We start from the raw sequence: 63,802 nt of genomic DNA on the forward strand, positions 1-63,802 counted from the left end.
ACATAGTATAGCCGTGCGGCTGTACTGTTTTTCTTTTTGAAAAACAGTCCAGCCGGCAGGCTATACCCTCTGGGATTTTGAAAAAATAGTACAGCCGCACGGCTGTACTGTTTTGGGACACGTGGCGCCTAGTCACTGGAGGCTCTTTTTTTTTAAACAAAAAAAAGTACAGCCGCACGGCTATACTCTGTGTTTTTTAAAAAAAATGTGGACACGTGGCCCTAATCGTTGGGGGTCCTCCTTTTTATATTAAAAATAGTATAGCCGCACGGCTATACCCAGTTTTTTATTTTTTTATTTCAAAAGTAGACACGTGGCGCCTAAAAGTTGGGGGTCCTCCTTTTTATATTAAAAATAGTATAGCCGCACGGCTATACTCAGTTTTTAATTTTTTTTTTAATTTTTTTAATTTTTTTTTTAATTTAAATTTTTTTGAAAAGTTTGGCTACACCCTTTAAGTAGCATAGTATGTATTTCACTTTTTTAATTACTTTGATTAGTAATTAACTTAGTGAATATTAAAGGAGAAAAAGAAAAAAAGAAATTGAATTACTATTCATTAAGTAATATAATTCATGAAGTTAATTAAATATTTAATCATAATCAGTCATTACATAAATAATAATTAAAATATAATTGCTAATTCAACTAATTAAATCTCCAAATATATTATGTAGTTAATAAAAATAAAAGTTTAAAAAATTAATTAACCTAAACATCCTAAGTTTATATTTATTAATCCGGCAAATTTTGTGTTAGCCACAATTAGCAAGCCATAGCAAGCCATCATAGTGCTTTGTTTATAAACACTTTTATAGGAGTGTAGATTTTCAATGTGGGATTTTCACAAAGAGCACCTTAAAAGATAGGCCTATTCTTGCATCTATCGACTCTGATACTATTTGGCTTCTCATAGCTGATGTTTACTATTCTCTAATGAAAAAAGACATGCCCTCACCCCCAACATCAGACATACCTGAAATCTTACAAATTCCGCCCCATCCTCATCTCCGAAAGAGTACCTTTATGTGCAGTATGGAGGGCAGAGTTATGGTTTTGAGGTTGACTTCCATTCTTTGTAAATATTGGAACCAAATGAAAAAGATACCGCACAAATTTTGCCTTGCCTTGATAATGACCAGATGAGCTGGAAGGTTTACACCCCATGCCAATGGGCTGGTACAAACCAATACCTATAATTTTCCATGACGGGCTCTTGATGGTTGCTGCTTCCTTGATCTTCACTTTGTTTCCTGTCTTGGCACGTTTTGAGCAGTGCTTTCATGCTCCTTTCCCTTTTCATAGGAAACAGCAACCTCTGTACATTCGGCTATGGTACAGAGTTTGAACTCTGCCCCACTTCCATTTGTCTTCTAGCTATACCATACTGCCTCTTTCTTGATTCTTCTAACCTGTTACCTGATAGGATAGCCTTCTCCAATGAAACTTAAATATGGTATTTTGTTATTCAAAACTGGCATTTGCACCATTAGATGGTTTGAATAAAGTATTTGTCATGTCCTTATTGCCTTTGTTGATTTTCGGATCCTTCCTGTTTTGATGTTCGTTTCTTTTTGGATGGATTTGACCTGATGCCGAGACTCATATATAAAAACCTCATACACAAGATGGTATACATGACAAGGGCCAAGGGTCAGAAGGAGCCAACCTGTGCTTTTGTATGATAACGTTAGTCAGTTCCCCTTCCTGTTGGCTTCCCACAGAGTGAGTCTGAAATCACATGTTCTGCAGAGTTAGCCTGGAATGACGTCGAAATTCATGGCCGCCCTTATGTCTCCACCGAAAGAGAAGATAAAGCCAAATCATACATCAATTGAATTTGTACTTGCTTCCCATGACAACATCTCCCAATCTGTATGTATGTAAAACAAACACAGAAGATTTGAATGATGGTAACAATATAGTACAGAGAGATACAGATAGGGTGATATATATTCTGTATGTGGAGAGAGAGAGAGAGAGAGAGACTATATGTGTATTGTGGTTTTCACAGGTTTCTTGGCCTGCAAAAGCAAAATCCATTTGTAACCATGTGAACTCTGAAGGGAGAAACGAAGTATACAAGAAGGAAAAGGGTAGGGGGGTTAAGACCTAATTAACACTTACCATTTCTGAGATGGGAGCGAAGAAGAAAAAGAAGAAGAAATAAATGTGGTTTGATGGCTGGCTGCCCATATGATTGGGTGGCCTAACTTAGCTTACCCTGGTCTTAGTCTAGTACGTCAGTGAGGCAAGCCTTACAAGCAAACAACGTGATCCTAATAGGCAGTCCATTTGAGTGTGATTGTGTATCTCACGTCATTTTTTAATTTTTGAGTTTGAAAACTGCTTGTGAGCTGTGACTCTGAGTGAGTTCTGGTGCTCGTCATTCTCCTGTATCCAAAACTGGATTGACTTAAAACATAACAGAATAAAAATTTGGCTCAAATGACAACGAAGCCTAGCCCAGTGAAAAAGGACATGACTTACAGATCAATGGTTTCAAATTCGATGTGTGTGTGAGAACCCCCCCTCCCCGTGTAGCCACTGCCACTGAATTCGGCTTGCAAATATCCATTCAAGTAGGATGCAGAATAACAAAATTAGAAAAGAAAATTCTAAGCATTTCCATTATAAAATTAGAGTTACAGCCTTCAAAATAACAAAGCAATATTGTATCAAACTACTTGTCTTCTTGTAGTTGGATCTCCGAGTATCATTACGAAGGGACACGAGTCTCCACAATAGTACAGAACCCTAGTGAGCAGGTAAACTCTTCCTCATTACTTGGGAGCCTCAATTGCTATGTTCACCCACAATTTGAAATTCCTCAAGCATAAATGGTCTTCAAGTCCTGCTTCCAGGATAGAAATATTCGACACTGTTTTCCCTTACTTTGAATTGGAAATTAGACAGCTTGTTTCTTGATCTCTCCTTCCCACTGTTCAGGACTGTCAACTGCAACCAACAAGAACAATGAGGATCACAACTTTCGTAATCTCGTTCAACTGTATGGATATCAAACCATTAAGATGAGACTTTTGGGAAGTAATACTAGACAGGAAAAGTACACTTGCTACAAGCGTAATTGGCAGGTCACCAGCAGCAAGCCAGCAAGCAATACTAATGGAAATAGTTCAATTGCTAACACAGGATTGTGATCTAGTGGACTCGGCGGAGAAGATACGATGGGTAAAAGAGAAGAGAACAAGAAAATTCAGTAAAAGGACCATGACACAAAGCAACTATCATATGTATGAGCATAACACTTAAAAAAACAAAACTAAATATCAACCAGAGGATCAGCAGAGCATTTGCATATGTTAAAAGTTTTAAGTAGCAGATTATTCATTTCCATAACAACCAAGACTCAAAAAGTAAGTAACCACAAATGACGAGAGGGGACCATACATGAATGATTTGACAGACATACTTTCTAGTTTCTAGCAATCTATCTTGGTGAAGAGATGCATCAAATGAAAAAAACATGGGTGAAAACCAGTGAACTCACTATAGGGACTGTTCAAATGAAAGGAAATAGACTCTTGCTTTTTCCATATTAGAGAAGCTATTTACAGAAAATTCAATCTGGTGAAGTGACAAAATGTGTTCCAGCAAATACCTGCCCATGCACATCTGATGCCAAACCAGTGGCTAGTGGTTCTGCTCGTATCAGAATGTCTGCTAGATACTCCATCTGTAAAATAAGGGAGGGCCTCACCGTGTCTGAATATATATCGTCATGATTGAGCATGACTAAGGAACAACCCTGCAATAAGAAAAGGTACACGAGATGAATAACTGAAGAAAAAGGAGTGTGGTATGAAAACCGGAGAAAATGACTGACAGTTGCCACTGATGTCTTACAAATTCTGATACTAAAGTGTGGCAGTAATGAAGAAAGTCTAAAACAAGATTTGTAGATCCCTTAGCAGCCACCTCCATCAGAGAGATATCATCAATCATAACAGTGACACAGTGCTTGTTCTCTTGAGGTAAGGCACTTATAGTCTTTTGGATTTTCCCATACAAAGCAACAAGTCCACCATCACTGTTTTTTCCTTCTTCACCATCTGAAGATGAAAAAACGGAGGATTTCTTGTAAGAAACTAAATTACAAAACCAGCAAAACTAACAATTCTTACATTTTTCTTTGAAAAGAAAAAAAAATGATTTAACGAACTGGAACTACGGTTTATAACTTAATATCAATCCTGCACTGATTCCTACATTGTTACAAATTCAATTGCATACTGAGCAAGTATCTAGCTTTTCTACTTTGATAGCCAATACTAGCAAGTCTTATACCTGATTTTCTCACCTGGGCAATCCACAAGCATGTCAAATAAAAAGAATCTGTTATTGTCCCTTTGCACAACTAAGTTGCAACCCTGTTTCAAAAACACATCCAAATATCAGATATTTTCATTTATGCTTATCTGAACATTTCATCTGGTAAACATGAAACCACGAGAACTAATAATAATTCATAACAAAAATGAAATGTAAATTAACACGGATATTAGCAGCTACAGCAAAAATTATGGAAATCACTTAAAAAAGACTAATTCTTTGTGAAGAGAGAGGCAGTACCAGTCTTCGAAGGATCCGATCGTAGTGAGAGAAGGGGTGAGCGAAGGCAACAAAAACGACGACGTTGGAGGAGTGAGGAGGCTGAGAAAGAGAGCGCTTGAGAATGTGGTGCAGGACGAAAGCGGCACTGGTCTCGACGCAGTCTTCGAGGAGAACAACGCGACCACTGAGATGGAGAGACCCAAGAGCTTCGTCCAATAAGGTTCCTTGCTCCATTTTCCTCTTCTTCTTCTTCTTTCAAGCTAAAATACACTGAGCTTTAGGGTTTAGGGTTTGTGAATTTGTGATTTCAACGGTTTCTTTAATTTGATTTAAACGGTTTTTGGCTTCTCAAACAGCGACGTTATTTCACCCGCGTCTATACATAAATAAATAATGCGGTTGGGCCGACCGAGTAAAATCTCTATTTTGCTGAGGTGGCAATTTTTGACTGTTCGACCCACTATACAGTCCTCCCTAAACGCTTTCTAGGAGATAATTTATGGAGCATTATCGTGAAAGCAAACCAAAGGCAAGTTAATCAAATAAACTTGGAGAGTTTTTTTAATTCAATCTTGACATGAGATAAAATAACTAAGATGAATCAATTCAGAAACAGCATACCACAAATAAATGTTTGTGGGAAAATGGACAGGATACCGCAATACTCTCATATCAAATCTGCATATAAATCAATAGTGGAGTCCGATTGGTTTCCTCTAATTTTTCTTTAATACTTTTTAAGGGTTTTTATCACAAATGGTTCATGAGGTTTGCTAAATTATCATATTTGGTCCTTTATATATATTTTTATCCTTTATATTACACCTCACACATCAAATTAATATCACACTGTAAAATTCTATTAAATTTTCTGTTAAATTGATGACATATAGTGTCCACATATCCAATGATTTTATTTTTATTTTTAAGGAGTAGGAGGGGTTTGTTACGAGCTGTGAGGAGAGTAGGTTCGCATAGAGACTTTAATTTTTTTTTTCTTCTTCAATTTCTATTTAATTTGAATTTTAAAGTTTATTATAGCTAAATTACTAAATGCCCATGTTACGTCAGCACATTTAACAGTTTTATGGACGAAAATGAACCAAAGTGCTAAAGTGAGAAACCATCCGTCCAGGGGTAAAACAGTAATTAAGCCTCTTTTTTTGTTTTGTTTTGTTTTTAAATAATTCCAGTCGCTTCTCCTACTTCTTCTTCTTCTTATCTCTCTCCTTTTCCCGACTGCCTTCTTCTCCTCTATCTTCTTATTTTCCTCTCTGCATCTCATTCTCTGTCTCAGATCTGGAATATCTCGACGCCTCGCCGCCGCACCTCGCCGCCTCATCTTCTTCTCCTCTCTGTCAGTGTCTCGCCGAACACCGAACCAAACCACACTGAGAAATCGGCGCCCCGACCACATCGGTTTCAAGAGCTTCGGTCCGGCGTGAGGTCCCAGAAATTGACAAACCGTGGCCTTGGGTTCGACGCTTGGTGGAGGCTCAACACCGAACCAAACCAGAGCGAGCCCAGGCCTAGTTCAAATGGCAGGTCCTTACTGGGTTTCAAAACACTTTGTCACTAATTTATTGTAATAAATCTCTCTGTGTGACTGAGATTGCACTAGACACATTAATTTTAGTACTTTTTGGTAATTAATTGCATGCAGATGCAGTCTTCAAATTCCAGGAGAGATTTGGATGCTAGGGTTTAGGGCGTGACTCGAGAGAGTTTACCTGATGACGTCATCTGAAATAAAATCTGGGGCATTGGTTTCATTGCAAGACCTACATCCATCTTCCTCTTATTTCAAGCAAGGGGCTTCGTTGAGAGTAACTGGAAAGTAAGATTTGTGCCCTTTCAATGCTTTAGTGGTTTCATTCAATTGCATTATATAAAATATCCAGTGTTTCTTCTTCTACTTACTTTTCAGTTACGAATATCCTCCCTGAATCAATTCTTACATTTTCATAGTTTTTAACTTGGAAGGTTCTCTTAACTATATTTGTAGATTGGCTGAGTAGGGTACAAGTAGTTTATAGTTTAGGCTGGCTTTGTTGGTCTTGGTGACAGTGTTGGTATCATAAACTGATGGAGTTGAGTTGTATAAAGAAAGATGAACTAGAGGTGGAATTGCTGATACAGACATTGGATATGTGATAATTTCAGCATTTCGTTTCGGGTTCTGTCACAGTATTTCTTGAAACGATTCTAGTCTAGTTTTGGTTCGTTGAGAATATCATGATCATGGTATAATAGTGTCGGAGTGGATGCAGAACTGGCCAAAAAGATCTTCTGGAGGCAAATGTGGCATCTCCAGTTGGTAGCATTGAGGCACATTGGTAGCATGATGTGGATGGAGTGAGTGTAATGCTTGGAAAATAATTGGGAATAGGTCAAGTGATTCAAATAATTGTGGATTGTCTTACACAAGAGGGCTGGATGATTGCTTCGCTTCATTGAATTTAATTGCATTTCTCATATTTATTCCCCAATATCATTAAGAAGCTTAGTCATTAGTATCTCTTGTTTTTTTTTTTTTTTTTCTTCAGGTTACAAGAGTATTCTGTAGAGACAGCCATTGCCACAATTATTGATGGAAGTGACAGCTTAAAAATCAACACCCAACACCTCAGGGAGCTTAGCTTTCGAGTCGGATCTATCTACCAGTTCATCGGCGAGCTGCTTATTCAACCTGATAATGAGGTAAGTGAGTGGCAAATTACATCCACCTGATGATTTTCAGTGCTGGGCTTCATCCCAACACATGAATGTTATGTTAATTATGTTAGAGCAATAAGCTCAATTGTTCTTGCTTTTTTTTTTTCAGGCAGTCTTGCAGGCACGTGTGGGTAGGAATGTTGATGGCATTGATCTCAATCTCTATTATCAGTCTCTCCAATTGTTGAGGCAATTTCAGGCTCATCATTTGAAGAACCCAGTAACTTAAAATATTGTAACTTTAGAGTCAATTTAAAGACCAAATTACCCTCAGCAGCCAACCCATCAAACAGTGCAAATTGAAATCGTAATGGCAAAAAGGTCAAAGCAAATGGCCCAATGATCACTTCATAATTGAACCCAAACGAATATATTTAGTCGGGCCCTCAGATTTTTCATGGATTTGACCTTCCGACGAAAAGCTTATGAGATTTTTTTAAATATTCTTTTATTTGATAATTGTCATTTACGAATTTGTGATCTCTATTTTGTTAAGAGGAAATCAAATATCTAATCGTTGGCTAAAAAGTCCAAAATCGGAATTTGTAAGGGTTTATGGTTCAAATAATTATGAATAATTACTCTTATATTAGACGAATTTAATTCTTCCTCTCTCAATATCGTTTGTAAATGTAACAACAAAAGTGATGATGAAAAAAGTAGGTAATACTTGGGCTCACCGCCGACCTAAATAGTCACACTGTCATATTGGTCCAACCAATTCCAACGGACACGTAGCCCAAGATTCTATCATTTTATTCATAGCCCAATATTCGAATAATAAGACAACGATAATTTTACCCTCTTTTTTTTGGGGGTGGGGGGGTGTTTAGTCAAACTTCAAATTACGATTTATTTGAATTTAAAACTTGGAAAAACGCGGTTAGACAAAACTTGCTCTTACTAAGCACTCATATCATGGACCGCTAAAGTCATGCCGAAAAGGATGTTTCTGAAATTGACAATTAATCTAATTCCCATTGCATCCTTACAATTTAATTTATAAATCAACATGAATTTTGATATAAATATAATATAATTGGTTTGATGTACCAAAATCCTAATTAAAAAAATATGCTTACCATCCGTAATTAGCTGTCATTAGTTTTTCTAGCTAATTTTATTTATTTATTTGGCCAGCACTATTTCTAGCTTATTAGACGTGATTACCATCCATATAATTCATTAGTGATAATTCAAAAATAAAATAATTATTTCTAGTTGTGTTTGCCTTCTTTTTTTCTTTAAATAATTTTCCTAGTTGGAATCAACTTTGGAGTTAAGTGACTGGAGTCAAAGTGAAAAAATGGAAAACTTTTTAGACTCTGTCGGAAGACATGCAATTTTCCAAAGACAAAAGGGTACCTTTGCAAAAAGGGTTCATGAAAAGTTATATAGTGGAATGAATAGCGTCTCTGTGAAATTTTAACCAACTCTGCCTCTCAAGTAATATTTGAGGTAAAGAGATAGAAGAACAAGCCATGAGTTGGTTCCTGTGTTCTGGCAAATCAAGCAAAAATGCAAAGAAGAAGAAGCAGAAGAATAAGCCAGAAGATCAGATCCCATCAATTTCAGGTATCTCCATGAACATTTGCCGGACATATTTTGGAACACTTCCAAACTCTCAATCTAGAGTTTTTATCATTGACACGTTTAAAGAGTTAACCTTTATGAGTCAATTGAATGCATTGTTTACCACATCGATTTACTTTAGATGAATGCAGGAATGCCGTCTTTATAATAGCTTGAATCTTAAATATGTGCGATCCTTTTTTATTGTCATTTTTTGGATGCGGTTGTTATCACCCTTATTGGGTATATGCATTTGTTGGTATAAGCTAATGTGGGTTTGTTGTCAATTGGTTTTTGGAATTTTAAGTTTGATTTGCTTTGGTTGTGGTTTCTCCCCGTTTGAATAGAGCCCTGTGCCATAGTACTTGGGTAATGAATTATTTTCACTGTCAAGTTCTGTTCTTTACTGCACAGGCGCTCTACTGCTAGGGACCCTTTCGTTTAATAAAATGAATTTAATAAAGAGTGTGTGTGTTTGAGAGAGAGAGAGAGAGAGAGAGAGAGAGAGAGAGAGAGAGAGAGAGATTATGATAAATTATTGCTTTAGTTGCTCTTAGTTTCATTTCCTTGAAACCCACTTATTTGGATTATGGAAAATTTAATTTTACACTGGTTATGAGTTCCAATCTACTCTACTTCTTCATGAGTTTTGATTGATAGGCATGCATTGCTTTAGAACAAGTTTCTGTGGTTGTTTGCTATTTTGAGTTGAATGCTGTTGATGGAAGTACGTGGATAATGTTTATGATGATGAATTGCCCGTTTTGTATCATTGGAAATATCTAAGCTTAAATTCTTGCTGCTACATGTTTTGTCTTTTGTGAATCTCGTTCTCTTTCAAAACTCTCAATGATGTTCGTATGACTTTTTTGGATTATAATGTAATCCCTGTTTCTTTTGGATTTTATTGCACAGTATACTGTTTTTGTATTGTCTTATTTACTTTTTCCTTTTGTTCTTTCACGTAGAACAACTGAAGGCAAATTCAGCACTGTCTGTAAAGGACTCTAAGGATGGAGGGTCTGATCACATTGCAGCACATACATTTACATTTCGTGAATTGGCAGCTGCAACAAAGAATTTTAGAGCAGATTGTATTTTGGGAGAAGGAGGTTTCGGTCAAGTATATAAAGGGCGCTTGGAGAGTACTAATAAGGTTCTTTACAAGCTTTGACCATCAACTGTATGAAAAGTTATAGTACCTTTTTTTCCTTTTAAAAACTTTTTTATGCCTCTCATTTCCCATGTCCAATTGGTGGTTTAACAATCTCACCTGAATTTTAAGATTTCTCGCTGGCATTGTAAATTTTTGTTTTAAAATTAAAATGAATTACATTTTTGGGGTTCAGTATATATCTGTATTTAGATCCTTTTCTAAAATATCTATTCAATATATATGCTGTATCTTCCATATTAAGTTTGTTGCGTGCTTTGAGTAAGTAGAATGTGGCAAAAGATAACTGAATTTAAAGTCATATTTTTTTGGTAAAAAACTATGGTCTTATGTAAAACTGAAAAGGTTAAGTGTTTGTGGCAAGCCTAAATCTGGACGTTCTCCAATTTAAGAGGCTCCAGTTCGCTTTCAGTCAGTGCAGATAACATGGATATACACATTAATAATCTTTGTTTAGTTAGTGCAATATGTTGGTGGGTTGGTTTTGTTTGCTGTGGGATTCTATCTACTTTCATTGAGATTTTTACCGTGAGTCTTAAAAGTCCTTTTGTTGTTGTTTCTTTGTGTTATGATATCTTTTTCTTTATATGCTAAGCTTTTGGTAAGAGCTGAACCTTGTTCCCTTTTGTGTAGGTAGTGGCCATAAAGCAACTTGATTCCAATGGGCTTCAAGGGAACAGGGAATTCCTTGTTGAAGTATTAATGTTAAGCCTACTTCACCATCCCAATCTTGTTAACTTAATAGGCTATTGTGCTGATGGTGATCAAAGGCTTTTGGTATACGAGTACATGCCATTGGGATCTTTGGAAGATCATCTACATGGTATATACAGCAGTAACAGCACTAGATTCAATTATTTCTTTGCCCAAAGTTCATTATTTTTGTCTTGAGGTCTCTCTCTTTGTACTTGGTGATAAATTGATGTACACATACAATAATTGGGTCTTGCAATAGTAAAGATTCAAAGCTATAGAAATCAGTAGGATTTGACAATTATAGAACTATTTAAATTAACTGTATGAAAAATAGGAAAAAAAAAATTACTGTATAAGATAATTCTGGAAATGATCCAAAGTCATTTAATCATGCTCTTCTTAAGGTATAGAAATCTTGCAAGCTAACCAGCTAGCCATGTTGTGGAATATTAAATGTGTCAGCGGACTCAGAGTATGGGGCTTGAGCACCATTTTTATTTGTCTTCTATTTGGTATCAGTAATGTTGTTAATCACCTTCTTGATCTCACATGCTGATATATGCCAGATCTACCACCAGACAGAAAACAACTTGACTGGAATACAAGAATGAAAATAGCTGCTGGTGCTGCAAAGGGCTTGGAGTATTTGCACGACAAAGCTAACCCCCCTGTTATTTATCGTGATCTTAAATGCTCAAACATTTTACTTGGTGAAGGCTACCATCCTAAGCTATCTGATTTTGGCTTGGCAAAGTTAGGTCCTGTAGGAGACAACACTCATGTTTCCACTAGGGTGATGGGAACCTATGGATATTGTGCGCCTGAATATGCAATGACTGGTCAGCTCACATTGAAATCAGATGTATACAGCTTTGGGGTTGTTCTTTTGGAAATCATTACCGGAAGAAAGGCAATTGACAATTCGAGGGCTGCTGGGGAACACAATTTGGTTGCATGGGTAAGAGAGTTATGCCTTCTGCTCCGCTTTAATATTTTTGTTTCTAAAATCATTTTCAGGAGTAAAGTTTTGTTTCTTCTTTATATATGCTTTCAATGTATTCTGTCAGTATTCTGTCACCTTCTTAGATTATCAGTATTCTGTCATGTTCTTATATTGGAGACCCTGCTAATTATATACCTACTTTCTGTTTTGGTAACAGGTTGAGTTTCGAATGTTATGCAACTGTGCTATGAGTTTTGATTTTCTCTATTTGAAATATGGTATATGCAATATTGACCTACTAGACGGTGTGTACTAAAACTAATCTATTGGCAACACTCAAACGAATTTCCTTATGAGTTTCCCTAACAAGTAACAGCTGTACTATTTTACGGGTGAAAGCAACAATGGGAAGAACAAGCTCTTTCTTGCTAAATGGCAGTCTTGCGAATTTCTGCTCATTCACTCTTTGTTGCAGGCCCGCCCCTTGTTTAAGGATCGGAGGAAATTTTGGCAGATTGCTGATCCACTGCTCCAAGGTCAGTATCCGGTGAGGGGAATGTATCAAGCTCTTGCCGTTGCTGCAATGTGTGTCCAGGAGCAGCCTAATATGCGACCTCTCATAGCTGATGTTGTCACAGCCCTTACTTACCTTGCTTCCCAAAAATATGATCCTGAAACGCGGTCAGTACAGAGCTCTCGCACAAGCTCATCCACTCCTAGACCTAGAAGGGAACTGTGAAGTTCATAAGGGAAGACTTATTTGATACAGTTCCGAGATAGGAAGGTTGTGATGAGAACCTAGCTGTGGCCCTGCTTGAGGCTTTTTTATTTACTTCCAAATTGGGGTTTTATTTGTGATTCAGAAGTCAATTGGTTGGAGCTTAGTGGTATGCTTTGTTGGCTGTACATGAAATGGTGCCTGCTTATCGAATTTTGCTCACTCCGGTAGCAGGTGCTGTGGTGGCGCCCCCTTCCTGTTTTTCTTTCCTCCACCCTTTTCCTTCTGTCACCTTATACAAGATTCTTTTTATGTACAATTGAGCAATGGGGTTTTGTATCTATATAGAAACTGGTATCCCATAGTCAGAGAAATTTATCCAAATTATTTTATAGGAATTTTACTGATTTGGTGAATGAATCGCCTCGTCCTTTAGGCTCACAAATCACCCATCTTAGAGCTTTTTTTTGGTCATAACATTCATCTTAAAGCTTGAGTTGCAAAGTCTTTAGAAAATTGTGTGGTATGTGCCTAACTGCTCACTGTACCATTGTTTTATGCCAATTTTACCCCTGCTCAAAATTAGTGAAAAGGGCATTATTCGAAAAACATTAAAATTGCTTTAGAACTTATTTAGATGGAAAAATATAGACTTGCAGACTAGTGGTTTTTTGTACTTAAAAAAAAGGGAAAATTAGTAAAAAAAGGGAAAATTAGTTTTCTCGAACAGATAAATTGAACAAAATTTGTTCACTGCACCAACTTTTTATGAGTTTTATCCCGGCTCAAAAAATGTAAGGAAATTTTGAAGAGATATATTGAACTGTTTTTTCAATGATGTTATAATTTCGGTAAAAAATATGAGATTCAATAGGCTCATTTGAGCTTGATTATTATTTTATTTTATCATTCTTTTTGTTCAGAGAGAGGGAGAGCAACATAACCGCCATTATTAGAAAAACCCTCGTATTAAAAGGCGAATACTAAGGACTGTACGTTTATCTGATTAAAACAAAAAGATACTGTACGCTTAGAAAAGTGTCATACAAATACATTTGACGAAGATTATACACCTAGTAAACCATATCATCAATATTTTCTACATTTTTTTTCCTCCCCCACTACATGATTATTACCATTACTTAATCAACAATCAAACAATGAATGGATAAAATTGGTTTCTCTATCGAAAACTTACAGACGATGAAAGAAAACAAAACTATAGCTCCCTGGACTCACATGCACAGAAAGCATACTATCAAGCTTTGCACATGAGAGTATTACTATCGGGGCAGCAAACATCTATAGGGATATATCAATACAGCCTCTGCTTTGATCTGCTCTACTCTTTATCTTCCACTTGAAGGCCATTCGTCTCTTTTACCTCTGCGGTGGGACTCTGTCCCTCACTGATAGACTTGCCGTCATTTGGCTCCTCATTGTTAGCAGGTTTTCCCTGTTGCATTCAACAGGTGATGAAATTAGTCAAACAGCTCTATCAATCGTATTCTCCTATTGTTGCTTTCACATAATAGTTAAGAGTTCCAGAGTGTAACCTTGTTGCGATCACGCCAGCCAAGGCCAAATGGTCGAGATAGCAAACTGATCTTTCTTGCAGGGAACTCTTGTGTCTGGTCTTGATTGGTTTGTACAGGTAAAGATAGAGATCTGCCAGACAACCACTTCTTTTTCAACTAAACATACCAATTTCAACTACTGAGGAACAAAGCCACGCAAATCTGATTTTATTTTAATTTGTGTTACCATATGATTGTTGATTGTATAACTGTGTATCCTTTTTAAATGAGCACCATTTCATATATATCTAGGTGTTTTAACCTATGTTGAACAGGGAAAAAGTGTTGAAAAGTAATTTTCGATTTTTAAGAGGAATATCATTTCAAATAAAATGAATATTTGAAATATCAATAGAGAGATTAATAATGAAAAAAATATCAAAAATCACATTATCTCAATCACAATTAAGGCAAGGACTAAATTAAGGTAGACATGGAAGAAAACCAAGGGTAATGAAAGGTAACAGATTAACTTTCGGAAATGAATAAAATAAGAATGCACACAAGGTTACCGTGGAGAAGGTTGTGTTTTCTGTTGACCGGATTGGTATTGCAAAGTAGCCTCCAACATTGATTCTGCCATAACAACTCTCTTTTCCATTTCAGCAAGTGCAGCTGTGGCCTCTTCATACTTCTCCTGCAAGAATTAATATATAAAATTAAAGACATAATCTTGACCTGAAAATCGTGCACTCTGCAGTCACAGAATAGTTTGATTGAATTACATGCGCTAAATATCAATTTCATGCAGATAACGTACAAGATAAGGTAAAGCGTTAATTTGAAAGAAATGAATTGGCTACAAGGTGCATCAAATAGGGGAAAGGGAAATGGTGAGCATCCCACATTTCTCATGTTCCATGCACCCCTAAATAAACATAAATCCAAAGGCTTAAATATAACAATAACAATTGCCGTACAATATCTGCAATTTAGACCTTATCACACGTACATTCTAAGCAGAAAAATTCAACTTTTGGAAAATTCAGGTGGGTTCCAGGTGGTATTTTATGTAATTCCAATGCTATTCACACAGAGATGAAAACTTTAAAAGGAGAATAAATGACAGGCATACTATTTAGTTGACAAAAAGGTGAAGCTCTCAGGAAAAGGGCGCCAGCAGAAGTTTGACCCTAAGCTGGGATTAAGGTTTAGGGCTTGTTTCCTACATGACCTAAGCTCCCTTTCCACACTCTATTTCCAGATTTCGCTTCAGACAGCTAAAAAATTAATTCAGTTTTGAGCAATAAAGAGTGCAACTGAAGTAAGCAGCAAAGTAAACAATTATAAAACAGAAAGCATTCAAAAATTAAATATATATTTGGTGCCAATACCATATATGGCAATTCACGACAAACCCCCATGGAAAAGAATGTTATGGAAAGGGACAAGAGAAAGTCAACTTGAGGAGTAAGAAACAATTTTATGCAAGCAATTTAGTAAGCTAATCTTATAAGGGTGGTTCTAACATAATGATTTCTTATCATTACATAACCAGAACATGCGTTCAGATATATGGTTATCTATGAAACCTGAAGCACTTGAGCAGCATATCTCTGTGCTGCTGCATCTTGCTCAGAAAATCTCCGAGCATCTTCTGTTAGTCTCTGCTCTTGCTCTACTCGCATTAGGACCTGTAAATATAGTAAGTGATGCAATTACCATAACAAGCCCAAAACCAGTATGAAAAGAACAGAAATCCCAAGTATAAAAGAACAGGAAACAATACCTGGAGCATGACACTCTCCTGTTCCTGCTTATCAGAAAGGGCTCGGCGAAGCTCAGCAACCTCTTGCTCTAATTGCTCAACCTGACACAATAAGAGATCAGAATGAAGTATCTTTACAAGTATTTTTTTTTTGGTCAAGTGAGGTATCTTTACAAGTATAAGGAAAAATAAACACAATAAAAAAAGTGAAGAAGATTATACTTTATTAACAATCCCAGAGTAACAAAATGAAACACTAAATAGTAAAATTCCACTTTCAAGACATGAAGGTCCACAGTAAAAGGGGCAGACTCGCAAGCAAGATAACCATATCTCTCACTTAGAAAGCTGCAATATATAAAAGTTTTCTGGATATACCCTGGCACTCAATTGCCGACGATTATCTTGCTTGACCATCTCCATCAATGCTGTCTCCAGCTCCTCGGCTCTGAAAAAAGTGAAAAAAGGACCCATGATATCAACGCCACATTAGAATAAATAATAACTGGCTCAAGAATATTTCGTGGTTGGACGTGAAGGCTGTAATATTTGGTTGTTATAGTGTTTTAAGACACCCCCAAATCCTGGTTGGCCTTGAAGGGTAAAGATCAATACCTTTTCATCCCAAACTACCAAAATGAGCTATTTTAATTGTACTTAATCAAGTCAACAAATGCCATACATAGTATAAATTATATACCCAACATATTGAGGACACTAAGAGTTACACAGGCATCCAATATATCCAAAGAATAGATCTTTGTTGAATGAATATTTATTGAATAACCAACACAAAAAACACCTAACACCAGAGAGAATATAAGAACCTGAGTTCAGCAGATCTTTTCTCCTCCAGCAGCTTGCATAATTCAACCTTCAACCATACCACCTGCACGTAGAACTAATTTAAATATCAAAGTTGATTGTGAGGAAAATGCTTTAATAACGAGCCCCAGCAACTGCATATAACCCCGAACAAAATACAAATGTAACACAAAGGTTGTGCATGAATGTGTTTCTTTTTATTTATTTATTAAATGCAGATTAGGTGACAACCCATAGACAGGCTTATTATATGATCGAAAGAAGAAAAAATATATATACACAAAGGTCTAATCAATGGGCTGATAAAATGGTAGAATCAATATGCAAATTCCACTATGCTAAACAAAGAAGACTATAATGAGGGTGTGGAGGGTTCAATAAGCAACCTGTTCTTGAAGATCTGGTACAGACTCTACCTCCCCATCCCCATTCAGGCTAATAAGAACTTCATCTGCATTATTGGACCCAGACTCTGAACGTGATAAATCACCATTTGTCTGTGCATCGACTAGTCGTTCTCCTTTCTTCGTCTCAATTATCATTGATTTAGGATCTTGCTTGAAATTAAACAGCTTAGATGCTAGACCTTGAGAATCCTTCCACGCCCGAAGTCCCTTCGATCTTTCCTCGATAGCAACAAGTACAGCTGGCCGATGTTTATTTCTCAACTCTTGTAATCTAGTTTCATTTACATTTTGGTAACCCATGCAAGCTGTCAATACCAGTTGACTGCTATCAAATGTAGAGCCAGCCAGTGATTGCAGCAGAGTAACTGCATCTCCAGCATCCTTGGTAGTAACCAGTGCAGGGCCTACAAGTAACTGAGCCAAATTAAGTTTCATAAACCAGAGAACATACAGGCCACTTGGTACTATATCATGTTAAAGTAACCAAGTTATAAGCCTTTTTTTCTTTAGAAAATGAAAAAAATACTATTTTTATACCCAGTACCATATAACTCCATCAAAGCAAGTGCTGTTCTAAATAGCATAACGCGGTTTCCTTCAAAAAGAAGCACATCCCAGACTCGAAGAACTGAAGTCAATAAATCAAAATATAGGTAAGCTTCAACAAAGTACCTATAAAAGAACAGTTAGTTTATTATCGAAAGAAACATATAAAACCTGACCACTTTCCCATGGAAGCATGTTCATGAAGATGGTAAGGAACCATGGTCCACTAACCCATGCCACCTGCACTCCCAGGTAATCTAGATGATTGACTGCAACATGATTAAAGGTGGCATTAAGTGATTGCTCAACAAATATATCAAACAAAAAGAAGTGTATACTGTATAATAATAATATGCAAACCCAATCTAGGAAATCTCTCATGCACCAACTCTTCAAAAACAAGTTGATCCACCTGATAAAATACAACTCATCAGAATATTTTGAAATGCCAACATCTGCAATTATACATTTATAGCATGATTTCCTCAATTTTGTTAATGTATCTCACTTGAGGAGAAAGAGCATAGATACACAAAATGAAAAATGCATGAAAACTAAAGTACAGAAAATATTACCTGAGATTCTATCATTTCCTCAGAGTAATAGCCATCAAAATAATCATCTATAATCCCCATCAAAGCCCTGAAAGGTTTAGCGATTTTGTAATTACACAAAGCCAAACATGTGCAATCACTTTAAATGTAATTATATGCAAACACAAACTTCTATATTTCCAGGAATTTTTTTGTTCCTTTAAAAACAAACTGCTCTTTGGTTTCTTCACACTAAACCTCCAAACAAAAGAAAAGGCAACAATATCTGGGAATTATCCTTTCCTGGAAGTTAATAAACAGTCAATTGAGTTTAGATCTTACCAGAAGGCATTTTCTTCGGGCATGAGAAGCAGTAATAAGCCAGCAAAGAAATTCATGGCCTGCGTGTAGATTAAACCCAACAAGCATTAAAGTCGGGAAAAGTGAAACAAAGATAGTAATTGATATCATTGATCAAATTTCAAAAATCAAATAAACCTAAAATTAGAAATAGTTTATTGAGAAGCGTCACAAGAAGCTAACTTGACACATTGCAATCTCTCAAAAGTCATCCAAACGGAGCTCATCTCAGTTTTATCCAATCATCCTCTGTAAGATGTACACTTACTGTGGCTAATTATCTCAACATTTAGAAGTCAATTTTGGCTAAAATTCTCTGTGGATCACAAGCTATCCTATAGCCTTTCAGGCCTACATTGCCAGATCATGCATTAATCAAAACTACTTGGTTCACATAAAGACCAAAGAACACTTTATGCTTTCATGCATTGGTCTGAACTAATTTGTAAGATGTTCTTCACAATATACAACTCTATAAAAATAAATAAAATAAAATAATTCAAAATATCACACATAAGCAGTGACAAACACAGGGGATTTCCCAGATGTTATTCACAGATACATTCATCAACATCATAAATAAATCTAACTCATGAGCACTACAGTCTCAGTATTATTGTATTAACAGTCACAAAAAGGTAAAGTGTCATGTCTATGAAAATAATTACTATATTGATGAATAAATCTCACAGCCACTTACAGTAATGGCAACTCTAAAAAGTTGCAGTTACCTGAGCACATAACATGTTCCAGAACCAATTACCTGACAGTACCCAACAGAGGGATTATGCCGCGCATATGCGGTAAGCAAACGCCTCAAAGCATTTCTACCATCTTCATCTAGAGCAGGGTGACCTGGAAATGTTCTAGGTAGATCCTGCAGTACAGATCATTGCCAATAAGTTAAGAAGTTGGATTGTTAATATTTTCAAATAAAGGAGCAGCCAGACTGAAAACATAATTTTTTATTATAAATAAAGTGGGAACAACCTTCTCAATCTGCCCTTTCCATTTTTCAGGTGCACATACAGAATCTGTTGCTGACAACTTGCTATTTCTGTCTGAGTCCAAGCTATTTAGTTCCACATTATTACCAGCATTAGTTTCAGAAGCTAGCAGATCCCTGTAATAGTTATCCACACGCCGTGCCTTCACACCAACAAAAGCTTGCCAGAGCTGAAAGTTGGAAGTAAAGCAATTATAAAGTTTACTCATAACAAAGATATTCATGAATTCAAAAAACAAAAAAAAACAAAAAACAAAAAAACAAGAGGTAACTTGAGAACATAATATGCACCTCTCCCCTGAGAGCCATTGGTACTCCCCCACGAACAAGAACCTCCAACTCTTCTTTCCAAGGAAATAAAGATTCTGAAGGGACAGTGTCAGAAGCAGCACCTGTTGCAGATGCACTCACACTGTCACTTGAAGGGACATCCTGGTCTGACCTCTCCACATCATAGAACTCATCCTCGGAGTCCTCCTCAGATGCTCCTTTTGGGGATCTAGCCTCTTCAAGAGGAGTAAGCGGCTTCCCAGTTCCTGTGTCCTGCTCATGCCTTGACAAATTGTTCTTCTTCTTTATACGAACACTCATCATGGTCTCAATGGCGTGAAGAGATGGTCTAATTTCATTCCATATTTGAATCCCATGAGTTTTTGTGTCCTTAGCTTCCAGTTCCTCCTTTTCGTTATCATTTTTGGTCAGAGAATCAGAACCTGCCTTCTGGTCACTTAAATCATCACCATCAACACCCTTCTCCGAATTGGAGTCTGGTTCATGCTCTGAGGCTTCAGAAAGCAAGGCCTTGTTATCTTGTTCCTTAGATAATCCAACTGCAGGCAATTGAGCGGACTCTGCTTGTAGTTCCAGGAAAGACTTCCACCTTTCTGATCTTTCCTCCTCTTCTTCCTGAAAACAAAAGTAAATTACATGGAGTACAACATGGCCGGAATCTGTGCTTTCAAGTCTGTTTGTTTCGTGAAAATAGTAGATACTAAAATTTGAAAAATAAGAGTCACTCCTCTAGTCTTCACTGTAAGACCAGAAAAAAAGAAGTGAAAACACCAGCCAAGGATTTTAAGAGTTTAAGAATTTAAAAGAACAAAAAACGTAAAATATAGCTTTTGTTTCTCTTTTCCTTTATTTCCATCATCATGAATTTTTCTCAGTAACCAAAACAAAAGACGTTAAGATAGAAAGAAGAAAATAAAAGAAGAACAAAACCTTGTAGATAGTGGCATATTCTCGGTATCGTTGTACATGCTGAGGTCTCACAGCAAATCCATAAGCATCCCTGTCCAAACACCAATGCCGATTCATTCCAATTTTATAATAAATGATAAACAAATCTACCTAACACGTTACATTTTCTTTGACAAGCAGTAATTCTATCTAACCTTAACATAACAACAACTCCATACTGAGATCACAATCAGTTCACAATCATATGCCAATCGAAACAGCCCAATTACGAAGATTATCGAACCCAAACCATGAAAACATGAAATTCCGCGCACAACGGTGCTCGGATTACCAGAAATCGGCCTCGAGCGATCGCCTGATTCATGCTCGAGAATTCTACTAGCCACAGAACTCGGCATTGCCTCATCGCAATCTCAATCTACTGTAAACCACACCGCATTTCACATTCACACTAGCAATCTAAAACCAAGCCATTCACAAGCAAACGAACACACAAATCCTACCAAATTAGATTACACACTAAGCAGCATCCTACGGTCAGGATCTTAAACTCGGACGCATAATTAACTCAGTTTAAGAAGTCAATGTGATCGAAGAAGACGGTGAAATTAGAAGACCTAGGAGGGACGCGTGGCGGGAAGGGGGAGGGGGTAGCACGGAAGAAGCGTATACCTCTTGTGCTCGTAGGCGACAAGCGGGTTGAGAGAGACTTTGGTGGCGGATTTCATTTGGATCCGGTTCGATGCGCGGGGAGATAGGAGCGATCCGCTGGCGAAGATCTTCGTGCTCCGCGGCGCGCCCTTGAATTTCTGCAACTGAATTTTCAACTATGTGCGTGGGAGAGAGTCAGAGAGAGAGGACTGTGGCTGAGGGAGGGAGGGAGGGAGAGAGAGTTAAGATGGGTTTTGTTGAGGGAGTGGTAGAGTGTGATGTGTGAGTACACACAGAGAGAGAGAGAGAGAGAGAGAGGGGGAGAGGCACATGCATAAGAGAGCGAAATTGCCGTCACATTATTACATGTGCTCCATGTCTCTAACACGGATTTCGAGATGAGGGAGGGAGAGAGGGTCTTTTATTTCCTGCTGAAGCAAATAAATAGAAAAATTATAAAATATATTTTTCTTATACAAGCAGTTTTTTTTTTTTCATAAATTATACCAGCGGTATTGAAAAATACACAAAATCTCATATGCACAGTAACTACATGCTCACTGCATTATTTTTTATTAAAACAATAAGATGACAGAAATCAAACAATTGCCCTAATGTGAGTGTTTTTTTTTGTTCAATACCTTATCATTATAGTTAAAAACCTCTTTAAAAGAGGGAATATTTGATTGAGGATTTTACCTAATGTTAGAAATTTTCTTTTAAAAAATTGGAAGAAATTAAGTATGATGTTATAATAGGAAATGGTTTAAAGGAATTTACTTATTTACAGAAATTTTAATTAATGAAAATATTTTTAGACAATTATGATGATGTTAAATTACCTTGTTGGTTCATTTAATTAGTTGACTCGTGGCCAAGCCTATGAGCCATCATTTGTGACTGACTCACTTTTATGAGTCATTCTACAATCCTGATTTTGATAACATTTTTTATACTAATTATGAGTGTGTATAATTTCGGGTCAACCTGATTGACATATCCAACCTAATTATAATGGATTGGATTGAGTTATATTAAAAATGAGTGGGTTTCGGGTCTAAAAAATCACAAGCCACTATGTACGGATTGGAATCAAAACTTAAAAGTAAACTTAATTTTGAGTTTACTTGACTGAACCGCCTAACTTGATGACAAAAAGTTTGTGTTGGATTGGATTGGCCAAATATTGAGCGAGTCTTTTTTGGTGTAAAAAATTATAAACCGTTATATATTGGGTTGGGACTAAAATCAACCCAACCCACCTATGCCGACTCCTACTAATTTTTTAGGGAAAAATTTTGTTAGCTAGTGAATTTTGGTTTACAGTGGGAGATGTAAAAAGATCAAGTCAATAATCAGCTTGCGAAAAATCTAGTAAATTATTGATCATATTTCTATACATATATAGAATGGACTGTGAGAATTCAAGGCCCTACCAATCATGTTTATAATATCACCCTAGTTAAATTTGTGTTATATACATAATTTTCATTTATTATTAAAGTAAAGGACTATAACCCACAAATTTAAAATAATAATTCTTACTACATATGTATTTTATTCTTATTTTGTTGTTACGTTGTTTACTAACTGTAGTAAGGGGTTATGAAAATTGAAGGCATTATGCATATTTCTATTTCTAAATATGTTAATAAACCTTTTTGTTTTGGTCAGGTGAAAAAGTAATAATCAAATTACCATAAAAAGGACTTATCCTCAATTGGTGCGCTCGAAATTAGCACAAAACAGAGAGGCCCACAATCATCATCAGTGACAAATGAGAATGGCCTCACCTAGCCGGGCATCCAATATTTTGCCTCCCCTCAGAGGCCAACGAATGCGTTCCTCACCTTGGAGGCCTTCATATATCAGTTATAACTTATAAGGAATGAGGAATACGTAAACAGTATTTCCGATGCATGAGTAAATATATTTAATTACTATAATTATAAATTCCGTATTCTTATATTGAACTAATAATATAAGATATCCATGCTACTACAAAATTATTTTAGGATGCATTTGGATGAAATAATTTAAACCAAAGTATTTGGATTTAGACAAGAAGATTATATTAGTTTAAAAAAAAAAAAAAAACTGCAGTTAATTCGAATATATCAATATAGCAAAGTAATTGATTGTATTTGAGTGTTTTTCCTCACGATTCACATGTAAGCAAGGTGGCTGTAATTATTTGATTTGATTTTGTACTGTTTTTTCTTACTCATTTGTAACTTGTAACTTGTTGCCTGCTGTGACCTGTCGGTGGTGGGGTTTGCTTTTTGTATAAAGACCCTTTTTATCGTAAATGCCAAATGCAACTTTTTTTTAAATAATCTCAAACTCGAAAGCGTTTATATGTCGGCAGAAGACAACAACTGAGACTTTACTCAGCAAGATATTTGTTCTGTAGTATTTTTATTGTAATTTGCAAGCATTCTTCTGTAAAGTAACCATTCTTGTCTTATAATTAAAATATTTTGCTTAAATTCGTCCCGATTAAACAAGTTATTATGCTTTCAAATCAAGCGAAATTAACTTTTGATTAAGACTCTCACTGGTTTCTTCTTGCAAAATTCATTTTTATTTTCGATAGAGGAGTCTTTCTTCCTTTGAAGTTACAACTGCGTTTTTCCTAACATTTCTGCTGAGTTTAAGGCTTAAGGTAAGCATCGTGCCTTGGGGGACATATAATGGCATGAGGTCATGGTGCATATGGGGTCGGAAAATCTTAAGGTTTGGTTCAACACGAGAATGGGTATTCAAATTATGACGGTCATATTTTAAGAGATTTTAAATGTTAAACAGTTAATGTATTTTCTCTTCTCGGTACATTATATATGTGTTTAGTAGCTTTTTGGATATTGGTCCTTTGCCTCTCATCTCAAGAAGAAGAAAAAAAAGGAAGGCAATGCACGTTTTAACCTTTGCATTGCATATCACCATATCTAATTTTGATATTCCCATATTCAAATTTATAATTAACAATTTTCCAAAAAAGCTAAGCGGTTGTTTGATAACTATTTCATTTTCACTTTTTTTGAAAACTGAAAACTGAAAACATCTTTTGTAACATATTTCGTTTTTAGTTTTCAAAATCACCCTTATTTTTTAAAACAATTTGAAAGTGTTTTGAGTTTTAAGTTTTCGTTTTCATTTTTTTGAGGTCCAATTTCATTCATTAATTTTACATCAAGACATATGGAATGCATTCCAGTTATTAAAATTTGGTATTTGGGACCTCTCGATTTGAACCCAATCGCTCAATTCTTGTGTTTGGCCACGGACCCAATCCAAGCCTCGGGAACTCCATCTCCAAAATTCACCAAAAAATCATCCTATTTGCAAAAATTTCACTGAAAAATACTATGAACTCTTTGTAACATGCAATTACATTTTATGATATTAAATTCACAATTTGACCCCCAAAACTTCCACTTCCAAGTTTCACATAAAATTGAAAATTGAAATCAGTTACTGAACAACTTTTGTTCAGTTCTCACTTTGTGAAAAATGAAATGAGTTACCAAACAAGTTTTCAGTTTTCAGCTTTTGAAAAATAAAAAATGAAAATCGAAAACCGAAAACAGAAATGGTTATCAAATGACCCTTTAAAAACTAACCCGTCTTGGGCTTGAAATAATTATTATGAGATCAAGGTGATCAGGGTCAACCTTGACATTTTGGAAGCCCAAACTGAATTACCAGAATGGGCCTGGCCCGATATATATATAATAGAAATTATTTTTGAATTTTCAAGGAAAATTGTATTATAATATGCTGACTTTTATGTGAACAAGTTATTCGTCATAGTAACCCAACAAAAAGCATCCACATCTTTTTGCTTTGGCTCGGAGAAAAATGAAAATTCCAAAGGTTCTCTTTTTCTTAATTTTTCCTGAGAAAACAAAGTACAAGGATTGAAAGATTGGCACCAGACCGAACAAAACTTCTGCTGAAACAGAGGGAGAAATCAGAAACAGAGAGACCTAACTAAACTATATAAAGTTATAAACCAAGCTCACAGCAAAAACAAGAAAGAAAAGAAGAAAGAGCTTTTAGCAAAAGTCGGTTTGTAGATAGAATTTGTAACTGTTTCCCCTGAGAGCCGTACTGAAACGAAAAGCACTAAAGCCCACGTTGTAGATTTTGCGGTAGTAGAAGTTGTGTGTGGTGTGTGTAGGTAGGAAGCGAGCCAGCCATGTCAGCCCTGGTGCTCAAAATGACCACAGCAGCCTCGTCTATATACCCCAAGAAGAAGCCCTACCACCAAAAGCTCTCCAATTGGGTTTGGGTCTCCCCACAACGCCCTACCTCTTCCACCACCACCACTCCCTCTCCCTCTTCCCCTCCAGCCCTAAATACCCCCATTCAGGCATTTACGCAAACACATAATAAATATGGGTGCAGGATAACCCCCTGCGCACCCCTAGCGCACCCCAACCACCCTCACCCTCCTCACATTCTTCTTCAAAACCTAGGGCCCAGATTTCATAAATGCCTCTCCGTCTCCTCTCGCAGCAGCAGCAGCTCTAGTGGGGGTTTCTCCGAGGACAAAGGAGAGTCTTCTGGGTCTGGGTCTGGCTCTGAGCCTGGCCCTGCCGCTGGTCTTATGGCCGATATGGGTTCGGACAATAAAGGCACTGATTGGTACGAGAGCCAATTGTACCAAAACCATGACGAATTGTTATCTCCTCTGAAACAGCGCCAACAACAACAACAACAGCATTCTTCCTCCAAATTGCTCACCTTGCCCACCATTCTAACGCTCGGCCGCGTTGCCTCTGTGCCGATTCTCATTAGCAGTATGATTTGCTTTTGTTTTCATTGGCAATTGTGTATCTAGCTGATTTTTTGATTACCCATGTGGGTTTTATTTGTTTTTCGTTTACATTGATGCCTATCGGAGCTCCAATAAAATTGGAGCAGTCATATTTTGGCAATTGGTTATGTTCATATATCTGGGTTTTGTCGGCATTCTAGGTTTCTGCAGATTTTGATTTGGATGCGTAATGCCCTTGCATTTTCATTTGGCTTACGTGGGTTTTTTTTTCGCCTTCATTGTCCTAGCTTTCTACGTGGATAGTCGGTGGGGAACAACTGCTACAACAAGTATTTTCATTGCTGCAGCAATTACTGATTGGCTTGATGGGTACATTGCTCGAAAGGTTAACTTTTTTACTCTCTCTCGACTCTGAGATCAATTTTCAATTGATTTTGGGAATTTTAATGCTTGAGGTTTTATTGGGGACAATTTTATTGACTTCTTAAGAATTTATTTGCATTTCAGATGAGGTTGGGATCTGCTTTTGGTGCTTTTTTGGATCCCGTAGCTGATAAGGTATTTGTCTTTCTTATCAAGTTCAAATTTAACACGTTCATTGTCAATTTCAGATTGTTTCTGTTTATTATTATTCTTTATAACTGTTTTAGAGTTCTAAATTTGATTGTCATCCTGCTGAATGCAGCTCATGGTTGCAGCCACACTGGTTTTGTTGTGTTCCAGGCCTTTGGATGTTGCTATGTTTGGGCAAGTTCCATGGTTGCTGGTTGTTCCTTCAATTGCCATAATCGGTAGAGAGGTATTATATAATTCTACTTACCTTCTTTATTTCCTTAGTTATTGATTCATCGATTCAGGACTTGCGTTTCTTGCCCTTTTTTCTTGTGATGACTGACCAATAAAATATTTCACTGGTATGTTAGTAATTGTCAAAATGGAATTTGATTGGATTTTTGGCACCTAGGAAATCATAGTTAGTAGAAAATTTGCATTTGCCTGTATTTAACATGAAATTGTACATGCATGATGTTGCATGTAGAAAGTACGAGGGTATCTTCCTAAAGATGTGGGGTCCAGGGTATCATGTATTTGGACGGCATATTGAATTGGGGTTTGCAAATATCTTGTCATGATCTCTTCATCCATTTTTTGTGTATGAATGTGCATGTTGTTCTTGTGAGTTCCTGCTGATCAAGTTTTACTGTTTTAGGATCATGTTTGCTCAAATAAGCAATTATCAACTGCTCTATCTTGCCCCGTACTTGTGCAATCATTCTTGTTGTGTAGTTTTATTGATTCTATTGAATTGATAGTACTGTCTTAAAATCAGTTTGCATCTTATTTTTAGATAACCATGTCTGCAGTTAGAGAATGGGCTGCTTCTCAGAACAGTAAGCTTTTAGAGGTTTGGTTTCCTTCCCCATGCCACCTTGTCATTTTAGAACTTAAAAAGCTTTTTAGCTGTAACACATATCATAAACAAAGTAGTTATTAGAATGGTGAATATTCTCAGGCTGTTGCTGTAAATAACTTGGGAAAGTGGAAAACAGCCACACAGATGATCGCGCTAACTGTCCTCTTGGCCACCCGAGACAGCAGGTAAATTGTCTGTTTTGATTGGCTTTTGATCTTTTCTCTTTAGGTCAATACAGTTGAAAGATTTGGTAGTTTCTGACCCCTTTGCTTCCATCACCTACCATCCAACTTTTGCAGTCTTGGAAGACCAGAGGCTCTAGTAGCTTCGGGTGTTGCTTTGCTTTATATTTCAGCAGGGCTTGCTGTATGGTCTTTAGTTGTGTATATGAGCAAGATATGGAAAGTACTGCTGAAGTAGTGTGTGTGCTGTTGCTCTGTGTCTACGGATATACATACTTCTCAACTGAGCAATCATCTCAAATGCGAAGAAGTACTTGTTAGTGCTCTGTACATGAACCCCGTAATGAGCCATTGGAGCATCCTGCTGATAGTCGATGGAGGGGATAACCGCTATTGCTAAAGTTTCTGCAGTATTAAGTAAATTGCACTTTCATATTTTGGGCGGGGTAGTATCATTTTGTTTGATTGCTCCCCTCGGCGACTTTATATTCTCACAGCTGTCAGGTTCATCTGACTTTTCAGGATAATAGAGATGTTGAAACAAAATTTCCTCTTTACATCACATTTTGGTTATTCAATTTTTTGTTCTTTGAAAAAAATATGTACACTGATTTGGAAGATGCTGGTTCTTTGAAGCCGAGATGATGTTGGAGGATGTGGCATTAATTAATTTAGTTGCGGCTGCAGTTTGGCGCTGGAGATGGCTTATGTTTGTTGATTCTAGAAAGTGTAAACAAAAATAATCTACGGCTAAAGAAAGTAGCTTTCTGAGTTCCCCTTATATGCTTATGGCATTTACTTTGCAGAGAAACATTTTATTGATTTTTGCAGGATATTGCAAGATTGATAATATTTCCCTTATAAAAAGGGAAAAAAGCACCGTTTATGCGTTGACCCACAACTTGTCCTTGAGGCTTTCTGAGTTAAGATGCTTTGGGAAATATTGAGAGATCTCGACTTGAGTGCTGAAACTAGCATGAACCATCCTTCTTGGTTACAGCCAAACACTTTACCAAAAGAAATATTGTGCAAAAACAAATGGAAGTAAACTGCTAGCAATTGATGTGCAAATATTGATAAGAATCAAAGCAAAGGTTATTTCTCTTGTAAAACAATCAGAAAGTCAAGTAAACCAAGGCCCTGATTACTTGGTAGCATGTGATGTCCTCTGCCTATATTCAAAGGATGTTCTGTTTTGTTCAAATTATTTATCTAAAATAAAAGCTGAAAATACCAATTCAGCTAAGTTAAGATTCCATTCAATAATTACATGATTTGGTTCACTGAAGAAGCTGGAGAAATTGAAATTGCAGCGACTCCTAACTTTGTTATGCTGATTTCATTTTTGTGCCTGAAAAACCAATGAATTAAGAAATTAGCACAAGCCATCTTCTTCAATTCTCATCATTGGCAACAACTTTGGGAATTGACTCCCTAACATGCTGTAACAAGAAAATGTACCAAAAAGCGTCTCTTGTAGCTTTCAACGAGCTCTTTGGGATCACGCCGGGTTTTTTTGTAAGCTAAATTTTTGTTCATCTCCTACACAATTGATATAGATTCACATGAGTAATATGTTCATAATTGATATAACAATACATACATTCATGTTTTAAAACTTGGAATCGCTTCTTGAGGAAGTTCAAAAGCATGTCAAAATGTGAAGCCACTAAATTCATACCGTACCTCAAACCATGCTGCCAGTTTAGGCCTGCCTGCAGTGATGTCATACTTCTTCACTTCCAGTGAGAAAGGCTGAAATCTTTCAAGGAATGGAGCATAAGCTATATCCACCTGAAAATTAAGGACAAAACTTAAAACTTTTCCAATGATGGAGAAAACTTCAAACGAATTTAGCAAAAAAGTATGGAAAAAACTGACTGGTAAAGCAAAAATGAGAACTAAAATACTAATTGAAAGAAAGCAGATATAGCTACCATATTACCAGACTGAAAGTGCCAAGAAAGAAAGGTCCATCTTCAAATTTGGAAAGAGCAGTTTCAAGATAGTCAAATGCAGCACCTGCTTCAACATACGATTATGGTTACATTAGCTCCTCAACTTTATTAACATCAAAAGAAGCAAGTAGTCATCTCACCAGCTGCCTTGGTTCCGTCCTCTTTAAATGAAGCAAACACAGATTTATTGAAGGAGTCTGTGTAGGACAGCAACTCTTCTGCAAATTCTCTCTTTGCAGGATCCTATATTTACAGAGTATGAGCTTTTGTATATCCTAGAGAAGTCAACATGTAGTAACAATGCATTCCTGAAATCTTACATCAGGGAACAGTGAAGGCCCTTCAAAGTGACTGTCAATATATCTAATCAAATCAAGACTCTCTCCTTTGACTTCGTTATTGTGTTCCAGTGACGGCACCTATGTTCAAATTTCATATCAGACACACCTTGGGCAGAAAATGCAACAGTTAATCAAGTGCAATTAGCTCTGTTTTGTCTTTCTACTTTTTTCAATACAATGTGCAACTCATAGTATGATGGCCCAAAAATATATTTATTGACTACTTTTGACATCCAAATAAGTTTCAATAACAAAACAGTGAGGATTCTTAAGCTCCAATGCGAGGGGTTATTCAAATGTTCCATGATATGAAACCTTCATTGCAATTTCTTATGACTCTATTTTATGCTGAGGAACTGTGCTTTCAATTGCATAACAAAAGCATGGGGAAAAATCTTATGTTTGTGTAATCTAGGAAGCAATAACACATAATCTAATTGCAAAAGCTGACCTTGTTAGGTGGGTAGACTTTCTCCTTGTACCAAGCAGGCCTGTCTTGCAGATCGATAGGAACCAATTGTATATTTTCCTCCAGTCCCTGTTCCCAGCAAACATCAAGGATTAAAGGGAAGATCTTGTGGAGAAAACAAGGATAGCTTAAGCACCATCATAGCCAACATAGTAAGATTTGTCCACAAACAAGACAACAATAAAGACTCGTCTACAACTAGAGCAAACATTGGTACCTCAGAAAAAGGTCGTCCATAACCTCATACTAGGCCTTGCAGTTAGCCGTCTACTCTCACTCTCAGGCTTAATGTAAAGAGTTCTATTCATTTTTTTTTTTGGAAGAAGATTCACAATTCTTTTCTTCTCCGAATTTTTTGTGCAACCATTGAAAATGAGAAAAAGAGACCAAATCAAGTGAAACCACACTGTGAAGTGCCTTTAGAAACAACCTTACAGTTCCGGGAAATCCACGCACGCTGTGCATATGGGCAATGGTAAGATATATACAACCTTCAACAATACAACAAACCCAACATTCCCAATAGTTAGATTGACATTAACAAAATTACAAACCCAAATAATGTAAAATATGTTGCAACGGGCATTGAAACAAACAGAATTTTGGAATTACAAGAACTTGCGAACTACAAAAGTCTAACAAAAAACTAAATGCAATGAAGCAGTGAAAATCCAGCAATCTATACCAACCTTGTTTTCCCATCGAAGAGCGGAGGTGGGTCTGAGGTAGAAGTGAGAGCTGGTGGCAGAACCTCTTGCCCACTTCCCCATAAGAACAAAACCAAAAACAAAAACAAATTCTCAGCTTATTTATGAAGTAAAATATGAACACTTTTACAGCTCTAGTTATTGGTTGGGTTCTTAGAGACGGAAAAAGGAATAAACTTTAGATTTTTCGCATTTTCGGGGCAACCAAACAGGAGACAAGTAACATACCCAGTTGCCATAGTTGCAGAGAGTGAAGCTCTGGTTTTCTTTCCAAAAGAAGCTTGAAGTCGAAGCTTAGGAGGAGATAGTATGGTGGTGTTTGGAAATTTGGCTATCACTGGTTTCTTAGAGAGAGAGAAAGGGACTGAATTTGACAGGTGTGGCCAAGAGGGCAGAGAGGATGATGAAGTAGAAGCAGCAGTGCCTCTCAAACTCACGTTCAAAATAGCCATTGCGGTTTGGGTTGGTTCGGCTGCTGGTTATGTATTTATTTATGTTGACATATTTCACAGAATTTTTCAAAGCAGAAACAAAAGACTGAAAAAGAAGGTGGTTCGGACTTTGGATTCTTAGATACCAATCAGAAAAGGTTTAGCTGGTTGTGTATTTATACCTTATTTTTAGTAAGATGCATCTCAGTCCCTGTGTATCTTAACTGTTGGCTTTGTATTTATACGAAGTGAGATCTAACTCAGCGTAGGGCTTTGACTTGCAGATAGTGATCTCATCTCATGTTCGAACCCCATGAAAATCTCCTTTTATTTTTCATTTGTAATTTACATTTGCTTATATTTTTATTAAAATAAAGAATTTATTAGAAGGGAGCACAATGTTCTTCGTTGAGAAATAAAATGCTTCCAGTCTTGTATTCTCAAGGCAAGCAGCCTAATTAATTCGTATTAAGTGGTAGCTCTTTTGAAAAATATGTCATGCCCCAATGGCGGGTTAAGTCTGTTTTCTAGTCATTGACTTTCCATCTATACTGAAATTTCTTGTGGTATTATGTTAAAAAAAAACAAATAAAAAAATTCATGAAGCACAGCTATACATCAGAAGAAGGAGAAAAAAGAAAAGATGTAAAAAAAGACCCAAAATTCTGCCTTTAACTCTCCTCTTTGTAAAGAAAACAAAAGCTTTTTGTTTCTTAGTACAAACGAAGAAACCAGGGGTTTGAGTGATAGATCATCTGAAGTTCTGAACCTCCCAATCTAGGTGCTGGCAGGGACACCGCCACTTCCCTTAACTGAAAGCAGAGGCCCATGCCAGTGGCTACGACTGACCAGATGCGAATCTAGGAACAGCACTACCACTGTGATATCATCATGAAAATGTCTCCTCACCCCTCGGTCGATCTTTTTTAAGTCGGAGTATCTCATTTCTCTCTTCTTGGCTGCTTCGTGAAGCGCAGCTTTGACAAGTTTCCTTGCAATACCCTGCAAAAACATGGGAAATATTATAGCAGGTCCAGCAGCAGCTAGAATAAAAGATGATTTCCAACTAATCTTACAATATAATACATACAAAACAAAACCAATCTACATTTAGATTAATGATTTTGAAGGTTGAAGTTTTATAGTTGAAAATTTCTAGAACGTGCCAGTTTTTCTTAATAATATATGAATTGTAAAACCTATTATTCCGATAGCAAGAGTAAAGGATCTTTCCTGACGTGATTTAGAAACACATCCAATCATATAACATACTCAAGTAAATTCAAAAGAAATTTAAAACTTAACATAGGAACCATACATTACGCGGATAGTTCTGGACAATGTCAACTGCCTCTTGACTGCTTAACTGCTCCCATAGGCCATCTGATGCAAATACGAGAAACTGATCTTCAGGGTAGAGTTTTTGGACTAATATTGTTGGCTCAGCTTTAAGGATCGGCTTGTGGAAGGGTTCTGATAGTCTAAACTTTGCCAATAGAGGTTCTTTGTTAAATTCTTGCCGCTTCAGGTAGGCATCGCCAATGGACCTTGAAACCTGCAAGACAAACACATATCTCTAAATTAATGCTTCTCAACTCAGGTTTAGAACTAAAAGTCAAACACATATGAACCCCACTTGTCCAATTCCAAATCCATTCCAATAATGGCACCACTCTAGTCGAGAAATACAATATATGTCCATCATCGAAATATTGAGAAAACTAAAGGAAATTAACTGTATGTATACTAAAAAAATCATGTAGCACAGAATTGGTGGAGTCACACACGAGTCAAAAGGAAAAAGATCACTATGCTTAGGGTAACAGAAAATGACTCATAAGAGATTAAAAGAGATTTAAGAACAGATAAGAAAAAGAATTACCTGTATCAAACCCTTCACGCGCCACACCTTGTGCTTTAGTACCACAATCTGTGGATCATCGGGATGCAACGAGCGCAGTTCCTCTCTCACAGATTCTATACTTGCATTGTGTTCGATTGATAACTGAACAGCTTTTACCTGTTTAACGGTCTTTTCCAGTCTTCCTAAAACCACCCGAGAATCTCCCGCATTTGCTATGTATAGCAGCCCACTACATACTACGCCTACCAAACAACATGAACCAACAGAAGCAAGCAGTGGCTTAATTATCCACTGCTTCTTTACTAGAGAGAGGAATTCCTCTTCAGTTGCCAAAAATGCTTTGGTGATAACATCAGCGGACATACCCTGATTCTCTGATGTGAATTCTGCACCATGAATAGCTGTCAAGTCAGTAAATATATGCATTAGCTATCTAAATATTGGGAGCATCATCTACATAAAATAAGGAAGTTTAATAGTTTCCACAAAAATTGATAACTGCAGGGATGGCTCATACTACTCTTTTATCTTGCAAGACACAAGAAAATACTACTTTCCCAGTTTTTTATTTTACTACTACTTCCTTATGAGCTACTGCGGAAACATCCAGGCATTAGCCAAAAACTAACCAAAATGCATTAGAATGCGGCATTCTCCCATCACCAAAGTATATAGCAATAGCAGCATTAGTTTAGTGCATTGCAATTACTAAAAATTCTGAACAGGTATAATAAGATGAATTTAGGAGATTTGGTATAATAAAAAATATTAATGGTGCAAGTCAAGGGAACAACGCACTCTTAAAATTGTTGAACAAGTGCTCATTTAAAAACCGGGATGCTTCTGGACCTCCATGTCCATCATAAATTCCAACAAATGTTCCATGAGGACCTGATTCGAGCGAGCTCAGTGGCCCTGATTCAAGTTGGCTATGGTCTTCCAACAAATTGTTTGCTTGAATTACCGCCATTGAGAAATCCCCGTTAACATGGTGTCCTGAATCTTTGTGCCACAACAAACCATCAAGCCGACCACTCACGTCCCCGCCTCTATTATTAGAATTTTCACCCTCAACAGAAGGTTTCCAACACGGTGCCACAAGCTTCATTAGCGTAGTTGATACCATCCCTTACATATTCTCAACCAAATGATCCAGCAATTAAATTATTCATCGAGTATATGTTTGTGAACAAGATCTAATCTTGGTGTTTCCTCTAGCTTCCCTACAATTACAAAATCCAAGTAACAGACTCCACAAATCAAATACTCATTGATGAATGGGGACATTAATCTGCAGGGGTGTAAAACATCTAACGATTTGAACGATTTGATGGGTATGTAATAACCTGCATATAAATTGGAGATAAAGATTAAACTGCAAACACAACCAAAGTCAAAAGTACACCCAAAATAAAAAACAGATTGAAAGGTGCGCAAAACCAGACAACATGAGTTTGGGACGACAATCAAATTGCAAGCAACCTTAAACTCAATAGGTTTTAATTGAAAAAGACATAACAAAATGGGCATGCCCAGAAACAGCAAGAGTTTTCTAGAAAAACAAAAATGCAAACTTTATCGATGAATAGATCATCGTACAAACTAAGCGGTATTTCCAGAAAATTTATCAACTTCAAAAGTGAGACAAATATCAAAACCATAAATCCAATGTCTATACAGACATATGGGTTTGTAAAAAAATTGCATACCAAATAATTCCATTGCAATGATTAACATTGAAGCATAATATAGAACAAAAACAAGTTCTTTTCTTTAAGCATGAAATGAACAAAATCTCCATACCTTGTATTCAATATGTCGGAGGGATTCTTTTAGCCCTCTGTCTATGATAATTCATCTGTTGCTGAAAATAACCATTTTTATATGGATTAGACTGAGAACCAATGAAACAGATTTGGAATGTTCTGACAGAAAAAAAAAGGTTGTCAGAAACGTGGAAAGGGTAGATCGAAAGAGTAGAGAGAGAGAGAGAGAGAGAGAGAGAGAGAGATAGATTGGAAGCAGTAATTGGTTCTCTTTCCTTTTCCTTAATGTTTTTTTATTTTCTTTCTTCTAGGGAAAGAGATTATGCATACAATACAACAAACCCCTCGCCCTCGGTTTGAAAAACCATCATAAGGGAGAGAGCTGCTGAGGCCTTTTGGGTTGGATTTTCAGTTTAGGTATTCTAATTTATGGGCTGGGGTTTTGACTTTGACCTGCAACAAACCACCATTTCAGGCAACTTTTGCTCATCTTCCCTTCTCCTTAATATAGTAAACTCTAATAAGTTCTTCTTCAGAATCATTAAAGAATTTTCCCACTTTGCCAATAATATTATGTTTTGGAATTTTTTGGGAATAAAGTTGACAACTTGCTACACTATCTATTGGCCAATCATAATATCTTGCTAATTGACCTTCTAGCTATATTTTATGGTTTTGCTTATGCATTCAGTTGTCACTTGCAAATGAACACACTTTGCTTTATTCTTTCCAAAGTACAATGGTACTTTTCTACTCGGTGAAAATCGAACTTTGAGTTCTCCTTTTTTTAAGTTTTGGCACATAATCTTTTTGATGTTTATAAAAGACGTTTATATGTTCACAGATCATATAGATCCTTTTTCTTGTAGAAAATGAAGATTAATCATAGGTATCGTACTCACTTTTCGTAATCTATATGGTATGAACTTGAAATTTACTCTAATCAAATGAAGACAAATTTTACTAGACTAAAGAGTAATTATGAACATTAGTCGTATCAACTATAAATGTTATTAATAGATAACTAGGTGCATGCATCATGATTAATTCAATGTTTTGTTTTGTCTTAACATTAGACACATCGTTTATATACAGATGCATCATGCACTCATTGATTAAACTATGGATTCGGCTGTCACTTGCAAAGAGAAACACATCCTTCCAAGTACATGGTACTTTATCTACCACTTGGTGAAAATCGAAGCTTCAACTTTTTATTGGGACATAAGTTTGATGTGTTTGAATGAGTTTGTTGTTGATAGGTCTTCTCTTTTTTGTTTTCATCAGAAGAAAATTTATTTATGAGAAGATGACATGCTTGTATAATTTCTAATTTTTAAACAAATGCTTTGAATTATCTTTCTACATCTTAAATTTATCATATTTGTTCATTACAGTCGTCTGCATATTCATTAGGCCAACGAGTCTTAGCTTGGTAGAGCTGTTGGCATGTAAGTTAGCAGTCTATGGTTCGATTCCTTATAATTCATGTATGTGTGAGAATACCTCCTTCTTTTTCTAATAGTGACCAAAAAAAAAAAAAAAAACTTAATATCCATTAATCTGCATTTTGTTGAATACAATATTACAATCCTTGGATTAAAATTTATAAAGAAGATTTTGATACTTGTTATTGTCATATATGATATTGTTAATTTAGCATTCAGGTGGGAATTGAAGGTTATCCCAATTGAAATTTAAAATTTTGTTATTCCCTTAAAAAAAAAAAAAAAACCATTTGAATTAGACAGAAAAAGCTCTTTAAATATTTAAATCCTTAAAATACAGCAAAGTCTTAAGGACTATATGCCAAAAAAGGGAAAACAACTGGCCGTTAACATTTCCCGCGGACCGTTCAATGCTACCCAACGATGCCGTTTTGTCTGTCCTTACCTAACTCTCGTATCAGTCCACTCCTACGACACGCCCCTCCGATTCGTTGCCAGTCCGCACGCGTCATCATCGCCGGCGAGTCAAACATGGCCGCCAACTCACTCCGAGTCGCCGCCGCTCAGATGACCTCTATCAATGACCTCGCCGCCAACTTCGCCACCTGCTCTCGCCTCGTCAAAGTACCCAACTTTACACCTTTTAAAAAATAAAAAAAAATCAATTTGTTAATTAATTTTTTGTTTTTCAAAGTTTGATTAATTAATGATAATATCATTTTATGATAAGCGAAGGAAGCAGCTGCCGCTGGAGCAAAATTGATATGCTTTCCAGAAAGCTTCTCTTTTATTGGTGCCAAAGATGGGGATAGTCTCAAAATAGCACAACCTTTGGACGGTCCAATTTTGCAACAGTACTGCTCTCTAGCAAGGTATATACTTAGTAATTTTGAAAAAAGAAAGAAACTTTATATCAGACATTTGATTTTTGTGGGTAATTGAAGTGAACCATTGAAGAATTAATTGCAGAGAATCTGGGATTTGGTTGTCTCTTGGAGGGTTCCAAGAAAAGGGGTCTGATGATGAACATTTGTTTAACACCCATGTTGTGGTTGATGATGCTGGGAACATCAGAAGCACATACAGAAAGATTCACTTGTATGTGAGCCTTTTTTTAAGTTCACTGCTTTGCACTATTTGGTAGCTGAACTTTTTGTGAAAACTGTGGTCATGTTGCAACCTATTTGCTTATAGCAAACAAAGTTGTTAAAGTTGTTTTGTTGTTGAAGGTTTGATGTGGATATTCCTGGTGGAAGGGCATACAACGAAGGCAGCTTCACAGAACCAGGTAATTTGCTTCCCACATATGTAATGTTCGGATTATATATAAGTATTGGGACGGTTTCATTTACATTGTTTTAATCCTGGCGTTTGAATGTCCTCTTTTAACCATTAACATTTTTTGTACTATTGCTGTTTGTCTGTATTTTCAGGGAAGAATGTTGTTGCAGCAGATAGCCCGGTTGGACGCTTGGGTTTGACAGTTTGCTATGACCTGAGATTCCCAGAGCTTTACCAGCAGCTCAGGTTCCAACATGAGGCACAGGTACACGTAGATTTTTCTTAGCATTGAAGTGCAATGGGGGTTATTTATCATCTCATATTGGCTTCTTGCATTACAATCTGCAGGTTCTGTTGGTCCCTGCAGCCTTCACAAAAGTAACTGGGCTGGCGCACTGGGAGATTCTTCTTCGTGCTCGTGCAATTGAAACTCAATGCTACGTATGGATTCCATTTGCTTCTTCATTAACATAACCTTTTCATATTTGTTTCTAGGGAACAAATTCACTGACAATGTCATCTTGGATATGGTACTGTTCTTTGGTGCTACATTTTGGGGATGATTATGTTATTTATGCATTGTTAGGTCATAGCTGCAGCACAAGCTGGACAACATAATGATAAAAGAGAAAGCCACGGCGAAACTTTAATTATTGATCCATGGGGAACAGTTGTTGGCAGACTGCCTGGTGAGGACTTAATTTTCTTGTACATTCTAAGCTTCTTGAGATAGCTTTCAGTGGCTGTAGATCATGGCTTCAAGTTTAGTTAATAAAAGGAAATTTTGACCTATAAACCATCAATTTCTTTGTTAATCTCTCAAAGACTCCTATAATGAAGTTCAATTTTTCTTCGAATTTTGCTTTTGAGTTTCCCTTGTTAAACCATGGCAACTATTAACAAGCTATAAAAATTGATAATTGAAGGTGTTTTGAGTGTTGTTAATTTGTTCCTTGATAATGTGGAAGAACAGATAAGAGACTTGGTCCTCTGTGTCAACTCATGTTTTACAAGATCCAGAATGGATCAGACGTATGACTTTACTAGAAAGGTTTTTTGGTTGAGGATATTTTCAACTCTGAAATACCTCACTATAGGTTGAACTTCACTGTAGCCATTCTTTGAAATACTAGAGTGTGTTACCTTTCCTAAGCGTCGAAAATGAAAAATAAGAAACTATAATGTCAAATCTGCTGCTTTATTGTTTGGAACCAGTTCTTAGCCTGGTGCTACTTGTACTAGCCAATGCTGCAACATAATTTTAACATTTCATTCTCTCTGTCTTAGATCGACTGTCAACAGGGATTGCTATAGCTGATATTGATCTCTCCTTGATCGATTCAGTGAGAGAAAAGATGCCAATTGCCAAGGTATGTTCTTTGTCTAGTTTGAAAAATGACGTATATTTGTTTTCTTGATCGAATTGTGTTGTAGTAAACTAATTCATTTTATTTTGTTTGCTATTTCAGCACCGGAAGCCTGTTGAGTTCTGGAAATCTGCATCTCTATGATTTGCGAGATGGTTTGCCCTGTGTACCCTTTTACTCAAAATGATATCTTAGAGCCATTTTGAACTTCTGTTGCACCTGCAGATAAAGAATAACGTAGCAAATTGAATATTTAGGATGCTACCGAAGTGTCAGCTATGGCCTTTTCCTTTCACCAATAAACAAACATCAATATCAATGTAGGATCGAACTATACATTCTTCTACTTCAGCATATGGATTGTTGTATTAGACAGGTCTTACTTTAAGAGAAAAAGAATACATTTTTAGAGAGAATATGTTCATCAAACTATATCCTCTGCAAATGGATATGAAGGATCAAGTAATTGGTTCTTTTAAAGAACACATTTTTCTATTTTGCCTCTTGGAGTACAGATCAAAACATTAAATTTAAAACCCGAAAAAAGAAACCTTAAGATGGAGGCCTGGTTTGAAGATACGGGTTTTAGCCGAGTTGGCTAGAGAGGATGTGCTCCTCACTTTGCACCCGAGTTCGAATTCATCTCATCGTAGTTTAGATTAGATTAAAGTTGAATATAGCTTGTATACAAAAAGATGAAGGGCTGGTTTGGCCTCCTAACTCAATTTTTTCTCATAGATTTCTTATTCAAAGATCAATCTTAGTAGACGTATCAAGCCTGTTTGAAGATTAAAGATATTGTTGTCCCAATCTTAATTAGGATCGTTTCTTTAATTATTGTTCATAAAGCTGAACCAAATCACATGACATGACATAGAAAAATCGATACCAATGTGTCCACACGTGCTAGGATAACTACATAGTCAGCAGGAAATTCCTGTTCAAGTTCCAAAAATTTGCCATTGGATTGGTCAGAGGTTAAAAGATGCACTATCCATTGTCGATTGAGACTGAAAGTAGTGGGGAAATGGGAATCTCTTCTTTCTCAAAGCAAATCCATTTGCATGCCTTTCTTTTATTTTCCTGTGCAACCTTTCTTTATATCTTCACAGAATCTAACCCAAATTAGAAATCTCTTGTATTATATACAAGTTCCAAACTTTCACTCACTACCTCTCACCCAAAAACAAATCACAACCAAGAAACCCTGCTAAAGTTTCTAATGAAGAGAATGAGCATTTTAACTGTCTTTGCAATTTTCTTCATCATTTCTATGCCTATCAATGCAATGCAACCTAACAACTATGGCTTCCAAGGATCCAAAACAAACTGCACCTACTCCATTGAGATTGAGACAACATGTGCACAATCTGCCGGAACCACGGACCACGTCAGTGTCAGATTCGGGGACTCTGAGGGTAACTTGATCATAGTGAAGCATCTGAACAACCCTAAGCTATTGTATGCTCCAAAGGGTGGTTTGAGACGTAGGGGTTATGGTGGGTTTGGACGATGTGCCAAAGACATGTTTGAGGCCAGTGGACCATGCATGAGCCAGTGGGTGTGCTCTCTGTACCTGAAGAAGGTCGGCTCAGACGACTGGCGACCTGGCCGGGTGAAGGTGCTTCATCAACAAGATGGCAGCCGTGTAGTGCCAGTTTCTTATGTGTTCTATTTTAGGACATTTGTTCCAGAAAATGTTTGGTATGGGTTTAATTATTGTTAGTTTTGATGGATTTACTTATTTGTTCTTGTTTAGTCTCTATTTTCGGGTCTTTTGCTGCTTTTTTTTAGCTAAACTGTTAAATGAATTTTCTGAATCTCAGCAACTTCAATCATACCAGAAACCAGAAATAAGAAAAATAGATCCAGGAAATCTCTGGAGTGAAAACCAACAGATTCATTAACCTCCTTGTCAAGAGAGAGAATATCTTGATCATGCCAACAAAGGCAAACCAACTATGAATAAGGACTGGTAGATTACAGTCAAATCATGATATGTTTCTCACTTCTTGCTCTATCAAGATAAAAGGAAAAGGCGGGAAAAGTATACAAATGGGGAAGGAAAAAAAAAACCTATTAGAACTTGGGGAGTATAGGACTATGAACAATGTATTCACCCTATGAGAAAGGCCTGCTCTTTGACAGTTATTGAAGCAAAAAACCTCGCATAGAATCGGGACTGGATAGAAGGTCAAAAGGCTTGTTCCCTATGGTATCTTTGAGGATTGTGATCTGACCTTCCTTTAGAAGTATGTCTTCATCGAGGGTTTCAATCTTCTTCTTTAACATATTAATCTCTGAGTTCAGTAACATGTTCTTCTCGTTGTATTTCTTCACCTCCTCCCACATCATATCTCTCTCCTCTGAAATTTTTGGCAGTATCCCCCTCGTAACTGTTAATTCTTTCGTAGATGCCTGGAGGTCACTTTGAAGCTGGCTTATGTTCTCATCCTTCTTAAGCATCTGCATTATTATGGAAAAAGAAGAAGGAAAAAAAATAAAATAATAATTCACCTATAGAAGGCAAATACTAGGCACAACTGGTATAACTTAATAAATAAATTTCTTCATTGTCGTTAAAACTGTTATTGGGGCCTGAAAAAAAGAATCAAATTCTGAAATGTGTGGCTAATCCTCAAGTAACATAAATTAGAGGCATTATTATGCAACTTCAAGAAATATACATAAATCAATCGAAAACCCAAAAGAAAATTGACATCAATATAATGGAAAAAAACTGCGACTGTAGTGGAAACAGACCACATAGATAATGCACATATGCAACATTATACAGCATATTCCATGCAATTGTGATCATGTATTTTCTCATAACAGTCTTTTATGTCTTCATTTGTCCTTGTAAAGCCCTCAACTAGTAACTCATTGGGTTAAAACATCATGTGAAGTAAATATATGAAAATTGTTATTTGTATCTCTTAAAGCACATAATCATATACGTCATATAAACAAACAAAGCACCAGATTCATACATATTATGATCTCTAATATTAAAATTTATATCGTACGTGATATTTAGGGTTACCTGCAGTTCAAGGTCCTTCAACTTGTGGGTGACACAGGAAAGGTTGTCCATTGCATTTTGAACTTCACATCGGAGAATATCATTTCCTCTTACAGCTGCTGCAAGTTCGGCTTGCAACTGCTCAACTTCCAGCTCTTTAGAATACAACTTTTCTCTTAGTAGGCTTGTTAGTAAAATTTCTGCTTTAAGCTCATATCTCATATCGTCCTAGATAAGTAAGAGTGATAAAACCAAGCATCAATAACTGTGTGTGTGTAGAATACAAACAAAGAACTCATTCAAAAATAATAACAAAAAAATTCATATTTAGTGTCCTTTCTCTAAGAATAACCACAGAACATGACTAACCTCTGGATTTTGATCATTTGGACACCCATCAGCATTAATGCACTTAGATGGATATTTTGAAGAGGCCAGACTGGATTTTTCATGCAGCAAAGCAGACATGGTGTGCAAACTTCTTGCTAAACTTTCAGTTCCACGCTTTAAGCCCTGAACTTTCATTTCAGATTCAACAAAAAACTGCCCATCTAAACCATTCTTAGATTCTGGAAGTTGGCCTGCTTTCCCTTTGGCAAATTCCAGTAAATTTGAACATAACTGGGAGCTCTCGTTTAGGATCGATAGCCCTTGATTTTGCAAGCAGCAGATCCGTGTCCACATCTCCTTATCTAGCTTAAAGGTCAAAGCACCATTTTCTTTCCCACTGCCTCTCAACCGGTCTAACAAGTGTATATTCTCATGCCTAAGAGAATCAACTTCAAGCCTATGAGATTCCAACTCCCTTCTCAAGGCCAGCTCTACTCCTGTCAATCTTATCTGCTCCATCTGCAATTTAGAAATATGCTTATCAACCCTCTCCAATGATTGGTTCTTCCTAAATTCCTCACCAAAACCTTCACGCAAGCCATCAATTGTCTTCTCTTGTTCTTTGCAGGTTCTTAATAATCTTGTAATAGACTTCCGCAAATCCTTGCACTCCTTATCCTTCTCTTCAAAACTTTTATGGATGCAAACACGATTTTCCTCCGCTGCTCTATACTTCTCCTGTAAGTCTGAGAGATTATTTTTTAAATCTTGATTCTCCTCTCTCGTTTCCCCCAGCCTTGTTGTGAGGCCCTTAAGCTGTTGCTCTGAATTTGTTATCACACTTCTACTCTCAGTTTCTCTCGCATTAAAGGAAGAAACTTCTCTTTGAAGTGAGACATTTTGCTCTGCAAGCTCTCTAACCCGCTCACGAAGCCTCTGCTCTTCCAACTGATATTTCTCAAGCTTAAGTGACCAGTCAGTTGACCTTCTGTCTAGTTCCCTCTCCAATGCTGACTGCAACTCATTCTTCTCCTTCTCTAGTTTTTTGGTTCGTGACTCCAGTTCTCCCTTTGCCAGTCTGAGTTCTTTCTTGGCAGAAGCCCTCTCAGCAATGCGCAACTGTAGGAGGTTTGAAACCTCAAGTGCCAAGTTTATCCTCTGATCAGTAAGGTTTCTAACTGTTTGCTGAACATTGTACCCACCATCTCTAAGAAAGCTTTCCTGTTCAAGTTCTTCTGAAAGAAGCATGACATTCTCCTCAGCTTCCTTCAATCTTCTTTCCAATTCCACATCCATGTCTTCTTGAGTCTCATCGGTGTTTAAACCGTCGCAATTTTCTCCATAGATAAGTTTCTGCAAGCTTGAGTAGTCATCCCCATGATAATTTTTCTGGGCAACCAGATCTGATCTACCATATATATCCTCGATGGTGACTGGCATATCATGGTCAAACTCCTTTTCATGTGTTGGTTGAATACCATGAGACTGTGAGAGCCTCTCAACAACATTCTTTGCAAGTCTCCGGGGAGATTCATGCCCAAATCCATTTTCTGCCCAGTCTCTGGATGACAAACGAAAACGAGAACTTTTAGCCTCTCTAAATGAATGAGCCCTGGGTGAATTGGGTGCTGTAAACTGAGCTCGCGGAGGACGGAATCCACCACCATTTCCATTCCCACATAAGTTTCTAGAGGAAGAATTGTTTTTCTGTCTGCCCCTTTCCTCCTGCTCTCCATCAATGTAACGGTCCAAAACTTTGGATGAGATATTACTAGAGCAAGTGGAGGAGCTCCCAGACGAATCACGGTGAATTCTAGAGGAGCCAGCAGAACATGGCCTCTCTAGTCCATGTGTATTTTGAACAGCTGGAACTTCAAAAGGTTTAGCCTCATGCCTCTCCGGAGTAAGAGTCCTGCAACTGGTATGCATCACAAGCCCAACAAAATTAGCCTCGAGAACAATTTTTTTAATTAAACAAGACTCCAAAATATTGTACTTGCGCTTAGTCAACAAGACATAAGTTGATGCAAAAGCCTCACCAAGATGATTGGCCACATTGTTGATGAGGAACGCTACTTGCAGGACTGCATGGAGATCTACTTTGATATCTTGAAGAAGAAAAATTGTTTTGTGCTGGCTCATTTCCAAGAAAGGCTGCTGATGATAATGACCGGCTCCTTCTAAGACCTGGACTTTTACTAGAGTTCTGTATATCAGTTACTTGCTTTCGAGATTTAGAAAAAAATCCCTTAGGGCTTCGGAAACTATTCTCGGCCATGTCACCAACTTGATTGCCATCTTCTGATGGGTTCTCCCAGTATATCTGCTTATCAGTTGATGGAGAAACATTGTTGTTTCCATTGCTAGAAGCAGAAGATCTGAAAAAGAAGAGCTTCTTCATGTTTGAATCTTCAGCAGAAAATGCTAACTGCAGCACATTAAATCTCTGTACCAGATGGGGTCTCTCTGAACCTGAAATAATTTAGGAACAAAAAAACATATGATTACCATTAATACTGTTGGGGAGTAGGGATAGGAGAAAAGCAAATGAATCATTGCAAAGATTATCAGTTCAGCAGTGTCCACCTCATAGAAGAAAAGAAACTAAGAAATCAAGCAGCCATGGGCATAATAATAACGACAGAAATATGAACTGGAAAGCAATAACATTGGCTGAATTAAGTACAAGAAAGCACCTGGATTAAGGCATAGAAAGTGATAGATATTAGTTATTTTATTTGCACAAGCATTTAAAAAAAGAATATGTCAGAATCCCAAAGTTAAAATCATTAGTATCTAACACCGGAAAATTTATATGGAGAAACCATAGTTGATGATTACTAATACTTGCATTTACTGTTTTTCCAATAATAATAAAAGTACAAAAAGAATGTTAGAAATTAGAATCCCAGATGCTAAAACCAAGAAAAATCAGTGACCCAAATAATGACTCCTTGAAAAGAACTATGTTTAGGGGGCGAAGGTGCATCCTACATTTTCTAAGAAGCCAAAACTCAGGGGCAAGTCCTAATCGTTTAAATATATATATATATATATATATATATATATAGAGAGAGAGAGAGAGAGAGAGAGAGAGAGAGAGAGAGAGAGAGAACAAATGCATTAGAATTCAGTATTTATTGAAGCCATGCATACCCTTCTTCTCCTAGACAAGATTCTTAAGAAGCAACTACGCAGTTTGAAGTAACAATACACCAACAGATGAAATTGCTAAACCACAGCCTGCAGCCAAAAGAAAGATGAAAGGTAGATAAATAATGAGGAAAGCTTTAATCTAAGAATTTCTCTATGTAGAATCTTAGTCTTGTGCATCAACATCCCTACTCCTACCATTATTTCCAGCAACTAGCTCCGTGCATATAATAAAAAATGGAACACAAGAAGAATTAAATATAGATAAACATATAATAGCATTTTAAAAGAGGAGGTCACGTGAGCAGAAGGTGCAATATAGATTTCAGTAACGTTCCTCTGCCGTTGAAAATCACGAAATACATGACCACAGCATATGTGTCAGCAGGTCTGATTCAATTCCACTCTGGGCTTATTAGCTCAGCCAAGCTGGCGTGAAAAGACCACAATAGTCTCGTCACTTTCATTACCCTTAAACCCTAAACTTCTCACACCGGGAGGTAATTTCAAGCCTATAATTAAAAACAACTGAAGATTTCTTTATACCATCTGACGCCAAAAGTATCAAATCATCAAATACTTTTCGCAATTCCACAAAAATCGACGCATTTCGTCATGATCCTATATCCCAAAGAAACCAGATCCAGATGTCCAATAAAAAAAAGAAACAATAGACTCCATACGATTCCGTTTGGTTACTGAGAAAATGAAGGAAAGAAAAGTAACACTATATGCGGCTGCATACAATTTCTGCAACCTAAAGCTAAAATCTGATAGAAGAAACGATACAATTACCAAATAACTAACTCCAATCTATACGATTAATTCTTCAGTTCGAGAATTTTCTCTAAACAAGCAACTTAATTCTTGTTTGGCGACTAAGAAAATGAAAGAAAATAATGATACAAACAGACGGATTACTCACACACTTCCCGTGATTTCATGACCAAGAAATAAAGAAAAGCATCAGCCATGTCTCGACAACTTTTCTTTTACTAAAAAATTGAACAGCAGAGAAAATGAACTCTCACAAAATGAAATTCCCTCTCAATTTCCCCAACTTTCTCTGCAACAAAACAGCAAAAAGAAAATAAAAGGAAAAAATAAGAAAGACTCAGAAATTCCTTACTCCACTTTTTCTTCCCAAAAGGTCAAAAAAATTCAGTCCACAGAGAGAAGCCAGCAGCGGAGCAAATAATCCAATCCAACAAACGACTCAAAAACGGAAATTCAAAACGTGAAAAATCTAGAGAATTTAATTCTGAATATCTTTGGAGTTACTTACTTGCTAAAACATGCTGCTCCGTTTTAGGATACGCATTGGCTCAGGAAAATTCAAAATTCAAAATAAAATAAAATGGCTTCCAACTCAGGAACCCGAACTCTATGGGAAACGGATTTTTAAAAGAGCCAGAGGAGAGAGAGAGAGAGAGAGAGAGAGAGAGAGAGAGAGTCTTACTCAAAACGGCGTTAGAGGCCGGCGTTTCGACCGTTAAGCTCCAAACGGCGAGTTTTGGTTCTGCGACTGTGGCAGACAAAATTGGGCGCTCTCAATGATCTTGAGTGAACAAATAAAAGAGAGGGAGAGGGAGAGTGCGTCAAATGATTTGTAAATGCCCTTCAACCAATAGAATGATTTTTTGGTTATAAGCTTGGAGGGCAAATTAGTCCGAAAGCGAAACTTTTAAAATTTTGTCGTCTGCGGAAAAAGCGGGCGAGGAGCGGTGTCTGATAGTGCGCAAATCAGGTGAAATCAGGTACAAGTGAGATCGAAAATCTGTGCAATTATGCTTTGCCACGTTGTCAAGTAGGTGATCCTTGCTTAAGCTTGGCTAGTGACCCGTTAAGGCATTCACAAAAGTTTCCACAAAATAATTTTATTAGTTGAAGACTGCTTGTATGGTCAAAATTATGTTATACCGTAATATAACACGTTAGATTGTCTGATAAGGTAATATTTCGAGCAAAATTTATACTAAAGTGATGTCATTTTGTTTTGTATTAATCGTTTAAATTTTGTGAGCATAATTGATAGTTTTTTTCTTGAAATAAGATGAATGATAATGCTGCAGGAGGACAAATATCATTTTAGTTTTAAACTTTTTCAAATAGTCACACAGCAGGCAAAAGTTGGCAACTCTTGTCCCTCAAGATTGTCTGTATAAATATATATTGCATGGTGATACCAAACACTATTATTGTATTGAATGCTAAGGCCTCTTTTTAAAGAGTGGGAGTAATATATTGATTGTTTTTTTTTCTTTCCATGAATTGAATGTATAACTTCAAACTCAAGCCATTCTTAGACTAAAGTGGAAACCCAAATCAAAGCCTGCCATTAACAAAATTTTCTCTTTTTTTTTTTAAAAACAAAAACAAAAAAAGAAAAGAAAAGAAAGATAAAGTAAAAAGGCCGTAGGAACTCAATACATAAAACTGAGATTCAAAGATTATCCATCCGAAAGCTCATCAGCGTGTACCTTCCTTTATTATGGGTCATGATGCACATCATTATAGGTCATTTTAGCCTTTTCATATTAGAACATGTTTTTCTAATGATCTTTAACCAGGTGGATGCATTGCACAGATAGATAGAGAGTGAAATGTTGTAAAATGAGCTTGTTGTCGTTTAAGTGGTGAAAAACATTTACTCATAGACTTGATGTTTATGCGAATAGTTATATGCATATACACATTTTTATATTTTTTGGGTTTTGCTTTTTGGGCTAGGCGTATCCTTGCTTAATTGGGCCTATATTAATGAAGTATTTCCTCATGAAAAAAGAAAAGAAGTTGAGACCGTTATATAAAAGCCCACGAAATCGCAACGCGGTCGTTTTATGTCTCCCACTTCTAGTTTCACTGCAATCAACTTTCTGTTCTCTTCCCCCATCTGCCTTTGTCCGCACTCTTTCCTCTCTCTGTAATTTCTCCACTCTCACACTCAAATCTCCAATCAATCCTTCTATCTCTTCTGCTTCTTCTACTTTCTCGATGGAGATGGATTCGCTTCCCAACGGCTCCGCCACGTCACCGGGCCCAAGCCCAGGCCCGACCGCTGCGGCTGTTCCGTCATCGAAGCTGAGCCACCTGTCGGAGTCCCTGAAGCTCGAGCACCAGTTCCTCAGAGTCCCCTTCGAGCACTACAAGAAGACGATCCGAGCGAACCACCGCGTTGTCGAGAGGGAGATGTCCGCCGTTATTAACGGCGTCTCCGAAGCCGCCGACCGCGATGACATGTCTTCTGACGACGCCGTTAATCATCTTAGTTCTCTTGTCTCTAGGTTGCAAGGGCTCAAACGAAAGGTATTGCATTTCTAAACCCTCGCTTAGCTTTTCTTTTTTCCCTGTTTGGTTGGTGAGGGAGTAGGAGGGCGGAAACAATTGGAATTCGATGAATTCGAGAATTTAGAATCCAGTTTTCTGTTGCTATCCTCAGGTTTTTCTCGGAAACCAAACAGAGGGTAATTTGAAATATGCTAACTTGCTTAGCTTGGCAATGAGTGAGCTTGAGTATTGAACCATTGAAATTCCTCGATCTGAATCGACGTTTAGCTTATCCAGATTGGATATTTGTGTTTGTTCATTAATTGATATTTAAAATTGAGTAATTGAATTTGGCAACTGATTGATATGTCTTCTTGTGGTTTAGTTGGAGGAAGGGAGTAGGACAGAGCACTTGCAGGCGCAAAGGTGCCGGGCTCGGCTTGACCATTTAGAATCGGCAGATGTGGAGAGTTTGTCTGATTGGAATAACACACGCTTGAATCGGATCCTAGTGGACTACATGTTGCGGATGTCTTATTATGACACTGCAGCAAAACTGGCGGAAAGCAGAAATATTCAGGTAGTTATAATTTTCTGTCCCAGATTAGGTGAAATTACATATTGCTCTGTCAATATTAATTATGAATTCATTGAAGGTTTGAATATCATGAATTATTGTAGTTTAAATGTATTGGGATCAAAGAACTTGGAAAGAGTGACAATGTTATCATATTTGTGGGAGTCAAATGGTTCTGTTATCATCATGTTTATCATCCAGTAATGTGCACAACTTTAGAATTTGAAGAGGGCGGTTCATCTTCACTTTTTCTAACCATGGACATAAATTATTTTATTGAATTCAGTGAAGGAAGTATTCAGCTAAATTATAGCTTGGCCAAGAATGTTTTATGAAAGAAAGAAAAAGAGTGAAATTATAGGTTGGCCCAATGGTTTTATAGTTCACAAAGTTTATTCAAGGGAAGAAAAGCAGCTTATTGATTTGATAATGGCTTCCTCTCCTTAGAAGATCTGCCAAGGTTCACTGGCATGTTAGAATGCCTTCTCTCTTATTGCTTGTGCAGATTGCAGAATTTTCCCATATTTTCAGATTATAAATGTTGGGAACTTGATTAGTTTCTTATGTGTTAGGATCTTGTTGATATTGATGTATTCCAAGAAGCAAAAAAGGTTATAGAAGCTCTTCAGAATAAGGAGGTAGGTCCTGCCCTAGCCTGGTGTGCTGAGAACAAGTCAAGGTTGAAGAAATCCAAGGTATGTACTTGCAGGAATGGGAGGGGACGGAAGCTTGCTATTAATTGGTGGGTTAGATGAGTTTGCTAATATCTGTAAAAGTATCTGTTAAGTTGCTTGTTTTTGAAAGAAAGCAGCATAGGAATATTCTCTACATAAGCTTAAGATGGTGATCGTTTCATCTTCTTTGTCCTGGCTCTTGGACTACATACTAGGAGATGAAAGTAATAGGAAAATGACTTTCTTTCATAGATTCTTAAACATTTTGCTGCTATATGGATGTGAAAGATCCCCCATAGTGGTAACTGCATTGCTTCCAATTTCCATATGTATGTTGATTCTGCTAAATTTCTGATAACTGCTTGTGAAGTTAAATGTGGAACGATTGGATAGTTAATTGTAATATTGGGTTTCTGGTGCAAGCAAACTAAGAGTCTCCCCATTCTGAATGATGAATGCTGTGTATTTAAGCCAGATGCAATGGCATACTTAATCTCGTAATGTCAATTTCTGATACAATGTTCTTGAAATTCATTTATTTGAGTTGGTACCTTGAAATGCTTCTTACCTCAAATTAGATAGCTAGGAAAATGTTCCTGTTGACTGTTATACCAATTGAATTGCAGTTACCACTGCACTGCATAAAAAAACTGGTATTAGCATGTCTAATGCTGAATGCTTTATTGATGGCAGAGCAAATTCGAGTTTCAGCTGCGACTTCAAGAGTTTATAGAGTTGGTTCGAGCTGAAAATAACTTGCGAGCTATCACATATGCTCAGAAATACCTTGCACCATGGGGAACTACTCACATGAAAGAATTGCAGCGGGTCTTTGTAACAGTAGCTTATAAGAGTACTACTGAATGTGCTACATACAAGGTGACTACTTTAATGCGTTGCCAGCATTGTCAGTTTCTACTTATCTGAACTGATGTTAACTGTGCTGCAATTTTGTTGGACTAGGCAAACAGACATTTAAGGGAAATAAAGTAAACAATAAACCAAAAAAAAAAAAAAAAAAAAAAAAAAAAAAAGGTTTTGAGACCATGGTCTCTCTGTTTTCCCCCATTCTTTTGTGGGAATCAACTGGACTAAATTGTTCACTAGAATAGAAATGTGCTATATGGTACCTATGTTTAGTTGAATTTACCATGTAGGAGAGATGTTTTGTTGACCACAAGCCACAAGCTAGCACATGTCTGTCTGCATCATCTCTTATGTGATGGTAGTAAGTACCTTTTGGGATACATTTCTCACACATTAATTTTTATGTCTCTGTTGGTTATCCAGCCTTCAGCATACCTATAAGGAATCCTAAGATGTCACTTGAGTTCTTGTGTAACAATTGATATACAGGCCTAGGTTTTCAAGAATAATTGACTCAATATTTCTGCCATCTCCTTAGGAGATATATATTTTGAACCATACATTTTAGTGAGATTTTTTGGTTTAGTGGTTTGATTTCATCTTTGGAACTGTATTTTACAGGTTAATCTCTGGTATGTCATTTCAATTTTGCTTTGGTTCCTTATGCTTTCCAGGTGTTATTTGAGCCGAAGCAATGGGACTTCCTGGTTGACCAATTCAAACAGGAATTTTGCAAGTTATATGGCATGACTCTTGAGCCTTTGCTGAATATTTATCTGCAAGCAGGCCTGTCTGCTCTGAAAACCCCGTATCCGTTAACAGTAGTTATTTATCCGCTACGTTATGAAAATTTAGTATTATCTCCCATTTTTTTGCTAACTTAGGGGTTGTAAGTTATAATTTCCAGTCATCAGGTGGTCATAACGGTGGTTGACAAACCTACGCTGTATCTCCCTTGATTGGTATTTGGGCACTTCTCATTCACCTTTAGCACGCGAGTGCATGCATTATAGCTGCTAATTGTATTCCGATATGTTGTTTAGCCTTGACCTGAATCAGATACTGTTACGACGATGATTGCACCAAGGAGGATCCACTATCACAGGAGGGTTTCCGGAAACTAGCCCAGCCATTACCGTATTCTAAGCAGCATCACTCGAAGCTTGTTTGCTACATAACTAAGGAACTAATGGACACAGAGAACCCACCACAAGTCTTGCCCAATGGCTATGTCTACAGCTCTAAGGTTCGCATGCATTTTACTAGTATTGTACGATCTTGGCTACTTAGTCTGGAAATATTCTTTACTTATTTTATGTTTTGGCAGGCTCTTGAAGAAATGGCCAGGAAAAATGACGGTAAGATTACTTGTCCAAGGACAGGTTTGGTCTGCAATTACACAGATCTGGTGAAGGCATATATATCATAAATTAAATCTGCATATTGTGGCCTGTTCAATTATTCAAGTTTATTATCAATTCGTACCGGGCTTTGTAACTGTTAGAATGTCCTGTGCTTACTGTACATAAATCTCTTACTGCTGGATTTGGCACAAATTCCAGTGTAAGAACTTGCCCTGGGAAAATTATGGTCATTGCTCAACCTGGCATTACCATTGGGAACTTGAACATGTATATATGCAAAATTACATTTTACACTTTATTATCAAGTTCCTGACCAAAAGCTATTCTACATTGCTTTTATTGGATTTATTAGCTTTCTTCGACGTGTACAATATGGGAGTGTGGAGAAGTGGGGGCTTAGGGTTCAGTTTCAAGTTTCAATGAAAGTAAGAATGATGCATTTACTAATTTGATATAGCAGAGTACAAGAAAATGAGCCAAGTTGCTGTATATTTTGTTTGTATTTTGTAAGTTTGGGGGGGTACTCGCTGACCTATAAAATGCAAGTCATTTCAAGGTCGTGCAATCATGTTGAGATATTCAAACCGCGATTAGCGAGGGATTTTCCCCTAATCACACAACAAAATAATGGTCCATAAACCAAATCCATATGTATTTAATTGGCATGTGTGAATGGAGCTAAAACCAATCTCCCAGAATGCAGTAAAATTGTTTTTAAAATGAGAGTCTAGAAGTTTGTTTGGATTGTCTGGAATCTGGATCGTCATAACGCTATTAACAACTATGAAGTTTTAATTAAATAACAATTTGCATGTTACACCTGAGGTTTAGTATTATTATTTAGATTAATTTGGGTCATCAACCAGAAAATTAATCTTTGATTTCTTGGTCACTTAGCCACAATTATTGTTTACAATGAAGTTGCCTCTCATTGGCCACACTAGTGGGAAGAGTTTGCTCATGAATTAACTACGTTATGAACAAAATTTGCTTTTAGTTGGTGAGAAAGAAGTAAACTATTAAGAAAAAAATACTTGGCATTGGCACCTGAACTTGTGAGAATGTGAAAGTAAAGAGTCCCATATTGAAAAGTTGAGAAACTTAGTAAGGGCTTATAAAGAGTTGGGCTACTTCTCCCATTGCCAATTGGTCGTGGAACTTTTTACTTCACATTCTCATAACCAAAAAAAGGATATGGAGACTTGAATTATTTTTTTTCTTGCCAAGCGCAGTATGGAAAATGTTTGTTATTTTTAATTTACGACAACTAATACCATTGTTATGAATTCAAACAAGTTAGCAGAATGAAATATTATTTTATTGTAACTTGATAAATGTGAACTAGTGCATGATTATAAGTATTTATTTGAAGTCAATTCTATTAATTGTGGATTAATGGGCATCTACCTATATCTACCATTGTTATTATAACTTGACTTCAGTTGTTGAAAATTTGAGATCTCAAATTTGGTTTCGAAAGGGATTTGCTCCGTCATTTGCAAACTCCAGACTTCTGGCTAGCAAGATTCAGCTTCTGCAAAACAAACACAAAAAGGAAAAGAAAAAAGGAGTTTGGGTTCTGCATGGCGAGTACCGGTGAAGAGAACGTTGCAAGGTTTAGTTTCCACAACTTTAAGTACGTGCACCATTTTCATTTTTCCTTTCTTAAATAAATGTTCTATCAAACAATAGGACCTGCATAACTGCATATACGGTTGTGTTGCAATTTAACGACAGCCAAATATGTAATCATCTTATATATATATAGATATAGAGTTAAAGTTATTCTCTCGGACGTATGCAAAATATTTCAACCGCTTATAAAGAAAGTTCTTACATTATCAAACTTTCTCCCTCTTAATAGGATTTTGTTACTTTGGTTCCTTTTTTTTGTTGAGAGAGTTACTTGGGTTTCTTAAAATGCTTTCTTCTATCTGATAGCCGTAATTTTATATGTTCTTTGTGTCTCTTACCCAGCAGTTTAGCGGAAAATCCTGCCCCGCCCAAAGATTTACAAAAATCATGTCTTAAGTGGAATTTCATATTTACAACATCATGTGTGTTTGCCGTTTTACTGGATCCTTTGTTCCTCTACATTCCTATCCTCAACGACCACATCAAGTGTCTGAAGTTGGACAACAACTTAAAGATTACAGCTCTCATCTTACGATCGGTCACAGATCTATTTTATATAGCCAATATTATTTTTCAAGTTTGTAGATTTGAAAATTGTTCACCTTCGATCAAGCGATTTCTTCCCGAAAGTTGCTCCTCCAAGTTAATAACATCACTCATCAAAAGCTTTCGTGAGTTATTACCTGAAGTAAGCAACGAAGTTCCAAAACCAAGTATAACTAAAGAGATACGGGAGTCGTCCATCATAGTTGACATTTTAGCTATTCTTCCTCTTCCACAGGTACGAACAAAAGCCTTCGCTTTGATCTAGACTCTAGATCGAGTAGTTAATTGCTTTTCCAATCTCACTGTTTTTGTCTGCATGCAATGGTGGTGTGCTAGGATATATATATATATATATATATATATATTTCACTATGAATAATTGAAATGTGATATATTATATTGCACCCCAATATATGAAATGTGATACAGGACAGGCAAATATCTAAATTAATTCAATATTTTGTCTCACAATCTGTTAACAGTTGATATTAACATTGCAATGTGCCTTGACCAGGTAGTAATTCTCATTTTCTTTTCAAAAATGAGGGCCTCAAGATCTTTCAGGAAGCTCATGAACTTTCTTGTTATGGTGCAATATGTACCACGAGTTCTTCGCATCTACATATCATGCAAGAAATCTAAAAAACCTTTCAAAGGACAGATTGCATTATGGGTTAAAGGTGTACTCAATTTTTTTTTGTACATCCTTGTTAGTCATGTAAGTTTCAATTTCATCATAATTTTAATTTAGAAAAGTTAATCTACTTTAAATTAATGTCGAACAAACATTGTTTTTTTATTTGATATAAGCTATAGTCTAATTATTCTAAATTAATCTAATTTACGGGGATGAAGATTCGAACTTAAAGAAGGTGGACTCAATGTCTTGGTCAACTGGCCTAACCCACATATGCTGGACTAGCATTCTTTGATATCTTATTTCTTGATAAAAGTTTAGGTTCATAGTACTCAATCTCATGTGAACAAAAAAAGATGTATATACACACACAAACATGGTGCAACCGTGCAATATGACCATCATGACAACAACAACAATAGGAGGTGCATACTTGCAAATACAATGACGTTCCTTATAATTTAACTTCTGTGAGAACTAATCTTGGGAGGCAAATCCTCCCAAAATTTGACAACATTAATCATTTAATAACATGTGAAAATTTCTTTTTACGAGAACTTATTAGTGTTGTTTAAAATTTTCTTAAAAGTTCAATCTAACTAGCTTGTTGGTTTCTTTAGGTACTTGGGGCTTTTTGGTACTTTTTTGCTATTCAACGAATGACAAGTTGCTGGCAACATGCATGTCGATATGAAAATGGATGCGACCCTACTTCTTTTGACTGTAATGATCATCATACGTTGAGAAATATTACGGTTCTAAATGATTTATGCTCTATCAATCCATCAAATACAGATCTATTTGATTTTGGTATATATCTAAATGTCCTTCAGTCGGGTATATTGTGGTCAACAAACTATCCCTTGAAGTTTTTAAATAGTTTTAGTTGGGGCCTGCGGAATTTGAGGTTTGTACATATGACACCCTTTGATCTTGCAGGATGAGTTATAATTACAAATGTAACTAAAAATACTTTTTTTATTTTTTATTTTAATGTGTTGTGATCTATTTCATTTTTGCAGTTCTCTTGCTTCAAATCTCCAGCCAAGTACCAATACATGGGAAATCCTGTTTGTGACTTTTATATCTGTAATCGGCTTGCTACTATTTGTATATCTCATTGGGAATTTGCAGGTTGGTGCGGTGAATCTTTATATAAAATTGCTTTCTTTAAGCTTATTAAATCTCCTGATGCTTCTTTTTTACGCATATATGTTGGTCCGCTTTTTATATCCCTGTATCTCTGGATATATATATATATATATATAATAAATAAATTAGAATTAATGAACTAAACCTTGTTGTTGTGAAATAGACCTATGTGCTGTTAGATACAGAAAGATTAGAGTCGCACAGACGCAAGATGAAAATTGAACAGAAGTTGACAGAAAAAGTAGGCCCAGATGTAGAAAAATGGTTATTTGAAAATGGCATCCCCATGAGTACAAAGTCGGAGGTCATGTCAAAGGTACGACAAGAACTTGAAGAAAACTCCGATATTGATGTAAAAAAGGAAATCCTCTCCATTCTTCCCCATGAACTTCAAAACTACATAGAAAGTTGCACGCCCTTGAGTAGGCTGAGGAAGGTACCTAGGCCTCATGCAAGTCTGGCCACTTCATCACTTAACGGATTCTCAAACAATAATTTTAATGGAGGAGTCACATTGCAACAAAATGACAATTTCGAGGTACGTGATTGTTAAAATTGATAGTGCAAGGATTAACATACCTTAAAGAGTACAACTACATGGTACCAAACTGAAATTAACCATTCATTTTTTTACCACAAATATATGATTACTAGAAATGCTCTTTACATTGACGATTGGAGAAGCTCTCATATATGTAACACAAACCCTTCCACAATGATTGGTTATGTACTTACTAGATTTTCAATTGCTGGTTCCATTTCTTAAATATTGTATCTAAACGTAGGTACCACTACTTCGAAACATGGACGAACAAGTTTTGAGAGAAATCTCTAAGCATCTTAAGCCCAAGAGGTATGAAAATGACATCATTATTAAAGAGGGTGAACCACTTGAAATGATGCTTTTCATCGTGGATGGATGTGTAATCATTGAAAAGACAGATTGTTCTCATAAGTTGGAGCGAAGCGCAGGAGATTTTTATGGAGAGAAACTTCTAGTTTGGCCATCATGGACGTCCTTCCATGAGGGGACAAGACCCATAGCAACCGAGTCTGTTTCAGCTAGTTATAAAGTTGAGGCCCTTGTTCTCTTGGCCAGCGACATGGCTAGTATAGGCACTAAATTCAGGTCACATTTCAACAAGTTGGAAATGAGTCATCTAACGGATTCTGAGTGGGAGCTTTTGACTTGTGACAAGGTGGCTATGCTACAACAAGTAAGTTCCTCTCTCAGAAACACATATCTATACATTTTTTTTGGTACAAGTGAAATGTATAGAGGGAGGGGAAAATCCAACCTAGAACCTCGTAAGTATGTTAACCACTTGAGCAACAAGCTGCTTGCGACATATCTATACAATAATATTAATATTACTTATTTGATTATATAAGTTTCTCTTTAAGATTGTTAAATTAATGGATCTACCCTAGGTGCCAAAGCTTCGAGCTATGGATAAACAAGTATTGAAAGCAATGGCTGAGCATCTTCTACCGGTTTACCATGGACGCGATTTCAATATCATTCAAGAGAACCGACCACTTAGTATGATGTTCTTCGTCACGAGGGGAGAGGTGATGATAAAAAATAATGGGAAGGGTCGTGCACCTTTTTTTGGAGAAGAACTTGTTGAGTGGGTACTGGATAAGTCTTTTCCTGAGATGCTACCCTTGTCCACCTGTACAGCTACAGTAGTCTCAAACGATGCTGAAATCCTCTATCTCAAGGCAGACGTCTTGAAGAATTTTGTCTCTAATAATAACTTCGCGTCGCATTTCAGCAGGATCGCCTCCGAGATAGATCTTTTTACTTTTGTCCGGTTGACTAGGCTAAAGAAAGTAAGTTGCTCTCAGCCATCTTTCATCCTCTCATCAGCTAATACTACGTACTTTAGCTTTGCTTTTAAACTTTTTGTTTTCTTAATTAACAATTAGGTGAAGATATTTCAAAAAATGGAGAAAGAAGTGTTGGAAGCACTCTCCAAGCTTCTTAAGCCCAAGACGTACCGTGCTGCCAACACCTATATTATTCGAGAGAAGGAACCACTTGAAATGATGTTCTTCGTTGTGAGCGGAGTTGTATCCATTGAAAGAAGCGATAGTACTACCATTGAAGGGCCACAAACCCGTGAAATGGGAGGTTTCTATGGAGAAGAACTTGTACATTGGGTTACAACTTGGGCATCACATAGCTACTTTCCTGCCGAACTACCTTTGGCAACTGGTTCTGCGCTACGCGGCCCCCGTCCTGTTAAAATCCTTGCTCTCACAGCCGACGACTTGAAGAGTGTAGTCTCTGATTTCAAGTCCAAGTTGTTCACAAGGGAGACTCAGATCACCCTCCCTCCATACTTGCCGTCGGAGCCTTTGACTGGGGATCTGTTGACTATGCTAAAGAATGTAAGTTCCTATATGTATGTGTGTATATATTAATTAATTAATGTTTATACTTAATTCTCTCTCTTCTTTTGTTTAAACAAATAATATGGTATCTAATTAATCTAGGTGGAAAGGCTTAAGCATATGGATGAGCAAGTGTTGAAAGAAATAAGTGAGCATCTTAGGGTAGAAAAGTATCAAGATCAGTACATTATTGGATTGAATGAGTCAGTGGAAAAGATGTTCTTCATCTTGAGGGGAGTTGTGGCGGTGACAAACGAGTACTGGACAGAACACCGCAATGAAGCAGAACGTTCAAATCACAGTGGAGATGATCTTATAGATTATTGGGTGCGATCTAAAGATACCGCCTTTCCTAAGGAGTTGCCCATCTCTGCTTTAAGTTTTCGGGCAATCGGTGAAGTTAAAGTTCTGGTTCTTATGGCCAACGACTTGGCTAGGGTTCAGCCTTGTCGAATTCGTAGTAAAACCTTTCTTCGAAGAAACTGAAGTCTGCAAGTCTGATTGAATTAATTGCCAAATGCAATTGCAATAATGAACTCTTAATCAAATTTTATTAACTACTTTTTGTTGAATTCGGTGTCATTTTTAGTCAATTAATTAGCAAATTATGCTTGAAATCTTTTGTGCTTTTTGTGATTGTAGTATGCATCTGATCATCCACTTGTTTGGAAAAGTTGCTAAGTTGAGTATTGGTAATTAACTAAAACGTTGGTTTGAGAGGACGAATTTATTATAAAAAGGCTCTAGGAAGTCCAGATCTACTGTTGGTGCTAGAATTTTAACATTTCTTTATAAAAAAAAATACTGCTGGGCTCCTGACAAATATATACATAACTATATAGGTGTTTACACGTGATTTATTATTTTTAAGGTGTTTGTCAATTATATTATATGATTTCTTGGTCTTTCATATGTGTTTATAAATTATAATTCATATGGGTTGCTGCGGGCACAAGTCTTGCTGCCAATTGCCTCTCATTGGGTAGCAGAGTTTTTTTTTTTTTAATGCGGGGTAGCCGGATGAGTTGCTAAGTTGACTTGCTTTGCTTTGATTTATTTATTTTTAATCTTGAGGGGAAGTTTATTATAGATTATTTTTTTAATATGAAATTTATTATAAATTACTGTCATGTTTAAGGTCTTAGGCAATTAGCAACCTGCAAATTAACGTTTGAAATCTTAATTATTTGCTTTTTGTCTTCTTTGGTGTTCCTAGTATGCCTGTCACTGTTTTCTTAGCCCCACATTAATTAATGGAAATATCAACATAGAAAAATCAAAATCTGGACTCATACTATCATCAAACATTCAAAATATTACAGCAGTGAGAGTAATTTAGCACATTTTTATGATCTGACAAGGCACCGATTCAAACTAACCAATTAGATATATATCATTCGAATAGTCTCATTCTCTTGACCGTTAATTTAGTCTAATTTGATCCAAACGGTTAATTTGGCACATTGGGATGTCATTCGAATAGTCTCATTCTCATATATAAATTACCAAAGTTCTATACCAATAGCAACCTTTCCCCCCTCTGTTTGTCCTATGTTTTTTTTTCCCTCTGTTTGTCCTCTGTTTTTTTCCTCTGTCAAACCAAACAATGTTGCTCCTTTTATTGGCATTTGGACACTTCTCATTCACCTTTAGCACGTGAGTGTATGCATTGCAGCTGCTAATTGTGTTCCGATATGCTGTTTTGCCTTACCTAGGGCAAGTAGCCCGTCTCTTTATAAGTTCATGTTAAGTCTCTTAGTTTTTCAATATACTCCGAACACTGCCCAATGGCAATGTCTACAGCTCTAAGGTTCGCATGCATTTTACTAGTGTAGACAAAGAAATTTTGGTGAAATAAATTCCATTGGATCAAAAAATAATTAGGGTTCGGTGGATTGAATTGTGGGCCTCATAATTCGCACATGTGGCGTATGACTCATCAAAATTGAATTAGTTGTCAAAAATTGATACGTGGCGACATCTGACGGAGTGCATCAAACGGTTCAAGATGAAGACAAAATTAAGGGAAAGAATCTTCTGTGATTGACTTTGATTTAAATCAAATATTAATCAGGTCAATCAATTGAAGATAATCTGGTTAAATTGCCAGATTATGGGAATTGATTCAAATCAAATCAAAATCCCACAAAACAGGGTTTTAAATATGGAAAGTTATTTAGGTCAAGTATCCTACAATAGCTTATAAATAGGAGGCCTCAAGATGAAAGAGGGGTCAGAAAAAAAACCTAGCACTCAGAAGAAACAGAAAACTCTCTGCATTCTTCACCCTACTTTGGAAGAGCCACCAAGCACAACAAATAAGTGCCGGTTCCTTCACCATAGAAAAATCCCAAACACCAAACAAGCTTCATGCTACCCGTTTGATCAAGATCAAGTCTCTACGACCCTTGTATCAAACACAAATTTTCTTTAAACACTTTGGAGATCGAATCAGAGGATTCAATACAGAGATTGTAACCCTAAATTTCATAAATACAATATTATTTTGTACACGTGTTCTTGTCTCATTTGTCGCAGGAAATTCGTGTTTACAAATTTGGCACGCCCAGTGGGACCATCTCTGCCTCTCATCTCTTTCTCCAGTTCCAAAATCAATCAACACACCAAAAACGATGGCTTCCAAGAAGATTCAATCCGTTCCCGCGACGAGAGGCAAAAGCGTGAGCGCCTCCTTCTCAAGCGGAGATTCTGCTGGGGTCGTCACCCGGAGCAAGGCCAAGGCGATATCCGTAACTCAACATGTTACTTCCATACCGACTCAAGCCAAGGCGAAAGATGTTCACCGAAGGCGTGAACCGGTTATCAATTTGGCCTCATTGGGGCAAAAGAAGAATACCTCTCGGGCGGATGAGAGAAACTCTCGGAGTGAAGGGAGGAGTTTTTCGGGTTCGAAGAATTCAAGAGAACGCTCACTCTCGCCTGTTTCAGACGCTGACTCGAGCACAGGCTCATACCATGGATCCCCGCCTGACGATCAACAGAAGAAGCTTACCTCGGCATCCGTAGGTGAGTCTTATTCTATGGCTATGCAGGTCATGGTGACGGGAGCTATGTCTATTGAAGAACAGCTGGCCCATATGAGCGAAGCGGTCACAAACTGACTAAGATGGTCGAGGAGAAGGATGTGCAGATTGCTTCTCTCATTAACAAGTGGGAGACACATCAAGATAAGGAACCTAGTCAAGACGTGCATAAGAAAGAATCACATCATGAAGCTGAATCCAACGAGAAAGGATTGGGTCATGAAACAGAGTCGGGTGATAAGTCGCACGGAAAAGGCAACACAGCCTCGGTGGGTTCTTTATCTATCCAACAACTTCAGGACATGATCACGAACACCATCAGGGCTCAATATGGTGGGCCTTCTCAAGATACATTTATCTATTCCAAGCCTTACACCAAAAGGTTAGACAACCTTCGAATGCCAACGGGCTATCAACCTCCAAAGTTCATGCAGTTTGATGGAAAAGGTAACCCTAAACAACATGTTGCCCACTTCATCGAGATGTGCAACAGCGCTGGCACTAACGACGATTATCTCGTGAAGCAATTTGTCCGATCACTCCGAGGCACTGCATTCAACTGGTACATTGACTTGGAACCTGAGTCAATTGACAGCTGGGAACAAATGGAGAGAGAATTCCTCAACCGCTTCTATAGCACTCGTCGCTCAGTTAGCATGCTAGAGCTCACTAGCACAAAGCAGCGAAAAGACGAACCTGTTGTTGACTACATCAATCGTTGGCGTTCATTAAGCCTCGACTGCAAAGATCGAGTGTCAGAGTTATCGGCTGTAGAGATGTGCATTCAAGGTATGCATTGGGGTCTGCTCTACATTCTTCAAGGGATCAAACCCCGTACCTTTGAAGAATTGACCACTCGTGCGCATGATATAGAGCTAAGTATCGCTAATCACGATGGAAGAAAGGAAATGGTGAGTGATCATCGAAATGACAAGTCGTCGAGAAATGGGGCAGACTCTTTGAGGACACGCATCTTGGAGTCAATGACGATCAGTGCTACTCCAATGAAGATTTCCACTCGAGGCAAGAAAGATGCGAGGAAGGCCGAGTCGACTCAAGATCAAGAACCACGACGACACACCCTAAAAGAAATGAAGGAGAAGAAGTATCCTTTTCCAGACTCTGACGTAGAAGGCATGCTGGAAGACTTACTTGAGAAGAAGGTGATTGAGTTACCTGAGTGCAAACGCCCTGAAGAGATGAATCATATTAACCACCCGAAATACTGCATGTACCATCGTGTCATCAATCACCCAAAGGAAAAGTGCTTCGTGTTGAAAGATCTCATCATGAAGTTGGCACAACAAGGAAGAATCGAAATGGATCTTGACAAGGTGGTAGAGTCTAACCATGCTACGATCTCGTTTGTCTTATCTGGTTCGGCACCCTCACTTCAATCACTGGGGGCATTCTCTGAAACCCATCAACTCAATCCGTATGAGTGTGTTGGAGTGAAAAGTCAAAGTAGTGTCGATTCATTCGATGACGATAATGAAGGATGGGCATTGGCTACTCGGAAGAAGTTACATAAGAGTGCACCTTTGCCAAGAACTCCTCGATCAAAAAGATTTGTAAGCAAAAGAAGTTCTCCTCAATCACATAAAAGGCATAGAGGAAATGAATTATCAAATATGAACAAAATGGTTCCAAAAGATGAACTCTTGAAACAAAGGTCGCCTAGCCCCATCATGCTATATGACTTCTTCCCCAAGGGATTCTTCAAGAATAATGCGTCGAGCACCTCCCGAGGTGAAAAGCATAAGGAGGATACTTCTCACTTCGCTTAACACAAATTCAACCAAACGCTCCTTCGCCTGCATGAGCCAAAACTGCATAAGGCACCAAACGCTCCTTCGCCTGCACGAGCCAAAACTGCACAAGGCACCAAACACTCCTTCGCCTGCACGAGCCAAA

At 37.1% G+C, this 63,802-nt stretch overlaps 12 protein-coding genes across 28 annotated transcripts; 7 read left to right on the forward strand and 5 right to left on the reverse strand.

Moving 5' to 3' along the window:
• Positions 1–2,603: 2,603 nt before the first annotated feature.
• Positions 2,604–4,920, reverse strand: LOC117618681 (elongator complex protein 6). The gene is made up of 5 exons (XM_034348360.1): positions 4,594–4,920; positions 4,322–4,391; positions 3,868–4,073; positions 3,623–3,769; positions 2,604–2,958 (listed from the first exon to the last, which is right to left on the reverse strand). The coding sequence occupies exons 1-5, from the start codon at positions 4,807–4,809 to the stop codon at positions 2,848–2,850; spliced, it is 750 nt and encodes a 249-aa protein (XP_034204251.1). The 5' UTR covers positions 4,810–4,920; the 3' UTR covers positions 2,604–2,847.
• An 878-nt stretch (positions 4,921–5,798) lies between these two features.
• On the forward strand, positions 5,799–7,733 carry LOC117618682 (CST complex subunit TEN1-like). 2 transcript variants are annotated; one of them, XM_034348361.1, is made up of 4 exons: positions 5,799–6,120; positions 6,239–6,412; positions 7,122–7,275; positions 7,400–7,733. In XM_034348361.1, the coding sequence occupies exons 2-4, from the start codon at positions 6,309–6,311 to the stop codon at positions 7,517–7,519; spliced, it is 378 nt and encodes a 125-aa protein (XP_034204252.1). In that variant the 5' UTR covers positions 5,799–6,120; positions 6,239–6,308; the 3' UTR covers positions 7,520–7,733. The 2 variants fall into 2 exon arrangements, with proteins under 2 accessions (XP_034204252.1, XP_034204253.1); XM_034348362.1 differs by having other exon boundaries at positions 6,245–6,412.
• A 980-nt stretch (positions 7,734–8,713) lies between these two features.
• Positions 8,714–12,809, forward strand: LOC117618680 (probable serine/threonine-protein kinase PBL7). Of its 2 annotated transcripts, none has more exons than XM_034348358.1 (5): positions 8,714–8,865; positions 9,831–10,018; positions 10,670–10,859; positions 11,299–11,690; positions 12,151–12,809. In XM_034348358.1, exons 1-5 carry the CDS (start codon positions 8,772–8,774, stop codon positions 12,412–12,414), a joined length of 1,128 nt encoding a protein of 375 aa, XP_034204249.1. In that variant the 5' UTR covers positions 8,714–8,771; the 3' UTR covers positions 12,415–12,809. The 2 variants fall into 2 exon arrangements, with proteins under 2 accessions (XP_034204249.1, XP_034204250.1); XM_034348359.1 differs by having other exon boundaries at positions 11,893–12,267.
• Positions 12,810–13,423: 614 nt separating this feature from the next.
• Positions 13,424–21,607, reverse strand: LOC117618679 (TBC1 domain family member 8B-like). The gene is made up of 18 exons (XM_034348357.1): positions 21,228–21,607; positions 20,577–20,646; positions 19,647–20,261; positions 19,340–19,525; positions 19,113–19,226; positions 18,332–18,390; positions 18,032–18,098; positions 17,817–17,868; positions 17,633–17,725; positions 17,455–17,538; positions 16,890–17,314; positions 16,506–16,567; positions 16,057–16,126; positions 15,700–15,780; positions 15,503–15,604; positions 14,483–14,607; positions 13,950–14,061; positions 13,424–13,849 (listed from the first exon to the last, which is right to left on the reverse strand). The coding sequence occupies exons 1-18, from the start codon at positions 21,281–21,283 to the stop codon at positions 13,736–13,738; spliced, it is 2,487 nt and encodes an 828-aa protein (XP_034204248.1). The 5' UTR covers positions 21,284–21,607; the 3' UTR covers positions 13,424–13,735.
• A 3,401-nt stretch (positions 21,608–25,008) lies between these two features.
• LOC117617040 (CDP-diacylglycerol--glycerol-3-phosphate 3-phosphatidyltransferase 2) lies at positions 25,009–28,368 on the forward strand. Its single transcript, XM_034346283.1, has 7 exons — positions 25,009–26,011; positions 26,277–26,374; positions 26,497–26,547; positions 26,675–26,788; positions 27,338–27,394; positions 27,503–27,588; positions 27,703–28,368. Exons 1-7 carry the CDS (start codon positions 25,408–25,410, stop codon positions 27,821–27,823), a joined length of 1,131 nt encoding a protein of 376 aa, XP_034202174.1. The 5' UTR covers positions 25,009–25,407; the 3' UTR covers positions 27,824–28,368.
• Positions 28,369–28,658: 290 nt separating this feature from the next.
• LOC117617041 (protein IN2-1 homolog B-like) lies at positions 28,659–31,698 on the reverse strand. Its single transcript, XM_034346284.1, has 10 exons — positions 31,289–31,698; positions 31,043–31,114; positions 30,784–30,844; positions 30,336–30,422; positions 29,864–29,962; positions 29,684–29,786; positions 29,531–29,607; positions 29,272–29,379; positions 29,047–29,127; positions 28,659–28,936 (listed from the first exon to the last, which is right to left on the reverse strand). The coding sequence occupies exons 1-10, from the start codon at positions 31,510–31,512 to the stop codon at positions 28,925–28,927; spliced, it is 924 nt and encodes a 307-aa protein (XP_034202175.1). The 5' UTR covers positions 31,513–31,698; the 3' UTR covers positions 28,659–28,924.
• A 340-nt stretch (positions 31,699–32,038) lies between these two features.
• On the reverse strand, positions 32,039–35,545 carry LOC117617039 (probable protein phosphatase 2C 38). 4 transcript variants are annotated; one of them, XM_034346282.1, is made up of 5 exons: positions 35,159–35,545; positions 34,154–34,578; positions 33,374–33,741; positions 32,810–33,046; positions 32,039–32,493 (listed from the first exon to the last, which is right to left on the reverse strand). In XM_034346282.1, exons 2-5 carry the CDS (start codon positions 34,479–34,481, stop codon positions 32,269–32,271), a joined length of 1,158 nt encoding a protein of 385 aa, XP_034202173.1. In that variant the 5' UTR covers positions 34,482–34,578; positions 35,159–35,545; the 3' UTR covers positions 32,039–32,268. The 4 variants fall into 4 exon arrangements, with proteins under 4 accessions (XP_034202173.1, XP_034202171.1, XP_034202172.1 ...); XM_034346280.1 differs by having other exon boundaries at positions 33,374–33,756; XM_034346281.1 differs by having other exon boundaries at positions 34,154–34,701.
• A 1,365-nt stretch (positions 35,546–36,910) lies between these two features.
• Positions 36,911–39,712, forward strand: LOC117617747 (deaminated glutathione amidase, chloroplastic/cytosolic). Of its 2 annotated transcripts, none has more exons than XM_034347269.1 (9): positions 36,911–37,193; positions 37,305–37,441; positions 37,539–37,667; positions 37,799–37,857; positions 38,003–38,115; positions 38,199–38,291; positions 38,437–38,539; positions 39,138–39,220; positions 39,320–39,712. In XM_034347269.1, exons 1-9 carry the CDS (start codon positions 36,993–36,995, stop codon positions 39,359–39,361), a joined length of 960 nt encoding a protein of 319 aa, XP_034203160.1. In that variant the 5' UTR covers positions 36,911–36,992; the 3' UTR covers positions 39,362–39,712. The 2 variants fall into 2 exon arrangements, with proteins under 2 accessions (XP_034203160.1, XP_034203159.1); XM_034347268.1 differs by having other exon boundaries at positions 36,933–37,193; positions 37,527–37,667.
• A 346-nt stretch (positions 39,713–40,058) lies between these two features.
• LOC117617748 (embryo-specific protein ATS3A-like) lies at positions 40,059–41,292 on the forward strand. Its single transcript, XM_034347270.1, has 2 exons — positions 40,059–40,921; positions 41,044–41,292. Exons 1-2 carry the CDS (start codon positions 40,440–40,442, stop codon positions 41,072–41,074), a joined length of 513 nt encoding a protein of 170 aa, XP_034203161.1. The 5' UTR covers positions 40,059–40,439; the 3' UTR covers positions 41,075–41,292.
• LOC117617746 (golgin subfamily B member 1) lies at positions 41,072–47,294 on the reverse strand. 5 transcript variants are annotated; one of them, XM_034347264.1, is made up of 6 exons: positions 47,185–47,283; positions 45,729–45,815; positions 44,612–45,044; positions 42,612–44,490; positions 42,264–42,470; positions 41,072–41,683 (listed from the first exon to the last, which is right to left on the reverse strand). In XM_034347264.1, the coding sequence occupies exons 3-6, from the start codon at positions 44,971–44,973 to the stop codon at positions 41,366–41,368; spliced, it is 2,766 nt and encodes a 921-aa protein (XP_034203155.1). In that variant the 5' UTR covers positions 44,974–45,044; positions 45,729–45,815; positions 47,185–47,283; the 3' UTR covers positions 41,072–41,365. The 5 variants fall into 5 exon arrangements, with proteins under 5 accessions (XP_034203155.1, XP_034203154.1, XP_034203156.1 ...); XM_034347263.1 differs by lacking the exon at positions 47,185–47,283 and adding an exon at positions 47,011–47,108; XM_034347265.1 differs by lacking the exon at positions 47,185–47,283 and adding an exon at positions 46,855–47,084.
• Positions 47,295–48,593: 1,299 nt separating this feature from the next.
• On the forward strand, positions 48,594–52,811 carry LOC117618814 (protein MAEA homolog). The gene is made up of 7 exons (XM_034348548.1): positions 48,594–49,031; positions 49,378–49,572; positions 50,142–50,264; positions 50,937–51,122; positions 51,785–51,918; positions 52,170–52,356; positions 52,438–52,811. Exons 1-7 carry the CDS (start codon positions 48,720–48,722, stop codon positions 52,537–52,539), a joined length of 1,239 nt encoding a protein of 412 aa, XP_034204439.1. The 5' UTR covers positions 48,594–48,719; the 3' UTR covers positions 52,540–52,811.
• An 813-nt stretch (positions 52,812–53,624) lies between these two features.
• LOC117617216 (cyclic nucleotide-gated ion channel 1-like) lies at positions 53,625–59,416 on the forward strand. 7 transcript variants are annotated; one of them, XM_034346501.1, is made up of 10 exons: positions 53,625–54,110; positions 54,452–54,890; positions 55,170–55,373; positions 55,913–56,199; positions 56,315–56,426; positions 56,608–56,982; positions 57,230–57,661; positions 57,876–58,280; positions 58,377–58,841; positions 58,947–59,416. In XM_034346501.1, exons 1-10 carry the CDS (start codon positions 54,058–54,060, stop codon positions 59,328–59,330), a joined length of 3,156 nt encoding a protein of 1,051 aa, XP_034202392.1. In that variant the 5' UTR covers positions 53,625–54,057; the 3' UTR covers positions 59,331–59,416. The 7 variants fall into 7 exon arrangements, with proteins under 7 accessions (XP_034202392.1, XP_034202393.1, XP_034202394.1 ...); XM_034346502.1 differs by having other exon boundaries at positions 54,455–54,890; XM_034346503.1 differs by having other exon boundaries at positions 53,625–54,089.
• Positions 59,417–63,802: the final 4,386 nt, after the last annotated feature.

The sequence above is a fragment of the Prunus dulcis genome, chromosome 2 (genome assembly GCF_902201215.1).
Source record: "Prunus dulcis chromosome 2, ALMONDv2, whole genome shotgun sequence".
Taxonomy (NCBI): domain Eukaryota; kingdom Viridiplantae; phylum Streptophyta; class Magnoliopsida; order Rosales; family Rosaceae; genus Prunus; species Prunus dulcis.

What these genes read in the sequence shown, in the direction of transcription:
- LOC117617746 (XM_034347266.1), bottom strand. Translation starts at nt 44,973, where the DNA reads ATGAAGAAGCTCTTCTTTTTCAGATCTTCTGCTTCTAGCAATGGAAAC. An exon ending in CAATGTGGCCAATCATCTTG is followed by an intron (nt 44,491 to 44,611) that starts GTGAGGCTTTTG and finishes GATGCATACCAG; the next exon opens with TTGCAGGACTCTTACTCCGG. An exon ending in TGAAGGACCTTGAACTGCAG is followed by an intron (nt 41,684 to 42,263) that starts GTAACCCTAAAT and finishes ATAATAATGCAG; the next exon opens with ATGCTTAAGAAGGATGAGAA.
- LOC117617747 (XM_034347268.1), top strand. Translation starts at nt 36,993, where the DNA reads ATGCCGTTTTGTCTGTCCTTACCTAACTCTCGTATCAGTCCACTCCTA. An exon ending in CAGTACTGCTCTCTAGCAAG is followed by an intron (nt 37,442 to 37,526) that starts GTATATACTTAG and finishes GAACCATTGAAG; the next exon opens with AATTAATTGCAGAGAATCTG. An exon ending in ACATACAGAAAGATTCACTT is followed by an intron (nt 37,668 to 37,798) that starts GTATGTGAGCCT and finishes TTGTTGTTGAAG; the next exon opens with GTTTGATGTGGATATTCCTG.
- LOC117618682 (XM_034348361.1), top strand. Translation starts at nt 6,309, where the DNA reads ATGACGTCATCTGAAATAAAATCTGGGGCATTGGTTTCATTGCAAGAC. An exon ending in TCGTTGAGAGTAACTGGAAA is followed by an intron (nt 6,413 to 7,121) that starts GTAAGATTTGTG and finishes TTTTTTCTTCAG; the next exon opens with GTTACAAGAGTATTCTGTAG. An exon ending in TTATTCAACCTGATAATGAG is followed by an intron (nt 7,276 to 7,399) that starts GTAAGTGAGTGG and finishes TTTTTTTTTCAG; the next exon opens with GCAGTCTTGCAGGCACGTGT.
- LOC117617041 (XM_034346284.1), bottom strand. Translation starts at nt 31,512, where the DNA reads ATGGCTATTTTGAACGTGAGTTTGAGAGGCACTGCTGCTTCTACTTCA. An exon ending in AAGTCTACCCACCTAACAAG is followed by an intron (nt 29,963 to 30,335) that starts GTCAGCTTTTGC and finishes ATTTGAACATAG; the next exon opens with GTGCCGTCACTGGAACACAA. An exon ending in TTCTTGGCACTTTCAGTCTG is followed by an intron (nt 29,380 to 29,530) that starts GTAATATGGTAG and finishes CTTAATTTTCAG; the next exon opens with GTGGATATAGCTTATGCTCC.
- LOC117618681 (XM_034348360.1), bottom strand. Translation starts at nt 4,809, where the DNA reads ATGGAGCAAGGAACCTTATTGGACGAAGCTCTTGGGTCTCTCCATCTC. An exon ending in ATCGGATCCTTCGAAGACTG is followed by an intron (nt 4,392 to 4,593) that starts GTACTGCCTCTC and finishes TTTTTGAAACAG; the next exon opens with GGTTGCAACTTAGTTGTGCA. An exon ending in ACACTTTAGTATCAGAATTT is followed by an intron (nt 3,770 to 3,867) that starts GTAAGACATCAG and finishes TTCTTATTGCAG; the next exon opens with GGTTGTTCCTTAGTCATGCT.
- LOC117618814 (XM_034348548.1), top strand. Translation starts at nt 48,720, where the DNA reads ATGGAGATGGATTCGCTTCCCAACGGCTCCGCCACGTCACCGGGCCCA. An exon ending in TGCAAGGGCTCAAACGAAAG is followed by an intron (nt 49,032 to 49,377) that starts GTATTGCATTTC and finishes CTTGTGGTTTAG; the next exon opens with TTGGAGGAAGGGAGTAGGAC. An exon ending in CTGTCTGCTCTGAAAACCCC is followed by an intron (nt 51,919 to 52,169) that starts GTATCCGTTAAC and finishes GACCTGAATCAG; the next exon opens with ATACTGTTACGACGATGATT.
- LOC117617039 (XM_034346280.1), bottom strand. Translation starts at nt 34,481, where the DNA reads ATGGTATCAACTACGCTAATGAAGCTTGTGGCACCGTGTTGGAAACCT. An exon ending in CTTGTTCAACAATTTTAAGA is followed by an intron (nt 33,757 to 34,153) that starts GTGCGTTGTTCC and finishes CTGACTTGACAG; the next exon opens with CTATTCATGGTGCAGAATTC. An exon ending in TCCAGAACTATCCGCGTAAT is followed by an intron (nt 32,494 to 32,809) that starts GTATGGTTCCTA and finishes ATGTTTTTGCAG; the next exon opens with GGTATTGCAAGGAAACTTGT.
- LOC117618679 (XM_034348357.1), bottom strand. Translation starts at nt 21,283, where the DNA reads ATGAAATCCGCCACCAAAGTCTCTCTCAACCCGCTTGTCGCCTACGAG. An exon ending in CATGCTTCCATGGGAAAGTG is followed by an intron (nt 17,539 to 17,632) that starts GTCAGGTTTTAT and finishes TATTGACTTCAG; the next exon opens with TTCTTCGAGTCTGGGATGTG. An exon ending in GCTGGCGTGATCGCAACAAG is followed by an intron (nt 13,850 to 13,949) that starts GTTACACTCTGG and finishes TGAATGCAACAG; the next exon opens with GGAAAACCTGCTAACAATGA.
- LOC117617216 (XM_034346501.1), top strand. Translation starts at nt 54,058, where the DNA reads ATGGCGAGTACCGGTGAAGAGAACGTTGCAAGGTTTAGTTTCCACAAC. An exon ending in ATCTCATTGGGAATTTGCAG is followed by an intron (nt 56,427 to 56,607) that starts GTTGGTGCGGTG and finishes GTTGTGAAATAG; the next exon opens with ACCTATGTGCTGTTAGATAC. An exon ending in AGGTGGCTATGCTACAACAA is followed by an intron (nt 57,662 to 57,875) that starts GTAAGTTCCTCT and finishes GATCTACCCTAG; the next exon opens with GTGCCAAAGCTTCGAGCTAT.
- LOC117617748 (XM_034347270.1), top strand. Translation starts at nt 40,440, where the DNA reads ATGAAGAGAATGAGCATTTTAACTGTCTTTGCAATTTTCTTCATCATT. An exon ending in TTTGTTCCAGAAAATGTTTG is followed by an intron (nt 40,922 to 41,043) that starts GTATGGGTTTAA and finishes TCTGAATCTCAG; the next exon opens with CAACTTCAATCATACCAGAA.
- LOC117617040 (XM_034346283.1), top strand. Translation starts at nt 25,408, where the DNA reads ATGTCAGCCCTGGTGCTCAAAATGACCACAGCAGCCTCGTCTATATAC. An exon ending in TGTGCCGATTCTCATTAGCA is followed by an intron (nt 26,012 to 26,276) that starts GTATGATTTGCT and finishes TCATTGTCCTAG; the next exon opens with CTTTCTACGTGGATAGTCGG. An exon ending in TTGGCCACCCGAGACAGCAG is followed by an intron (nt 27,589 to 27,702) that starts GTAAATTGTCTG and finishes CAACTTTTGCAG; the next exon opens with TCTTGGAAGACCAGAGGCTC.
- LOC117618680 (XM_034348358.1), top strand. Translation starts at nt 8,772, where the DNA reads ATGAGTTGGTTCCTGTGTTCTGGCAAATCAAGCAAAAATGCAAAGAAG. An exon ending in TCAGATCCCATCAATTTCAG is followed by an intron (nt 8,866 to 9,830) that starts GTATCTCCATGA and finishes TCTTTCACGTAG; the next exon opens with AACAACTGAAGGCAAATTCA. An exon ending in AACACAATTTGGTTGCATGG is followed by an intron (nt 11,691 to 12,150) that starts GTAAGAGAGTTA and finishes TCTTTGTTGCAG; the next exon opens with GCCCGCCCCTTGTTTAAGGA.